Source organism: Eretmochelys imbricata, chromosome 24 (assembly GCF_965152235.1).
Source record: "Eretmochelys imbricata isolate rEreImb1 chromosome 24, rEreImb1.hap1, whole genome shotgun sequence".
NCBI classification, from domain to species: domain Eukaryota; kingdom Metazoa; phylum Chordata; order Testudines; family Cheloniidae; genus Eretmochelys; species Eretmochelys imbricata.
In genome coordinates, this window is record NC_135595.1 from 7,979,660 (window position 1) to 8,050,138 (window position 70,479).

The following is a 70,479-nucleotide window of genomic DNA, read 5'->3' on the forward strand; positions in this document are numbered from 1 at the left end:
TTCAAGCCTCATTTTTCCATTCCCAGAGCAACATTGGCTCCCCCGACCCACAGAAGAACCCACCCCTTGGGGAGCAGATTCCCTGCTATTGCGATTGGAAGCTCTTTGGGGCAGGGACTGTCTTTGGTCTGTGTTTGTCCAGCACCGACAGAGTCCTGGTCGTAATCAGGTGCTTTAATAATACAAATAATTAAAACCACTGACACCCGCCAGGACATGGGAGTGGAGGAGCAACGCCCCTGCAGCATGGGAACGTGCTCACCGGCAGACAAAGGGTTCCTCTCCCTGCTTGGAGCAGCAGCTCAGGTTGGAGGACGGCACTCAGCAGACCGGAAAGGCTGACTCCTGCTCTCTGGGTAAAGGTGCTTCTGGCCTGATGCACACGCAGCGCTGCAGTGTCAGCAGTTCATGAAGCAGCCCTGCCCTTGGCAAGGCATGGAGGAAAGCAGGTGACTTGCAATAAGGAAGCAGCCTTGGCTGTTAGACAAAAAACAGGTAGGGAGAAACAGCGCTGAAAACGGCTGCCTCCTGCAGCCCAGCAAGGGGTGCTGTTCTCGGCACTACTGGTCAAAGGAGAAAGCAAGAGGAGTGGCTTATTACCCCAGGCCTGTCTCCTGTCTCTCCCCTTCCCTGCCTGCAAGCAGAGCCCAGTTCTTACACACCAGGCCACAAATTTGGTTACATTATTATTTATTCCTAAGAAGAAAAGGAGTACTAGTGGCACCTTAGAGACTCACCAATTTATTTGAGCATGAGCTTTCGTGAGCTACAGCAAAGTGAGCTGCAGCTCACGAAAGCTCATGCTCAGATAAATTGGTGAGTCTCTAAGGTGCCACACGTCCTCCTGTTCTTTTTGCGGATACAGACTAACCCGGCTGCTCCTCTGAAACCAGTATTTATTCCTAGTGTAGCTAGTGCTCAGAGGCCTCAATCAAGCTAGATGTCGGACTGACACACAGGGAGATCTGGGACCCTGCCCCAAAGGACTTACACTGTAAAAACAGAGCAGTGACCGGGGCATGTTTTGGAGACAAGACAACAAGAGCCCTGCATTAGCCATTCCGTTAACGTAGGGCCTGCTGGGACTCTTCACAGGAAGATGCTAGGAAGCAGGGTATTTTGGTTTAAATTCCCCCCATACACACACACACGTTTTCATCTCCCGGCCCTCACATACGACACTTCAGTCCCTCTCACCCGGAGGCATTGTTTAAAGGAATGCAACCACGCATGCACACCAACAAGCTTCCACACAGCTTGCGTTCCAACTTTATCTCCCTGGTTTGCCAGGGACCGACAACTTGCCTGGAGCGCTGTGTTGCAGATGGAGACATCTAGTGGCTGAACAGCATATTACAAGTAACCATATTGCACAGCTCCCTTAGTTCTATTCTCCTCTCTGCACCCGGCGCTCCCCTTAGTGCCTCTTTGGGGAGGCTGTTCATGGACAGAGGTCCTGTCCAATCCCCTCCCTCATGGCTCCTCACCCCAGAAGCGGTTCCCCCTCCTGGCAGCAGCCTACAGCCCCCCAGCTGTGTATTGGAGGCTGGGAGCGTTGACGTTGCCAGAGGGAGCTGCAATGCATTGGATTAGGTAATCCAGCCACACGGCAGCCCTTTAAAGCAAGCCCCATCCTCCCCATCTTAGAGAGGGAGAATCTGAGGCATGGAGAAGGGGCCCATCTCAGTCATTAGCCAAATCTCCATTGACCACAATACCAATCGGTGTCCGAACGAGAACTCCTGAGCTTCTGTGCCCAGCCCAGCCAACAAAGCAACGCCGTCTTGTCTCAAGGCGCTTGTCCTGGATTTTTGTGTTTCACATAAACGCCACCATGGCCAGCCCTCTAGCAATAATACTCAAATCAACAGTTGAATGCTGCTGGCTTGTTCCGGGGATTGTAGGCCAGGGCACCCAGAGCTTTGTACAGGTCGTTTAAAAAAAACCACACAAACCTTTCATAAGGCAAAGTTACACAGTTACATTACTCAGTACTTATTCAGGATCAAGTTAATAGTCAGAGAATTTTGGCTCAAGATTCTGGCTTGCTGGGTGGGGAGCCTTCCTCTGAGTACTAAACAGGGTACCCAAATTTCTGAGCACCTGTCTTCTCTTCGGCACTTCTCTCGTGTACGTGCTTGGGGCGAAAGCTTTTCCACTACAAGGGCAGTCCACCTTTTACTATAAAACAGTTCCACACAGGGTGAAAGGCTCATGTTTCCAATAACGCGCAAGACAAGAAGTCCTGCTGCTACCACTGAAAAGGAACGGTGAATTTTGAAAGTAGCATTGAAATCAAAACAAATAAAGGGAAATGAAACCAACAGCCTGGCTCGCAGAGTGAAACCCGAGTCCTGACGTCGGGGCTCGGCAGGGCATGGCCTTGCCTGCACCTTTCACCTCTAGGGCAGCCCTGTGGTGGGCCTCCAGACACCTGGGTTCAATTCCCAGCTCTGGACACAGAGACCCTCGAGTCCCAATATGGACATTTTAGAAAGTGTAAAGAGACAGTGTCTCTTATGGCCCAGGGAGGGTAAAGAACAAAGTATGAAGATCCGTTAACATCCCTCTGCCCATTTAACTAGGGACAGCTGAATGTGCCATCCCCTCAAGGATACAAACCCAGGACAGGCCTCAGTCTTGTTCCCCAGACTAAGTGGCTCTGGGATCACGTCTCATCCCTCTCTAGCAAACCTGTCTGGCCAGCGGCACGGTGACATTCATCACTGCAGGAGAGAGCCACGTTCAGCCCTGGCTCACTTTGATACGGGGCCTGCGTGGAAAGAAGTTAAAATGAAAGAGAAAAAAAGGCAAGTCACGTCCTCTCTCTGGCCCTCAGCTCCCCATCAGAGTGATGGTTTCGTCACACACAAATTAGCCGGCGCATTACAAGGGAAACGGGTGAGAATTCTCCAGCCGGGGTTATACAGGAGATCGGAGTAGGTGATCCAATGGGCTCCTCTGGCCTTGGAGACTATGAGTGTGTCTAAAACGGGAAGAGGTTTCAGAGCGGTAGCCCCATGTTAGTCTGTATCAGCAAAACAAAGAACAAGGAGTCCTTGGGGCACCTTAGAGACTAACAAATTTATTTGGGCATCAGCTTCCGTGGGCTAGAACCAACTTCATCAGATGCATGGAGTGGAAAATATACACAGAGAACATGAAAAACCAGGTGTTGCCCTATCAGACAGTTGGTATGGCAACAGCCATTTTTTCATGGGAAGCTCCTTGAGGCAGGGCCTGTCTCTTGCTGTGTCTGGGAAGCTCCCGGCACTGATCTCAGCTGGGATCTTTAGGGGGGGTGTGTGTGTGTGTTATTAAGCCTGTGTGGGAGGGGTGGGGAGGATCACTTTCTCTGATTCCAGTTGGTAGGTCACAGCTATTCCCGAGGAGAGCAGACTCATGTGATGGCAGATCCCGTGACCAGCTCTCCCGTCCCGTGACCGGCTCTCCCCTCCCATCGTCGCTGGATGGGGCTGTTTGCGTCTAGCTGCCAGGAGGAACATTCCTGGCGCTCGTGCAGAGGCTAGGAAAGAGCTGCATGGAAGCAGCATGAATCAGCCCGAGTAAAGGGGTCACTGCAAATGCAGAGAGTCATCTCTGCCAAGGGCCGCGGCCCTGACACGCACGACTCCCCAGAGAGCCGTCGCGGGTGAGCTAGCAGCTTGTGACCGAGTCACGGGGGCCTGACTCCTGTAGGAGCAGGAGCTGTTTATCCAGCTCCGGGCCAGACCAAAAATGGCCCACAGAAGCCAAAAGCAGAATGGAGGGTGCTGCTGCACTGCCCATTTTATCAACCCCTTAGGGTGGCAGCACCTTGGCCCTGACACTCTCAGCACCATCTGGCCTTTGCCAGCAAACTGGAGCACGGTGTCAGCTTGCAGGATCTTTGGCTGCCGGGGAAATCCCTGCCTAAGGGAGCTGGACACTAAACTCCTAGAAGTTGGGGTCTTTACTCCTATAGACCCCAGCTAGAGCCTCTTGCGACTGGACCCAGATCCCTGGGGTTTCCCAGCCAGGCCTCAGCATCTGCACCAGAGGCTGCTTGCTGTGATGCCCACCTTAGAGGTGGGGAAACTGAGGCACAGAGGCATGGAAGGAACCTGAAGCCACACAAGGAGCTGGGGTTGTTCCGGAAGCTCTTGCCCTTCCTCCCTCTGTAACATGCCCTGACGGAGGCTCACCACAGTGTAAGGGACTCAGCTGAAGAGCTGCATTCCTGGTGCCAGGCGTTTGAGCTGGCTCAGCACGAGGCCAGCAGTCACGAGGCTCTGCTTCATTCCCGCCTCTTCAGGGTCTGGCTTTCGGCTGCTGCTTCCCCGGCTCCCCCACCCCAAGGGGGTTCCTCTCGTTCACCACACGAGCCACTTCCCTACCAGCCACTTTGGATGGGCCAGTGAGAGGCTGGCTGATTCTCTCCCCTTGGCTCTGCCTCCTGCTCTCCGCAGTCTGGGTGCCTCCCCCCCCCACCTCTGACAGCAGGCCCGATCCTGGGAGCTCTGCGCCCCTCCCCCCCACTTGACCCCTACACCTGGCTCATGGCAAGCCCAGGACCCCTTCAGTCTGCAGCAGGAACAGGAATCAGAGGGGAGCTGGCTGGGCCCTGGGGCTAGGAGGGAGCATGACACATTCAATCAATGCATGTGGGGAGACAGCGGATGGGAACGGCACATCAGGGAGGCAGAGCTCTGCACAGCCCCGGCCAGGGGCTTGGGGCTGAAGGGATCAAAACAACCCTGATGAGCAAGGGGAGCTGCTTAGCAGGGGAGCTGCTCCAAGCTGCAGGCAGATTCCTGCCACTGCCCATCCCCCTGCTCTCCTCCTTCCTAAATAACCACTTCCTACTTCTCCCACTGAACTGAACCCCACAACACCACCATCAGCCAGCTTTGACTCATTCCTCAAACCCTTCCCTCCGCGCCCGCTCCTCCCCTGGCCTGCTTCCACTTCCCCCTCTGCACCAGTCTGACACCACCACACCAGGTGCCCTTCCCTCCCCCCCACCACCCCCAACTCTTGCCTCCTTCTCCAGTCACAGCTACAGAAGTTTCTCCTCTGCTCACCTCCTCTAACCCCTGCGTTTGCCCCAGGAACCCCGTCCCATCTCGCGCTCTCCCCTCAGAGGTCACTTCCGAGCCAGCCAGGATTGCAGGCCATAGCATTCTAGCGTGCGATGCGGAATGTGCAAAAAACCACCACTTCTGCACCCGGGCCTGTCACACCATTGTCTGTGCGCTCGTCTTCTGGAAATCTCCCTTCCCTCAGCTTCAGTGACACTGTTCTCTCCTGGCTTACCTCCTATTTCTCTAATCGCTCCTTTCTCGTGTCCTGTGGAGGATCCTCCCCTACCCCAGCTTTCTGCAGGGGTTATATGGGTCTCTGCCCTTGGGCTCCTTCTCTTCTCTGTTGGGCATGCTCAGATCTAGCTCTCTGCCCCCAAAAAAGCATGGTCCGTCCCTCTGACGTCTCCCCCGGGATGTCTAGCCCAAGCTCCAGCTCAACATGGCTAAAACGGAGCTCTTAATCCCTTCCCCAGCCCTGCCCACTATCTCCTGTCTTATTCACGGTGGACAACCCCAGCATTCTGCTGGTCACGCAGGCCAACAACCTGAGGGGCATTTTTGACTCAGACCTCTCTCTGAGTCCTCAGATCCTGGCTGCCTTTAAACCTTGCTGCTTCTCTCCATGTAACTGCTCCAAGCTACAGCCTTTCCTAGTCACCCACGCAGCTAAAACTCTTGTCCAGGCTGGCATCTCGCTCCTCGACTGCGGCAACATCTGTCTCTCTGGCCTGGACAACGGCAGCCTGGCCCCGCTCAGATCTCGTCCGAATGGTGCCGCAAAGATGGTTTTCCTAGCCCATAGCTCTGACCACATCACCCAGCGCCTCACATCCCACAGCTGGCTCCCCCTTCTCTAAACATCAACAAAATGGCCTCATGGTCCTCTTTCCAATGCCTCTTCAAAACACTCCTTGGCCATGCCCCAGACCAAAACGTCTTGACAAGGGTTACGCGGCCCCTCATGTTGAGCAATATTGTCTCGGCGGTTTTGTCCGTCTGATCCGTCCGTCATCTCTTGTTCTGTCGCAAGCTCTTTGGGGCAGGGACCGGCTTTTTAGGCTGTTTGTTCAGCGCCTTGCACTGGGGGGTTCTGGTCTGTGACTGAGGCTCCAAAGTTCTCCAGGATTACAAATAATTAATACCAGTGCAATAAAGGCACAGACGCTGAAAATGACAAAGAACAAGCTGCAGTATGTACCAGGGGTCACTAGAGGTCACTTCCGAGCCAGGCAGAATCGCAGGTCGTCTCTACTTTGTAGCATTCATTCCTGACGGTGACCCAGGAGGTGCTAAAACCTCTGGGCATCTCTCGTCCGAAGCAGAGCCTCCAACGCGGTAAGGGACAAGCCCCATGATGAACAAAGCAAAGGGTGCAGGCAGCATCCTATTGGGAACAAGCTAGGCAGAGAGAAGCACAGATATGGGGCCAAGAGGAAATACATCAAAGAATTAAGAATTCTCCAACCAGGTCAGCCCCTGAGGTCATCCTACATGCTCCTGAATCCAAGATCATTAGCATTGCCAAGCCACATAATTTTATCACAAGCCTCGCAATAGCTGGCATTTTTCTTAAAGCCCCAGCTCCTGGAGTCCTGGTGTTTTATGGGAATCTTGGGGCAGGGGGTGTTATTTTTAAAGCAGGTTTCCAGCCCTTGTAGTTGCAGTGAAAAGCTTGCAAGTGTGACCCATAAAGGCAAAAGGGCAACTTAAAGAACTCAAATTTTATTTTAAAAATCTTGTGATTTTTAAGCCAATTTCATGATATGTGGGGGCCTTAACTCCTGAATGATTGGGGGTGGGAACATTCCCTAACTCTTATACAGCACTTGTCATCCCTAGATCTCAAAGTGCTTTCTAAAGTATCGTTATCCCCCATTTTACAGATGGGGAAACAGGCACAGTGCAGTGACATGACTTGCCCAAGGTCACCCAGGAGGTCAGGGACAGAGCCAGGAATAGAACCCAGGTCTCCTGAGTGCCAGTCGTGCTCTATCCGCTACGCCACGTGGTTTCACATTTTGACAGGCAGGTAAAATCCCATTTTTCTGGTATCGTCATGCTGAAAACAGGGGAGTATTTCATACCAAGGAAGGTAAATTTCCCCCTAATGCTTTTCATAGGAATGTGGCTCAGTGATTAGAGCAGGGAAACACCAGAAGCCAGAACTCCTGGGTTCCATTCCCAGCTCTGGGAGTGGGGACTGAGGTCTAGTGGCCAGAGCAGGGGACTGGGAGTCAGGACTCCTGTATTTTACTGTCAGGGTTGTGACTGACGAACGCACCCCTGCAAGGGGAACGGATTTTAGACTTAGACTCTCTGAAGCGGAGGATGAGTGTCTCTGCCTGCACCCCCCCCTTTCTTCCCCACCCCCCAAAATCCTGCCTGTAGAGTTCTTGCCACATCAGGGGGAGGATGTGATATTTTAGAAAGGACGTAAACAGAAATAACTCATGATCACAAAGTTCCCAGTTTAATCACATCCAGACCCAGCTCTAAGGATTCTGCAAACAATTAAGCAGCAGGAGGGGAGGGAGCAGCCAGCAGGGAAGAAATCCTGATTTACGGGAATACTGACAACAGGGCAGCAGAAAGACACTGCTGGCAACCCCCCCACAATGATGCCCAGTCCTGGAGCATGGATGTCAGCCGACCACACAGGATTCCTGCCAGCAGCTCTACCCCAAGAGAGCAAGTGGCGGGAGCTGGCATCATGCCCAGGAGGAAAGGGCTTGCAGTGAGAGCTCTGGCCTAGAACTCTGGATTCAGTCCTGGGTGACCCTGGTCATGTCACTTCATCTCTGAGCCTTGGGTTTCCCCTCCATAATATGGGGAGAACAATCCTTCCTTTTCCCAACTCTGTCTCTATTCAGCCTGGGAGCTATTTGGGACAGGGACTGCGTCGGGGCAGCGCCTGGACGTAGCTGGTGCTGCCTGTCGATAAAGAATATCCCCCCGGTCCCCAGCTCCAGCCGCCTGCACTATTCTGTTTGCTCAGGTGCTGACCCCCCAATCCCCAGCACAGCAGGGCCTGGGGGCCATCAGGCCCTGATTGCTGCACTGGAGGGGGGGGGGTTGTGAAATAATGCTCCAGGAACCAGCGGCTTCGGACGTGAGCTCACGCCGGTTACTGACAGGCTGCCCAGCGGTTAATGCTGATGGTAAAATTATTTCTGCCGCATCTGTGACTAGCTCCAATCCCCCACATCAGCCTGGGCTTCCATTCCACAGGGGAGGGGGCTGGGCTGGGCTACACAGGAGAGGGCTCTCAGCTCCCTCTGCAGCTGCCACTCCTCTCCCACACAGGGGCAGTGCTGGAAGCTGAGAGGCCAACTCTAACCCGTGCAGGGGGCAACCCAGCTAAGAGCATGAGCTGGAGTGCATTCCGGCACGCGCGGCGGGCAGAGCCCAGCAGCTGGGTTTGAAGCATGCTGTCTTTAGCCGGGAGCAAAGCGTACGCTGGAGGAGAAATTGCCAGACTGGATCAGACCCGAGGCTCATGTAGCCCAGTGCCATGACTCTGGAGGTGGCCAGCACTCGATGCTGCAGAGGAAGGTGTTAGAGAACCCCCACCATGGACAGCCGGGGGATAATCTGCTCCCGGCATTAGGTCTCTGCTAGCTAGAAATCAGCTTAAACCCTGCAGCTGCAGCGGGTGGTTTCGTATGAGATCACTTGGACAGCTGCCCGTCTGCTCACCTGACACTGCTGCAGAACAATGGCCATGCGGTGAATGAGCCAGGGTACTGGGAGCGTCACCCACTAGAGAGCGGGGCAGAATGGAGGACCTTGCTTTGATTAGTGGCCACAACTGGAAAGAGCTGAGACTTGGTCGATTTGGTTTCTGAAGCTGGGTGGCAAGAGGGGGAGTTTTAGCCCTTTGAGGTCTGTTTATTCAACTCCTGCACCACTGAAAAGGAAGTGTGGCCTCGTGGCTACAGGCATCAAGTCAGGACTCCTGGAGTCTATTCCCAAGCTGGGGAGGAAATATGGTTGAATGGAAGGCTGAGCTGCACGAGGCCTGCATTACATCATAGGTAGCTGCTGCCTCACTGGGTGACTATAGCCAAGTCTTGGCCCGCGTGACTCAGTTCCCCATCTGCAAAGAGCATGAGAGGCGTGCGCCTTTACCACGCCATTCATGAGCTGCAGCAGGAAAGAGCTCACCATTCTGCATAAAGAATTGCACACTTCACCTTTTTCAATACGCCCGAACTGCCGCCATCTCCCACCGTCCATGGAAAAGTTGGTCACTTTGTATCCCCCCAGGGGGTTGGCTCCTGCAGCTCCTTAAAGAGTCAATTGTAATAGCTTGTTACTTAACTCAGCAAGCTGCTGCAACCACTTGATCCATTTCTTCCAACCATGGCAGCAGATGGATCCTCAGGCAACAGGCCCTTTTAAAACGCTTGCGAAGATCATGAGCCAGATGTCGGCTGCGCTGGTGGCTGGGAGAGGTGCCACCTACAATTGGTAACATCTGTCAGTGACATCAGGGCCTGGGAATTGTTTTGATTGGTTGGTGGATACACAACAGCTGACCCAGATGAAAGAGGACAGTGATCATTTGGTATTACAGTAGGGTATCAGTGCCCCGTTGCTGTAGGCCCTGGACAAAACAGTGAGAAACTCTCCCTGCCCCCCAGTTTACAATCTGGGAGGGGAATTGAGGCACAGAGGGGAAGTGACTTTCCCAAGGCCAGCCAGCTCAGAGGATTAGAAGCCAGGTTTCCTGAGTGCCAGCCTAGCACCACACCCACTGGACCACACCACCGCTCAAGAATTGAGCGGGATTTAAACCTTGGAGATAGCAGAGCAGGGCAGTTAAAGGGGAAGGAAGCTACAGGATGCAGGAGAGACAGGATGGTGGGGTCTTCTCTAGGCTGCAGCAGAATGAAGCTGCCACCTCGCATCAGAGGAGGAGGAGGAGGAGACTTCAAAGGGAAAGAATGAGCCCAGGCTTAGAGCATTCCTGTTCCCCTTTTATTTCAGACTCTGGCTTTCAAGCCACTTCAAACACCACTAAGAACAGGAGATGAAAGGGGCTGGGGAATCATTAGCTTGCCAGACACATGCTTTCCAGCTTGGCAACCCCTCTCTCCTCTTAGGAAAGGCATCTTTCTTCAGGGCACTCCGCCCACAGCCGCACCGGACGGGATTAATGGCATGGCCAGATGCATCTGCTTTGCTGCATCTATTAGGCCTGCTGCTTGTGAGAGCAAGAAAGGAAGGATAAGCTGGCCCCCCCACCTCCCCTCTCTTTTATAAACACAGTCACAAGCATTGGCCAGAAACAGCACTTTGCAGACATAAATCCCCGAGCACTTTCCCAGAGATAAGGAACTGTGGACTGTGCTGGGTGGTAGGGGAAGGTCGGGCTTGTGATTAATGCTCTGCAGTGGTGTTCTATTCCCAGCTCCACTACGGATTCACAATGCGACCTTGAGTGTGTCTCTGGGCTTCAGTTCCCCACCTGTGCAAGGGGGAGACTGACCCTTCCTTTGTCTTGGTCCATTGTAGACCCTGGGGTAAGAACCATCTCTTACTCCATGTCTGTACAGGGCCTAGCTCAGTGGGGCTCAGATAATTCTACAGCCCTTGGGAGCGCAGTTCCTGAGCATCAAACATTCATAGATTTTTACCCTTGCAACTAGCCCTGGAAGGCAGAGGAATACTAACCCCTTTTACAGCTAGGGAATGAAGGTACAGAACAGATTAAGTGATCTGCCCCAGGTCCCACCAGGAGGCTGTGGCCAAGCCCAGGGGCTGAACCCAACCACTCCTGCACCCCAGTCTGCTGGTCTATCCACTAGTCCTGCCTTCCTACATGTTAGGGTCAAATATTTATAACATGTTTATTTAGGCCAAGTTGGGATGGGGAGGAACTATCCTCACCCTGCACCTTTGGGATATTTTCAAAAGGGGTCTCTGATTTTTGGATGTCCCATTTGAGACCCCTGGGCTGGGATTTTCAGAGGGCGCTTGGCACCGGCTCCTCTGACTGAAGCCAACAGGAACTTGAGGTAGGCGGGTGTCTCAGGTTGGGCACCCAGAAATGCAGACCTCAAACCCCTTGAGAAGGAGCTACAAGAACATGAGCAGTCGATCAGCTGGTGTGAATTTCAAGTTGCCAAGCCAAGCGCTGGGAGGAAATCTTGCCCCGGCACAAGATAGTTAAAGAGTTAATGGAATAAGGTCTCAAGTGGGGTTCCACAGGGACCTGTTCTGGGTCTGGTGTTTAACAACGACTTGGATGAAGGAGTAGAGAGCAGACCGATCAAATTTGCAGATGACACAAAGCTAGGAGAGGCTGCCAATATTTTGGATAGAGCTAAAATGCAAAGGGATCTTGATAAATTGGAGAACTGGGCAGTTAGACATGACAAAATGAAATTCGACAAAGACAAAGATAAGGTGCTTTTCTCTTAGGGAAGAAAAACCAAATGCACAAATACAGACTGGGGGGATAACTGGCTTGGCAGCGGCACTGCTGAGAAGGACCTGGGAGTTGTGGTGGAGCACATCCGCGACGTGAGTCGTCAATCCGATGCTGTTGCAAAAGCAACAAAAGCAGTTGTAGGTTGCTTTAACAGAGGCATCACACGCAAGTCACGGGAGGTGACCATGCCGCTCTACTCTGTGCTGGCGAGGCCTCAGCTGGAGGACTGTGTCCACTTTTGGTTACCGATGTATAGAAAGGATGTAGAGAAACTGGAAAGGATCCAGAGGCAAGCGACAAAGATGATCCAAGGGATGGAATGCAAGCGTCAACTGAGCAAAGGATGAAGGAACTGGGTATGTTTAGTTTGGAAAAAAGAGATTAAGGGGGGGGATACAATAGTCTTCAGATAATTGAAAGGCTGCTATAAAAAAGGATGGAGAAAAGTTTCTCTTTTGCCACGGAGGGCAGGACAAGAGGCAATGGGTATGAACTACAGCAGATTTAGATTAAATCTCAGGAAAAACTTCCTAACAATAAGAACAGACCCCTAGGGAGGTGGTGGAAGCTCCTTCACTGGAGGTTTTCAAAAGGAGGCTGGAGCCATCTGTCTTGGATCCTTTAGACACAACAAACCCTGCATCTTGGCAGGGGGTTAGCCTAGATGACCCTTGTGGTCCCTTCTCACTCTATGATACTATGGACAGCACATCGTGTGCGCTCAGCTCCCAGGAAAGCCCTTTGTGTTCCACATCTGCACGGTCGACGACTCAGTGCTGTTCTTGTGTTCCTCAGGCTGCCCTGTACTTACCCCAATTCGGCGCCCACAGGAGGCTCCTCCTCAGAGCAGATTGCTGCTGAAGGGGCGTTTCAGGAAGATGCTCAGAGCAGTGCAGCGAGTTTCAGGACTAGATGGGTTCCGGAAATTGTATACAAGGTGGCTTTGCAAGTGTCCCTCTCCCAAAGCATGTGCTGGAAGGGCCTCCTGCACCCTCCACAGGTCATAAGGAGCTCAATCTCCATGCCTTCTCTGAGTAAGATGTGGAGAAGAGGCACCATTTGTGATGGACAGCTGGCCACCAGAGCATGTGCCAGGAGCCACAGGCGGAGGCTAAACAGGTGTTGGATCCAGCTTGCCTGGAGGTGCAAGGCTCCCATTTCATGCTCAGCAGCAAACCCCCGAGCTGTCCAGCCAGTACAATTTCGGTTGCTAGGAACAGCGAAAAGCTGGAGCAGCTGCTGAAAAGTTCCGTAAAACACGTTAATGCAGCGTAAGCCTCTGAAAACAACATGCCTGCCTGCTGCCCGATCAAGAGCTGTGCACCTTAGTCACATTACCGAGCCAGCAGGCCATCATTTCCCAGGCAGGTCTCTCCCTCCACCTGGGCCCTTCTCCTCCTTCTTTCCTGCACTTTGCAGAGGACACAACTTCCTCCGGCCACCCGCACAAGGAATGGGGCGCAGGATTGTTGGGTCTGCTGGGAGGAGGGTTCGACTCCCGAGCAGCAATTTCCCTGTTCCTTCCCACGCTCAACTCCTCTTCCCAGGTCTAGGCGGGCCACATGTGCTCAAGGCTTCAACACCTAGAACCACCTTCCCCCCCCACCACCACTCTTTGGCTGGCTGGGAAGGCAGGACTCAGACCTTGGGCATGATCCCTTCTTCCTTACTATGCTGCTAGAACAGCCTAAAGGAAACTTCCATTTTTTTTTTTTTTTTTTAAGGAATCCCTCCAACACCCCAAATTATCTTTCTTGATTGTACTGGACGAGGCCAAGTTGCCCAAACAGAGCAACGTTACACCGTCTGTTATGCAGAAAACTTCCTCCTCCACCCATGAAGTTGTTCTTAGCTTCCACAGCATTACTAGGGAGGTCAGGAGATGCTGGTGGGGTGGGTCAAGATGGCGGGAGTTCAGCTCTGTGTTAGTATCGGTGCCAATGATAGGTTACCTGCAACAGCCCTGCCGATGCTTGAGTAGTGGACCCGCTCTGCTTCTTAATCCGCCCCAGCAGGAAGAGACGGTGCTGGCTAGGAAGGATCGGAGATTGGAATGAACTTGCTGGTCACTGATAAAAAGCCTGGCTTTGATTCAAGCTATGACAGCAGGGAGAAGACGAGGGGGATGCACATTTGAAAAAGAACGGAGATGTTCAACTGTTGATTGAAGCCAGAGATTATGGAATATCAAGATTCTGGGCAGCGGGAAACACAGCATTATTACTTATCTCCTCAGACCCAGCACATTGGTCAGATCATTTCTGAATATCTCCGGAACAGGGCACACCCCCAAGGTGCTCAATGAGATGGCTAGAAATACAGACTGGCACATGCAAAAGCAGCACTTGTTTAAACAGCCACAGTTTGGGGGGGGAGGGCTATTTTGCTCCCCAAACCAATGCAGGATAGCAGACAGCTAGTCACCACTGGGATCTGGAGGGCTTTAACACATGGGGGAGTTGAATCTCCTGAGCAAGAACACAGGGGTAGGGATTTAGGGTGAATTTTTCAAGAGCATCTAAATGACTTAGGAGCCTGAAGTCCCTCTTTTCTAAATTGACTTAGGCACTCAGGAGCCTGAGGCACTTTCAAAAATTTTTCCCTTAGGTCTCTCCAACAATTCCAATTTAGAGGAATCTGGCACCAACTCCCGCTCCCTTTCAACGGGAGCTGGGCATGAAACTGCCCCATTTGAGCCTTTCAAAATCTCTCCCCGTTAGGCCACTCAAGAGAACCACGCTGCTAATCTCCCCACACAAGAGCTAGGGAGAAGGACTGGGAAGAAAAAAAGAAAAAGTCGGGTTGGAGGCTCGTCAGACTGCAGGGCACAATTAGACCCAAGGCCATTAGCACACCCAAGGGAGGTCTTGCACGCCTAATGGGTTTAGTCAGGCCAGTGGAACGCCTGTAAAAAGACATCCAGCAGAAAAGAGACAGACGGCACTTTTAAAAAGGAAAAAAAAAAATATCTTCTTGTAAAATCTCTGCTACATATAATTATTTGCAACCTCTGTCACAACACAAAGCCTTCAGTACAGAACATTTAAAAAAGAACGAACGTTTAGCGTCTCCCGTCCCCCGCCCCTCCCCAACCAAACTGTTCAGTAAAATACTCACATTCAAACATATTTGATTATCAAAAACGGGACTTGAATGAACGTCAACCTTTCTCAGTTCGGCTACCGGATTTTTTGTTTTCATAAGACTTTCTGCCTCCTTTGCATCCAGAGTAGCAGGGAAGGAAAAGAACCAACGATAATTTCATGCAAGCCCTTTTCACCTGCATGGCAAAACCAGAGCTGTTTTTTGGTTTCTAAGCTGAGCTAGCAGGTGACACTTCAGTTAGGTCGTGGTGTAATCTGCAGGCACGTGGGGTGTACTACAGGTGTAGGGTCGCGGTGTCATTCCACAGGAGGGTGAGCACAACCGGCCACTCCCATGGGATGTAAGATTTCACAGGATCAGGCTCTTAAAAGCCTCATCCCTGCACTGATTTAATTCCAAGGAATGCAGGATCAAACCCCATGAAGTCTGAGCACTAAGAGGAGGAGGGCTTCCCACCAGTTATGGCTGGCCGCCCGACCAGAGCACCTGAATCCTCCCTACTGGGTCCTTTAAATCTGGGGTTTACAGACTATAAACTATTTATATGGACCTGAGTATTGGAACACCTAATTAAGCCCACCACCAAAGTTTGTCAGGAGCAGGGGTTCCCCAAGTGTGTTACACGTACCTCTGGGAGTACGTAAGACATCTCTGGGGGTACGTGGGAGAAATTGTGTAACGGTGGATTTTATTTATTGTATTTTCATACCAGGCTACTCAGATGAAGCTTTAAAACTCTGAGAATTTGTTATATAAAATACGGTAGTTAATTTAACTTCAAGACGTACCAGTGAGAACAGACACGCTGACGTACAGAGCCCTCACCTCCAATCACGGTACAGTGCGGGTTCAGTTGCTCAGCAATTGTCCAATTTAACTGAACTCAGAATTGGGGGGGGGGGGTTTCGGTTGTATACTTTGCATTATATCTGTACATAACAGTGAAATATAGACAGATGGCTCAAGGCAGGTAGTGTTAAGCACAAATTATCAGTGTTGAGAAGGGTAGGGGTTTACAGGCAGCTGGTAGATCTGGAAGAGGGTAGCCAGTAAGAAAAGTTTAGGAATCTCCGGTCCAGTGGGTGGCGAGCGGGGTGCCTGAATCCCACTGCATTAAGGTGCGGTGAGCTCAGAGCCAGGGGTAGGTTCTGGGACTCTTGTCCCACACAACAGCACTGAGTCAGTGAAGTGTGCCCTTTTTCCCCTGTAGACAATGCACATCCTACAACTGAGCAACGGGGGGGGGCAACACTACCTCTTGGGGGAAATGGTCCACCCCAGGTCAGGGCTGGTGGAGCTCAAGCCATCACGGTGGCAAGTTTCCCTTGGCAAGGACCATCATCTCTGTTTAAGAGCCAAGTTCTCCCCCTTGCTGGTAGCAGCCCAGCTAAGAAAGAAACAAATATGAGCACCTACGAGTTACGAATGTGATGGTGGAGAAGGTCATTACCCAGCTAGCAGGAGCTCATCTGACCATGCACGTGCCCTGTTCTCTGCCACAGAGATGGGAAATCAGAGCACCACGAGAGAGAACTGACTGCAAAAACAAAGCCAAGCAACTGACCTTATTACGTGGTCTCCCCCTCAGCCCCGCAAGCCCCTGGAAAGATTTGAGCAGTAGAATGAAAAAGGTTGCGTTTCTCTTCAATGTCACGTTACAATAGTGTGCATACAGTACATGGTTTCTGTAGAAACAGGGGTTTCCCTTATGGCCACATAGTTTCAGAGCGTTTGTAACAGGTTCGTTCTGTTTTCAAGGCCAAAGCTGCCTTCTCCTTTTGAGACTGGTAAAGTGAATACAGCGCTACCATTCGGGAGACGTCACAGAGTTCTAGTCATTCTCACACGCATGCTTCTGCCATCCTGTTAATACAAGTTAACTCACAAGCAGACACTGCCATACTGAGTACAAATACCTGGGAGCATTAACACATTACAACTTTACAAAACAGATTTGCTCTAAGCCTGAGAAAACCCCATGGCTCAACAGCCAAAGAGCTAGTGATAACATTATTTGGAACACGGTGAACGGCCAGAGCTGAAGAGAAGAGCCAAATGCAGTTACTGCTGTTAGCTCAGCTCAACACCCTGATAATCCACCCAGCAGAGAGCAGATGAAGTATATGGGTAAAATTTTCAAAAGCTCATAAGTGATTTAGGAGCTCAAGTCCCATTTTTAAAAGCGATCGTTTGAATCACTTTTGAGACAGGACTTCAAAAACTCTGAAGATTTGACCAAGGTCACTAGTGTCCAAACATTCGTTTTAACAACAAAAGCATGAGAATACAGTATAGGTTTGGTTCTTCTAATCCTAGTGTCAGTATCATCTCTGGCAGGGTTCAGAAAATATTGAAACGTCTCATCGCACTTTACAACAGTTATTCACACAAATGTGTTTTGCCCCAATACTTCCACAGACAGAGGTCACATGTCCTACAAATCTGGGAAATCTGCTCTTTGAAGGGTATATGTGAGCTGGCAAAGGGTCCTCCTCAACACTGCTACACCCCTACCTGCTTCAAGATCTACTAGTCCAGACAAAGACCACACCCTTCCTTTTGACAATCTTGCCATTAGAGCTAGGCAAAATTTTTTGCACAAAACTGTGGAAAAACGCAGATCCTGCACCAATGAAACACTTTGAATTTATGTTCAGTTCTGTTTTGTTTATAACAAAACTCAGAGTCTTACTTGATTTTATGTAAAATGTTGAAATATTTGTTTGAAAGAACTTTGTTTCAAAATTTCCTTTGATTTTTTTTAAAAAACCCAGCAGCTTGAAAATGCTCACAATCAAAATGAAATCGTAAATTTAACCCAGCCAAATTTCTTCTTTACTTTTGCAAAATTGCTAACCAGCGGAAATTCCATTATTTGTCCAGCTCTGACCTTACTGGCTGAAGGATGGTCACCCCAGGAGGTCAGCATCCCTAATCTCATTTAACATGGCGCAGCATACATGCTTTAAAGCAACAAGACCAGCTTCCAACAGATTTAATCCTGAAGAAAAACAGATTTCCCTTTTCAGGAAAGATTCTGTTTTTCTACCACAGCGTTGGAGAGTTGGTTTCCAAGTGTTGAACCCAATGACAGACCGACCCACCTACTGAATCCAAGCAGCAAACTCTTGACATGGGTACTGGATTCACCATCACTTTTTCAAAAACAGGGCCAGTAGAGAGTGTGAAGTTTGCCACAAATTTTCCAGGGAAGGTGCCAGAAAATTCAAACACAAGGCTTGAATCTTTAAGTTAAATACCTGTCTCGCTTTCCTCCATTTTGTATTTTGGCAATAGATCAGCACCTGGCAGTAAGAAGTTCTTTAAGGGATCAGTGAACATCAGACTGGAGATTGCCACTCTGATAGCTGAGTGAAGAGCCCAACTCTTGGCTATTTACCAGATCCCTTACCCAGAAGCTAGACAGGCAGAAGAGTCTGTTTCCAACAGGAGCTGGGCCTACAACTCAGAAATGGAGGTTGTGGAAAAGGAGATAAAAATGGTAAAAGTTGCACTAAAAGTGCCATGTTATTCTTAAGAGAGACACTCACTGAAAACCCGTTTAACACTGGTTTATGGCAGCACTGAAGCCATCAGTTGTGGACCGGTGCATCTAGAAAGAAAAGCTACATATGATTATTTAACACTTTATGGCTCATTATTTTCCCATCTTTATGTGAATGAAAAATCCAAGTTTATAGGTCATGCTAACTAAAATACCCATATTAATTGCACTGTTTATGGAAGAGAGATGGGATTTCAAACAAACATGTTCTTCCAAAGCTAAGCTCCCGTGAACATGGAAGCTTCTCACCAAACACAACCCGATCACAAGCCGGGGAGCCAGTAATAACCTTACTCTTTCCTCTCCAGAGATGAGACAAAAGCTTCATTGCTGAGGTGACCTGCAGTCCCAATGAGAAAGGCTGGGTAAACCAAGAAGGATTTGTAATCCCCAGCATGTGTTAACCCTTTATAACTCGATCCTAGGGTAACATTTGAGAAAAGGTTCCAACATTTCAGCACAGTTACAACAAGTCTTTAAAAAGTCACGGGATAGAAGACTGAAATTTTTAAAAAGCACCTCGTGAGCTTTGGGAGGTGCTTGCTGAAGGAGCCAGGAGCCTCTCCTCCCAACCCAGTGCACAGAGTAAGCCTCTTGCATGCATCCCGCAGTCTGTGGGAGTTTCTCTCCTGCACTCTCCAATGCTTCATGAGTCCTGAAGCCGTCTGATGAACAATCCCACGCATCTTCCACGCAGGGCTGGCAGCACTGCAAAGACCCTGCCTCCTCCTTCGGGACAAGCTGTCCATTCTGGATTCTTGGTTGGAAGTTTCCACCTCCAGAAAGTAGGAAGTGTTTAGAAAGTTCAGGAGTCTGAGAAAAGAGATGTAGGTGCTTTTTCCTTTACACATAGATATTTATATAAAATTTGTGAGGGGGTTTCAGTTTTGTTTTGTTTTTATTCTGAAAAGGTAGGGAACATATTTAAGTCTGGGAATTCTTCATTGTTGTAGTTGGATCCTTGGTCTCCCAGCATCGACAGCATGTCCTGTAAGAACAAAATAAGTTTTGTATCTGTCCTGTAGTCACATGTAGGAGCTGGAGCCCCCATCATGGACTAGGGCCCCATTGTGCTAGGAGCTGTACAAAAAACAGAACAGATACTCCCTTCCCCAAAGAGCTTACAAGCTAAAGATTCCTGCAGACACATTCCAACTGCCTTTCAGAGTCTAGATACCAGCTGTATTTCTCATACGATCAGTGACTAACTGTAGCCACACGCCCCTGGGGGCTGAAGCGGACACCTGGACCCTGTGGAGGGCACGATGCAGAGGAATCCTGCGGAACAGTCATTATGGGGCTGTATTTTGTTTTGAAAACCCAGCTGTTCCCTCTCTCCTACACAGCAGGCCCAGCCCAGGCAGCGGTACAAGCTCTGCACAGCACCCCGCCAGGAGGCCTTAGCTCATTTATGGACAAAACGCCTCAGAGGGGAGGTCAGTCTGCGGCCACTTTTGTATCTCCGAGACCGATGATTCAAGCCAATTCTGGTGGTGCTGGGTGAAGTGGACTCCTGTCCACTGGAACAAGACAGGCCCCGCTGGGATCCCAAACTCAGCCAGATTCAAACCAGCTACCTAATAGAAGTGAACAGCTCCAGATCCCTTGACCAGTTCCTCCCCGGCAATCCAGCCCCATGTGAGCTTATTACAGCTTTCACATCATGCTGGCCAAGGTGCTTGCACTCTAGCCAACTTCCTGCGCTTTTGTAAACCGACCCCATACGTTCCCGCAGGATTTACAGCCCTCCCTCAATGGGTTACGAAAATGCCATCTTACTGGGAAGACCTCAGGCTGGCTCGGCTGCTGCTGGACGTGCTGCTCCCCAGAACTTCGCCCGAGGTGTTGTCCTGGCCACTGAGGCCACATGCCAACTCCTTCCGCTGTCCGTGTCTGGAACTGGGCTGGGGTCTGCCCGGTTTCAGTGGCTGTTCAACAGAGGAACAAGGTCAGTGAGTGGCGTCCACAGAAGAGTCTCTACCCAAGTGCCTTTAAAGGGTCAGTAAATACAAGACCTGGCTGGTCAATGGCATTGCTTCAGGCGGACAACTTAGTATGGCAAACAACGTGGGGAGGACTTCCAGTGCCCAGCCACGTAGCAGCAAGGGTAATCTGATCCTGCAATAATATGAAGGATCCATCCCTGATATTGTCCAACCAGCTCTGAACTGAATTTCTGGCAAGGTCAGGACAATGGGATTTGAGAGGTGCCTTCCCACTCTAACGAACCTCTGAATTTTTAGGAGTCCCTTCCATCTGCCCCCCCCCAGTGCTGCAACTGTATGGAGTGTCTCTGGTTTGAGTCATCCCTTGTTCAGTAGGGCAGCTGGGGGAAAGGAGAGGCTGGAATTCAGGTTTAGAAGTAACACTAGTAGAGCATTCATGACATTTTTACAAAAAACAGACCAAGGACATGGGGAGATGCATCTGCCTACACCCGGCCCAAATTTGGCCCTACCCCTATCTTGAAGCTCAAATCCAAGCCTCTTTTTAAAGAAGATTTTTATCCTGGTCCCACCTCCCCAGCAAGATCCTACCTATATTCCCTATGTGACACGAACAACACTTACCAAAGCCAGTGCTGCGGTTGGCGAGGGGTGGATAAGCAGCCCCACCTGGGGAAGCTGTAGAACCAGGTGTTGACATTGGGCTGAAAGAGGAAGGGGTGCCTTGGAAACTCCCCATTCCAAATGAAGGAGACCGAGTCTTTGCGGTCTGGGAAGCCACTTGCTAGAACAGCAACAAGAGAGAAGTAAACGCTGTATTTACTCTGCTCTTAATCTGAAAACGGCGCAGGTTGCTGGACTGACCCAGCTCTGGTGACCGATGTTCCCTATCTATGAAGAAGGTACAGCATGTGCATTGCAAGCTTCTCCCTGCCAATCTGCCCCAGCCTTGCACCTGGAGGAACTCTCTCTAGTACCTGAGCGCCTTCCAGCCATGCATTAAACAGGACTACACACCTGTCACATATTTGTTCTCTCCCCAAAGGGAGAAGGATGTACAGTGAAGTGCCTTGGTTTAATAGGGGGTTTCTTCTGGTTTTTTTAAATATACCTGTCGCTATGCATTTATCTAACAGGAAAGGCCAGGTCACAGAAGAGCACCTTGCCCTTGGAGCAGAAAATGAGGGGGAGGTTTAGGATGGACCTTCGTTCCTCAGGGGTTCATTCCCGTCTGGGACCGGCCCCGATGAAGTTCTGTCTCCTGCCCAGACGAGCTTTACTCTTACTGCTGATTGTGCCAGAGGGGCCCCAGTTCGGTGCAATGATGGAGCAATTGTTTTCAGGGTGGAGGTCGAACACTTGACTCTTTAGAAATGGATCTGGACCAATTCACACAAGCAGCTGCTGGGATTTCAGCTACAGGAACCCCTCACTTAAAGTCGTCCCGGTTAACACTGTTACGTTGCTGATCAGTTAGGGAACATGCTCACTTAAAGTTGTGCAATGCTCCCTTCTAACATCATTTGGCAGCCTCCTGCTTTCTCCACTGCTTGCAGGAAGAGCAGCCTGGTGGAGCTAGCTGGTGGGTGGTTGGAACCAGGGTGGACCGGTAACCCCCCATCAGCTCCCCGCTCCCCTAAGTTCCCTATGCAGCAGCTGCTCAGCAGGCTATCAATTGCCAGCAGTTCAGCTGTCGCTCCCCCCACTGCCATGTGCTGCTCCTGCCCTCTGCCTTGGAGCTGCTCCCCAAGACTCCTGCTTGCTGTGTGGGGGGAGGGGAAGAAGAGGGGGGCTAATGTCAGGGTGTCCCCCCTCCCCTCTGCTCCTGCACCCCGCTTACCCCATCTTCCATAGAGCAGGGTGGACACACTGACCAAGGGAGCTGCTGCCTTAGGCAGCAGCTGTAGTCAATTAACAAGGCAGTGTACTTCCGACACCTCTTCATACTTAAAGGGGAAATGCACATCTCCATCTCTCAAACACACACAGGGTGTGTGTCTCTGTCTGCCCTCCCTCCTTTCCTGCTGCCTTGTAGAGTGAGAGAGTTAACCCTTGAGGGCTCAGCCAATTGCTAGTTCGTCATTTAGCAGTAAGGCATTCCCTGGGAAATATCCCACTCTCTGACTCCTCCACCTCAACCAAGCTTCACAATCATCATCACTGTGTACAGTATTAAATTGTTTGTTTAAAATATATATAGTCTTTTGTCTGGTGAAAAAAATTTCCCTGGAACCTAACCACCCCCCCCCTTTACATTAAGTCTTATGGGGAAACTGGATTCACTTAACATCGTTTCGCTTAAAGTCGCATTTTTCAGGAACAGAGCGACCACGTTAAGCGGGGAGTTCCTGTATTAAGAGACAGCGATCGCTGTCAAACTGGAGTTGTTGAATGCATCCAATACAACCTACTCCACTTGCCAGAGAAATTTCTCCATCACTCTGCTATTCAGAAGGCAACCCCGTCGGAGCACTTTATTGCTACACGCAGCTAACGAAAGAGCAATTCTCAGGACAGCGAGGGGCGCGTGTGTGCGGCAAACCTGTATCCCTCGGGAGAAGGCTCCTGGGCCTTCTAGGAAATATTACCCGTGCCGTGAAGGACGGTCGTGTCGCCGACACCCAGTTGGTTGCAGTGACTGGAGTGGTGCTGGAGTGGCGAGAAATCTGAGCTAAAATCTGGCCTGCTGAAGCAGGCTGCTGCTGGATGATGTTGACGGGGGGTACCATGCTACTGCTCCTAGAATAGAAGAGAACATGCTTTAAAGAGTTAGCCCAGATTTAACCATTACCACTAGACGTGCCTTACGAGGCATTACAAGCATAGGCAGACAGGTACTACGCATCTGCAGATAATCCACAGTCCCCACACAACTTAGATACCTCAATTACAAAACAAGAGGCTAGCCTAAACTTGGAGAGGATGTGACAGAGCATGCACTTCTGCCTCTGCTGTCTGTCCATTTGTAGTAATATTTCCATCAGTGTCTAGCTACTGTCTGGCAGGCAATTAATATAAGCAAACATGCAGAACCAAATGGTTTCAATGAACTAAAAGACAATGGTGTCTGAGTACTAGGGACACCCTGGCACATGCAAATATTTCCTAGGGGTTTGGTTTAAACTTGCATTTTAAGAACGGCAGGCATATTTCATTGTGATATGATCCAGCGCTTGCAACGAACAGTCAATTCTGGTGCATGGGAGAGTCCCCTTTAGGGCAACAGAGTGTGCTCATTCTGGATGGTTATTACGGTCCACTTATCTTTCAGCAGTGGCAAGACACCACAAAGCACTGTCACCCTTCGTTTCTTCTGTTGCCCCTCCAGAAAACTAAGCCTGGATAGACAGAATACAAAGAGAAAGATACAATTCACAGCAACCCGACCCCATCCAGCACACCAACTTCACCTGAAACTTTCAGCGGGCCGCGCAGGAGTGAAAGTGTTTCCCTGGGGGAAGAGTGGCTGATTGGCCGGCACTGTGCTGGCAGGAAGGGCTTTGCTCTGATCTGTGAAAGAAAGGCAAACAGGTTAGAGCCTGTGACAAGGCAATGCTGATGGAGGGAGGCCAAGACAAAGGCTGTTAGCAAGGGAGCTAAACACCTGAGCTCTCCACGTCAAGTTTGATTCTTTGGCTTAAACAGCTTGGCTAGATAAGGGACAGTCTTGTTACAGACATTACCCAGACTCAGACTGCAGATGGTTCCATAACAGCTTATTTAATTTGATTTCCTCTCAATTTTCTAATAAGCTTTGCCTTAAGATCTTTTTGGGGCTTAGGACGTTCACGGTTGTCTGTTCTGAGTCACAGAAAACAAATCTGCTCTCTGGGGATAGGCAGAAGGGGTTATGAGGAGATCCCACACTTGGGAAACTTGGTCCAAGGTGTAGGTCAAAAGACTGCCCTTGCCGCCCTCCCCCAAAGCATTGCCAAGATGCTGACTGCAGTCAGGCAGGCACTGGTGGGAAGGCAGCAATCAGGGGGAAAAGCTTAGAGGCAGACTGGTGGGTGAGTGGGGTGCCTGAGACATTCCTGTTCTGCAAGAGAAGGGACTTCCCTCTCCACTGCCACTTCAGCACCTGTCCCTAGCACTAGATTCATTTAAACAGAACAGGTGATGATACTGAGCCAGGACTGAGCTCGAGAAACAGAGTCAACTGAACGTCCAGGCTAACTCATCAACCTCTGCACAGCACAATCCCTACCTGTATTGATATTGGAGTAGATTTCACTGAACCGCGGGTCCCTCTCCTGACTAAACAGAGCCTCCGCTTTTTCCAGGGGTTTGCTGCGTTCTGGGCCAGCAGCAGTCACAGGCTGGACAGCAACCTGGATCACAGGAGGGAGATATAAGCACAAGCAACCAGTAGGCAAAACAGAGATGTCTCTGAGGTTACAGAGGAAGCCACTTAGGAACCTACTGTCTATGATAAAGAGCAGACGGCATTTGTTGCCTGGCTTTTTACATAAACCTTGGTCTGCAAGGTGCTTTAGCGCAGTCTCAATATCCACTTGAATTGTTCCAGACTGATGGTGCTGAGCGTATTGACAACAGCTCAAGAATGGGGGGGTGCACGAGGCAGTTCTTGGGGGACATGGGCACCCCAAGCAGAGGGACTGAGCACCAGTGGGCTCAGAATTCTGGAAGCAGCTTTGCCCTGCCCTGCAGGAGAGGCTGTACCAGCACACCTGATGGAGAGATGAGGGCACGACTCACGCAGGGCAGGTGGCAGGCCCAACTCTCTCTTCTCAGAAAGTCACAACATGGGCTCCAGTGAAACCCAGCAACTCAGACTCCCACGTGGTGCTCTCAAGTTACTGCTATATGGGCCAGTTTTCATCTACAGTCAGGGACAGATCACAACACACAGAACAAAGACCATCAAGATCCCTGCTGATTTACCTGCGAGTGGTCGTAACCAGACAGACTCTCTCTTCCTGGGACCACTTCCATCTCAGTCTGTTGTGGCTGCTGCTGCCTAAAGTAGAACGTAAATGTAATAAGAACTGGGTCTGCTAAAAACAACCGAGCTAACGAAGCCCTGACCCACTGGCAGCCAGGAACTGGAGTGTCTCTACACAAGCAAGGAGGACTGCAACAGAGTTACTGGAGATTCTGCCTACGCTCAACCCCCATCAAAACCCAGTATTTTCCAGCATGACCCGATTAAGACGCCACCCTGCAAAAGGAAGTTTCTGCGACAGGCTCACAGCATCAACCATTCAACTCTCTTGTAAGCAATCAATCTCCTGCCTGGCCCACTGGACTCCAGCAGATCAGCTATTCTTCTTTTCCGCTCATTTAAAAATTAATTGCCAGTTCAACATTAGCCTTGCTACTTAACTAGGTCAGCTAATTGCTGTTATAAATATTTTGGAGCTCTTGACTCAGTCATTTAACCCTAGAGTGTCTGCTCCTCTGGCAAAGAGCAAAGTAGGGGTGAGAAGAGAGAACTGACAGGCCTATAAAAATAAGGTGGCCAGGTAAGGGAAGATGACCAAAGTTAAAGGCACAGTAGAATCCATTCACCTTGACGCCAGCTGAGCTGTGCCCATGTCCAGGGGAAGGCTGACGTTCTGTCCTTGCTGTGGCCGCTGCATCGAGTTAGACACAGCAGGCCGAGATTCCTGGCTTGAGTTCCTTAGTGTTGTTTAAAAAAAAAAGGGAGAGAGAAAAGGAACGGTGCACATGTCAGTTACTGTCCTTTAAAATTTGCCTTTTTTGGTTCAGTCGTGGGTCCAAGAGCCTCGTCTTTGCACAAGCCCAATGAAGTCAATGGAATGATCCTCTAACTTCAACGGCCTTTAGATCAGACATCTAATGGGATACACATCTATGATCCAAAGGGCACTAGTCCCCCCAAGATACGCAGCAGGAAGAAAAGCTATTAAATTTGTGTACACTGGAAGCCTCACCAGTCTTACATACATCTCAAATAATCAGCACTCCCAAGATTGTCTGGCCTAAAGCATACATGACTTACCATTTGAGTCAGTAAATAAATCATGGATCGAGCAGGATGCTCTCAGTAAGGGGCCACTGTTAACCCTAATATAAACCCTAGAAACAGCCTCTGGGCTCCGCTTCTGTCTAGTCGTGAAGTCTGTATAGGGGAATGTAACTCAACTTTAACAAGCTTTCCCGTAAGGTAGAAAAATCTGGTATCTCTCAACATGTGTTTTAAACGCTGTTGCTTCTGCCCAGCAGAGAGTACTTGGGTCTGTGAAAAATAAAACTAAGCACAGTGCACTTAGCGAAGAGCCAGGCAGCTGGAGTGCACCATATGCTATCTGATGCACAGCTGTGCTTTTCTGGTCTGAACTTGCGTGGTATATTTGGAAGCTGGAGTATGGAAATGGGAATGGATTTATGTGGACTGAATAAGAGGAGGAGAGAATACAGTCAAAGAGATGCCTCTAATGCCAGGAAAAGCTAAGTGCATATCAGAGGCATGATTAAAATACAGATTCTTGGATCCTTACCCTGTGCTCATACCTTGGTGGTCTAGAACCAAAGGGAAGCCCCTAGAGGGACCGGATTAATATTGCTCTGAATCTTTTTAAGGGAGTCTGATTAGACTGGGTTTCTCCTACTGGTGCGTGGATAAGGTGTACTGCTGACTGTACAGCGTGATTGAGAAAGGTCCAGAAGGGACCCTGAACATCCAACTCAGCTGGCCTGGCTTGCCTCTTGTCCAGCTGGGCAGATGTCCTTTAAGGCTAATACTAGCTCTGCAACTACAAGATACGTGCCTGCCAGACTCGAACGTTCCCTCTCAGGATCTCAAGTGCCAGGCCTGTATAAAGAGCCTCGTGCTCCCCCTAGGAAGAGGCAGCATCCCTTGACTACCCACAATGGAGAGCCAACTATGGCACAGAATTGCCATGCCATGATGGCCAAGAAGGGAACGGGTGGTGGGTTGTGAAGATAGTAACAGAGAGAGCACAATTTTTACTGCAGTGTCACAATTAGGGGAGATTCTTTCCTGACTCTAGGATGAGCTACTGAAGCAAGCAGACAACACCAAAGTCAATATTTACTTTCTAGTGTCAGCTGAGGATTTTCCTGCTCACATTCAAGCAAATCCGGGCCCCAACCTATCCATGCCTCGTCCTGCTGCCATGGAAGCCAAGTGCTACATTAAAATACACCGTCCTAGTATTAACACTCCAAATGCAGATAAACAGCCTGAAGAGTCCATGCACCACCAGCAAGTTAAGGAGTTAAACAACTGAATTTTGACAGCTCCCTAAACTCCCAACTGAGCATCCAAAAGAATTCCATGTTATGCATATTAAAAGCATTTCATAGCACGCACTACACCACTGTCAGGATACTGCCCAGTGTAGTGAGTGATTTTTTTAAGAAAGCACAGAAGCTTGGGGGGGGTGAGGGGGGAGAAAGAGGGGGTGATGGTGGAAGAACCCGAGCTCGTAAAGCATCCGGTCTGTGTAGCTGGTCATACTGGGAGGCACTAGATCAGGCAAAGTGCATATGCTATCGCTGAAAGTGCTCATGGATTGAAAGCCATTGCCATGTACATACTTAACGTTGGTGTTGGTACAGATGATGTACTCAATCTCATCTGAGTAGGGGTTCTGGAAGGTAAAGGAGCTGGTTCTCATCCAGAGCCATTCACGGTTTTTGGACCGGAATCGGAACATGACTGACAGAACCTGGCCTTTTAACTTCACCACCTAGAAAAATTTAACGCCATCAGTAATACCTGATAAAAAGACGTTTGAGAACAGTGTTGTTTATAAGCAAACACCCACCCTGCTAGCAGCTGACTATGGCATTCTTTGTCAAAAGGCTATAATATCGTACCTTGCTTCCCCGTCAAAATACAACTACTCTATTCTTTTCAACTCTTAATATTCCTCCAATGGTCTGACTTCCCAGGATGATGATATGGGAGTGGAATGTAGCATTTTCTTATGCCTTCAATTAATGCTTTTTGCAGCAATGGAATATATGAAAACAACAACAAAAAAGTTCATTTCTCCAGCAACCAAAGATTGTCCGCTGTTTATAATTCTTACTATTGGGTCAAATGAATGAGGAGCCGCTTTTCAGAATCATCAGTAGTGGAGTCTTTCCTGCCCTGCCAAGTCAAGCGCCCTCAGAGGAGAGAGTAACAACATCAAGAGGGCCAGCAAGCCACATCCATTTAAAGTTTGGACACCTTACGCATGGCAAGGCAGATGAACTGGTGTTAGAACACAGCCACTGAAGCATGGCCTTGATGTCAAGACTTTGTACTCACATCTCTGGTCTCAGACAACTAGCAGCAAAAGGAGGAATTCAAAAATAAATTAGACACACAAACCCACCTAGTTTCATTTTGCATGTTAGCAAGTTCTCCTGTGTTTAATAATCTATTCAAATGTATGCTACTCAGTAACTGAGAAATTTAAGGCCAGTAAGGTGTGATTCCTGCCTTGATAAAAATCTAAACCAGTTTAGTTCCACTGCACAAACGACGGCCAATAGGAATATTGGTTTACAACTTGGATGCATATCAAGTTGTAAGCAGCCACGGTGGCTAAATATATTACCTGCTGAAAGCTGTCTCGCAAAAGCTGCTGGTCTTCTGGGTGGCAGAAATCCACAATGTCTTTCCCCAAGAGTTCCTAATTTTGAAGAGGAAAGGAATAAAAAAGTCTGCACTTAATAAGCAAACTCCCTGCTTTTGGTCTGCTCGAATAGCTCCACTTTTGACTAATGCTTACAACTCTCACATACAACTCTCTGGGACAAAAACATCAGGACACCCACCTATTTTAGGAATTGATGCACTTTTACAAAACAGCACCACAGCAGTTGACCCTGATGTTTAATTTGTAACTCAAAAGTGGAGTCAAAGACCTTGCCTTAATCAAATTTGCTCTAAATATATGCCAGATCCACCTCCCTCCACTGATCTGTGTTACACAAGAACATCAGAATGGCCATGCTGGGTCATCCCAATGCTCCATCTAGCCCAGAGTCCTGTCTTCTGACAATGGCCAATGTCAAATGCTTCAAAGGGAATGAACAGATTAGTGAGGGATCCATCCCCTGGTAGTCTCAGACTCTGGCAGTCAGAGGCTTAGGGACACCCAGAGCATGGGATTGCATCCTTGACAGTCTTGGCTAATAACCATTGATGGACCTATCCTCCTAATTCTTCTTTTGAATTGTTATAGTTTTGGCCTTCACAACATCCCCTGGCAATGAGTTCCACAGGTTGACTGCACGTTGTGTGAAGAAATACTTCCTTTGTTTTAAATCTGCTGCCTATTAATTTCATCGGGTGACCCCAGTTCTTGTGTTACACAAAGAGGTCAATAACACTTCCTTCTTCACTTCCTCCACACCGGTCATGATTTTACAGACCTCCGTCCTATCCCGCTTTGGTCGCCTCTTTTTCAAGATGAACAGTCCCAGTCTTTTTAATCTCACCTCATACAGAAGCTGTTCCACACCCTGGCATCATTTTTGTTGCCCTTCTCTGTAGTTTTCCCGTTTCTAATATATATTTTTTGAGATGGGATGACCAGAACTGCACACAGCATTCAAGGTGTGGGCATATCATGTGTCAGGGTTCCTTCCCCACTCTGAACTCTAGGGTACAGATGTGGGGACCTGCATGAAAGACCCCCTAAGCTTATTCTTACCAGCTTAGGTTAAAAATTGGTTACAAAATCATCAAAGACCCAAACCCCTGGATCTTGGAGCAATGGAAAAATCACTCAGGTTCTTAAAAGAAGGGTTTTATTAAAAAAAGAAAGGGAAAAATCATCTCTGTAAAATCAAGATGGAAAATACTTTACAGGGTATTCAGATTCAAAACACAGAGGATCCCCCTCTGGGCAAAACCTTAAAGTTACAGAAAACAGGAATAAACCTCCCTCTTAACACAGGGGAAATTCACATAAAATAAAAGATAAACTAATCCGCCTTGTCTGGCTTACCTATGCTGGTTGCAATATTGGAGACTTGGATTAGGATGGGTTGGAGAAGATGGATTTCTGTCTGGCCTCTCTCAGTCCCAAGAGAGAACACCACATAAACAAAGAGCACAAACAAAAACCTGTCCCCCCCTCAAGATTTGAAAGTATCTTATCCCGTTATTGGTCCTTTGGGTCAGGTGCCAGCCAGGTTAGCTGAGCTTCTTAACCCTTTACAGGATGTTGCCTCTGGCCAGGAGGGATTTTATAGCACTGTATACAGAAAAGTGGTTACCCTTCCCTTTATATTTATGTCACCAGGGATTTAGAGTGGCATTATGATATTTACTGTCTTATTATCTATCCCTCTCCTAATGGTTCCCGACATTGTTCACTTTAACTGACACTGCACACAATGCGGATGTTTTCAGAGAACTATCCACAACTCCAAGATCTCGAGTGGTAACAGCTAATTTAGACTCCATTTTGTATGTACAGTTGGATTATGTTTTCCAATATGCACTATTTTGCATTTATCAACACTGAATTTCATCTACTGTTCTGTTGCCCAGTCACCCAGTTTTGTAAGATCCTTTGTAACTCTTCACAGTCTGCTTTGGACTTAACTATCTTGAGTAAATTTGTATCATCTGCAAACTTTGCCACCTCCCTGTTTACCCCTTTTTCCAGATCATTTATGAACATGCTGAACACCACTGATCGCAGTACAGACTCCTGGGGAACACCGCTATTTACCTCTCTCCAATCTGAAAACTGACCATTTATTCCTAACCATTGTTTCCTGTCTTTTAACCTGTTACTGATCCATGAGAGGACCTTCCCTCTTATCCCATGACTGCTTACTTTGCTTACGAGCCTTTGGTAAGGGACCTTGTCAAAGACTTTCCGAAAGTCCAAGTACATTATACCCACTGGATCACCCTTGTCCACATCTTTGTTGACACCCTCAAAAAAATTCCAGTAGACTGGTGAGGCATGATTTCCCTTTAGAAGAGCTGTGTTGACTCTTCCCCAACAAATCGTGTTTATCTAGGTGTTCGATAATTCTGTTCTTTACTATAGTTTCAGCCAATTTGCCTGGTATTGAAATTAGTCTTACCGGCCTGTATCTGACAGGATCACCCCTGGAGCCTTTTTTAAAAATTGGTGTCACATTAGCGATCCTCCAGTCGTTTGGTACTGAAATTGATTTAAGTGATAGGGGACATACCACACTCAGTAGTTCTGCAATTTCATATTTTAGCTCCTTTAGAATGCTTGGGTGAATACCACCTGGTCCTGGTGACTTATAACTGTTTAATGTACTGATGCGTTTCAAAACTTCCCTCTATTGACACCTCAATCTGGGACAGCTCCTCAGATTTATCACCTTTCATCTGTTTTCTAAGCAACTAGTGGAGCTGAAATTGATGGCTGGGTCAATACTTAAGCACTAATTTGTTTTAGCTCAGTTCTATCAGACAACCAAAGCCATGACATGTGGAGCGAGGAGGAGGGGAAGCCGGTTTGAATTGCAGCACTCTACATTGGGAAGCGTCTACCGTTTATCACCTGTGGTTGGTAGCCAACTGTACCCACGCAGCGGTGATCTACGAAAGTGAAAATGCTTTCGGTGTTGTGTCGGGAGATGAACTCAGTTGGCTGACAAATGCTGTTCAGGTCTGTGCAGTTGGGTGAGCTAGTGACCTGAAAAGCAAGACAGATTTTGCACCATTAGATTCGGTTTCAGCTTTACAGAAAGCCACTCAGAAGTGCAAGCGTGCCCTCCTAGCCAACATATACAATAGGTGCTTAGCCTGGTTGAACAGAATTTTCTCCCACTGAACCATGAAGCAGGCATCGCTGCTTAGAGAGGTACAGGTGGCAGATAGAGACATTCCTGTTTAATAAGGTATGTCAGAAAGGTGGAATAAAGCTGCATCTGAGCCCAGGTAAATCCATACCCAATTCAAAGGCTAATTAAATATTTATACAGCCATTTGCACATTTCCAAAGGGCAGTGACGCTCACAACACCCCCATGAGTTGAAATGCCAGCATGAGATAGAGAGTAGGAATTGTGAAGCCAGATGGGGCATTCAGTGCACTTGCTGGCATGTCAGTTCCCAGAATGCACCTGGCAGGTTTCAGAGTGCTGTGCTGGGCTTGTGGGAAATCCATAGTTAAGTTTCTGTAGGCTTTGCAAACCAGAGCTGTGGACAGTTTTATTCTCCAGAGATTTTTTGTGTTTGCTTTATCTAGACCCACAGATGACACGGTTGAGCGGGAAGGAACACAGACAGGCTGTATGGAGAGAATATACTGGTCAAGGACCTTGGAGAGAAAGTAGGAAAGTGGTTTAATTCTCAGCATCACCACATTCCCACTGAATGACAAAGTTTCTACTCACCTGTAGTCTGCCAATGGCCACAAGACAAAATTTGCTCCCCTGGCCAGCATCTGGGTCATCGTCTGGCAATGAGACACCTGAGACAAAAGATGAGAGAATGTTTAAGAAATTACAGCATGACAAGCGAACCAGAAGCCCCTAATCCCACAGAGGAAGCAGCAAGAGAAGCAGCTCTGATTTCAATATTTCACGCCTTACTGTTATGTTGTTGCCAATCACTTTCTCTTAGTCAAAAGGGACTGACAGGTTAAAAATACGTTCAATGCCTGTGCAGTTTTCAACTTACTCGAAGTGTTATATGAAAGTCAAAGGAAAGGAGTCTAGTTTCAGCCCCAGATTCTCTAGCGGACTGTGTTCTGAAAGCGAGACCTGCTCGCCCGACCACCAGGAATGTCCCATCCTTCTATAAAACCCCAGACCTATAGGAACTGATTCAGCAGAGTTCGGCACCCTTCTTAGTTCTCTATGGATTTTGAAATGTGTCTCCAAACATCCCTGCTTAGAGACATGGGTGGTCTGAAAGCGAGGTGCATGCACAGAAGGGACACAAGAACATGCTAGTAACACACACTGGCTTAAGAGCAGATTTGGTAACTTGAATATTTCAAGGAGCTGGCATAATTCCTTACCCGCTGGGGGCCAGGCTTTTATATACCCCGTGCAGTGCACCACCACGTAATGGGGCTCCCCATCTTTCACTGCACCCAAGCCACTCCTAGAGAAGACAAAACAATTAAGATTATTCTTTATATGTTTAAGAGGCTCAACTCATTTTGGATTCTTTAAATAACTGAAATGAAGGGTCTACAGGGAGGGAGTGCAGTCCCTGAGCCTACATGCCCAATGACACCTAATTTAGATCCATCGATGGCTGTTAGCCAAGATGGTCAGGGATGCAACCCCATGCGCTGGGTGTCCCAAACAGCTCGGGCTGTCAGCCCCAGGGCATGGGGGGGGTGAGGGGTTCCGAGCTGTGAGCCACACATGGGGCTGACTGCCAAAAGGTGATGTACATAATGCAGTGTCTACACAGACACTGCACTGCCCTAACTACATCACCCTAAGTGCTATGTTTCTTATGGAGGTGGAGGTATTAGATTGGGGTAGTGGGTGACTTACATCGGCGGGAGTGACGTCGTAGTATAGACACAGAGTTACGTCAACCTAAACTGCCTTATATTGACCTAACTCTGTAGTAAGAAGAAAAGGAGTACTAGTGGCACCTTAGAGACTAACCAATTTATTTGAGCATAAGCTTTCGTGACTAAATTGGTTAGTCTCTAAGGTGCCACTAGTACTCCTTTTCTTTTTACGAATACAGACAAACACGGCTGCTACTCTGTAACTCTGTAGTGCAGACCAAGCCTAAGACTCTGAATGCCGGAAGCTGGGACTGGATGCCAGGGGATAGATTACTGAAGATCTGCCCTGTCCTATTCATTCTCTCTGGAGCATCTGGCTCCAGCCACTGTCAGAAGACAGGACTCTGGGCTAGACAGACCACTGGTCTGACCCAGTATGGTCGGTCTTATGTTCTTAAGGTCAGATGCATGCTGAATGAGCTATTTCATGTGCTGTAATTTCCAGGGACTGAAGACATCTGAGCCTGCCTTAATGTCCTTTAAAAGTATGGTCTTCAAAATATAAAATATATTAAAGCCTAAGGGAACAGAATCTCAACCTGTGCTCTACCGCTGGAGCTTTAATCTATACACTGCATAGAATTATGGTTTGAAGCTTGAATCTGCACATTAACAGAGTCTTGTGGAAAGTGGCATTGCTAAGGTCTCTCTGTACTGAAGCACTCAAATAGGCTGTGCTATACCATCTCACATATGCGTTATGGACCACGCATCCCACACCGCTCTAAGGTACTTTTTTTTTTTTTTTTACTTTGTTACTCAGTGTGGTGTGAGACTCATACATATCATCTTTAAATGTGATCCCTGCAGTTTACCTGCATCGGTTCCTCATGAAGCTGAGCCTATTCATGGAGACTGGATCCACTGAGCTGTTGCCACACCTGGACCAGTCAAGAGGGGGAAAAAGTTTAAACCCCAACGATAAAGACTGTAAATAAGACACTTTGCCCTTTTATTCAAGATTCCACAATGCTTTATAAACATGAATTGAGCCCTGGTCTACACTACAAACTTACGTCAGTATAACAATGTCACTGGAGAGTGTGAAAAATCCACACCCCTGAGCAATACCATGACACCGGCTGAATTTTCGGTGTAGCCAGTGCTACATCAGCAGGAGAAGCGGACATCGTTACCGCCCCTTGTGGGTAACTAGCCCTACTTTACTGAAGCAGAGGGCTAGGTGACCTGCCCAAGGTCAGAGCAAGTCAATGGCAGAGCTTGAACAGAGCCTGGAGTTCCTGAGCTGCCTGTGGTTATATCTCGGAGAGCTGTACAATCCCCTTAACACAGGGTGGGAAAAGTAAGAGTCTGTTTTAGAGCTGAACCCCATCCGGAAATCAGGTTTTACAGAGCGACCTTCCATCTCATCGAACCTGAGAAGGCTGAAAGAGCCAAAGAAAAGCTTAACTGCTCCGATATTTGTTAAGCAGCCAGTTCACAGGTTTAGCCAGGGGCTCATGCAACCAGATCTCCTATCAGATTCCCCGTATTACCTCATTCGACATATGAAAGATCTCCTTGAGCCCATGCACATTCTCATGGATTGCTGGCCTTCCTTCTTGACTGTCCCAGTCTTTAGATCAAGGATTCGACCTGAGGGAGAAAAAGACAAGCAAAGTGACGCTGTTTTGCAGGACAACTTCTGGGATCGTCACTCAGTATCACCAGGATACACCAGACAGCGCACCAGGCACCATGTAATTTCCTAAGCAGCAGCTATTACTTAACCAGCTTTAAAATAGGACACAGCAGTGGATAATTCCCTCGTGACACTGAAACTAAAGACTGGCTCTTGATCTGCATCTTCCTGCAGAAGCTGGTCCCCTGCTCCAGAAGCTGACAGCATTATGGTCAGCCCTGATGCTCGAGGGGTAAAAGGAAAGGCCTCATCACTCAAACGGCTTGAGCAGATCAAGGCACATTGTTCAAGAGTTCCTTGGCATCCCATCCACTTCTCAGATAGCAATGTAGTGTCTGTCACATGTTCATGCATATTTGAGGATGGAGTGAGGGATTCAATGCTTTAACGGGGGAGTAGTAGCATCCCCCTCCTGGTAACAGATTTGGCACCACGAACAAGGAGAACAATGGAAATTCAGCCTATATGCATCTTCTGATGCATCCTCAGGATCTTTGTTAGAGGCCCAGGGTGGTCTGTTCCTCTTATCAGGAATGTTAACGACCCAGTTCTAGCCTCACAGAATCACCCACACGCCAGACCAATGGGCGCACTACAAATTCTGGGAATTGTCAGCATGGCAGAGTTTCCACAGCAGGCTGCTTTACCTGTCAGAGCGTTCTCCGAAGTGGAGAGCTGCTCCCTCAGTTTGTCCACGTCATCAGGATGAACCTGGTCATACAGGGTGCTGCTGAACCATTCGGACTGCGGCTGGTTCAGGACGGGAGTCACCGAGTCCGAGACGTATACCACCCTTCCGGTCTCACAAGACACTATGAACAGAAAGCCATCGGCTGCTTCTAGAATCAAGTGTTTGAGTTCCTGCATACAGAACAGACACGTTCTTAACCCAGTGGCGAGACAGTCATCACCCACCAGCTACCTTTAAGCTCTTAGGTCTCCCCAACATTAATCGCCCTCTGGCTGAGCTACACATTGAGCTCTTTCAATCTTTCCTTAGAAGCAAAAAAAGCAGAGACCTGATCAGTGAGAAAGGAGGGTTTGTAGGTGCCATCGGTGGAGGTGTTGCCAGTGCCCCGCAAGGACTTCATGTGAGACACAGCCATACGCAAGATAGTCAGCTTGTCAGGCTTGCGAGCCAGGGCGCTGCAGGTGGGTACCATGTCTGACAGCTCCGTGATGTAGGCGGTCATCTTGTTCCTACGCCTGCGCTCTATCTCGCTGTGATTCTCCCTGGGAAAGCAGATGGGGAGAGGTTAGAAGAGCCAAACGGCTCAGCTCTTTTGCCAGGTCAACCCTTCCTGGGTTCCCGCCAGGCCGGAGCGAAAAACTGAAAGATGCGCCAGGGTCTTCAGAAGTTAGAAGGGCTGCAAAAGCCTCCCATGCTGGGCATGCATGAAAGAACACGGGAAAAACAAGTGCAAGGGAGAGAAGCTAGAGCCAGGACATCTTTGCCAAACACAAGAGCACCTTGCTCTAAATTATATTTATTCAAGAAGTCTTGCAAAGGACAGTAAGTTAGGGCTAAGCTACTTCAACACGGGAAGCTCTCTACAGCTGTTCAAGAGCACAGCTCTGCAAAAAACCAGTAACCCACAATGGTAATATAGGTTTCCACACAGTTACTGTGGTGATTCTCCTTTGAAATAAGTGAACTCTACAGGCCTGATTCTCAGTTACACTAAGGCACCTTTTTCACCATGCTGGACACATAAAGAGGCCGTAGAGTGGTTGTAAATGTAATTTCTGTCCACTGCTGGAGTTTCAGATATATGACCATTAGGCACTATGGCTTGCTAATTTTTTTGAGAGGCAATTTCATCTCTAGTATAAAACAAAGTGAACTCTACAAGCGGCCCACCGTCCTTACCTGTGACACACATACCTGTACCTCGTGTCCCACCACCTTACCGCCAATGCGGCAGTACAGATTCCTAGAGATGCATTACAACTAACGCTCCTTGATTTGATCCCACTAGTGGATTTAACTTGCCTCTCAGGAATCCGTCTGCTCCTGAGGGACATTTCCTATTGGCCCCTGCAGGGTAGAGGCTAGCATGTGTTCACATGTTGCATTTATGGACCAAGTGTAATTTAGTTGGGTTATGAAGGTGGATTTTTCAAACCAGAACATAATGCCAGGTTTCCTATAGGAAAGATTGGTTAGCGGTGCAAAGAGAGTGGATCAGATGCAAGGAATCACACGATGGGAGATGAAACTGGATGGATGACAGCAAGTGGAAGAAACAGTAAAAAGGAACTAAATACAATAGATGAAAAAGGGAAAAAAAAATTTAAAAATGGAGTGTCACCGTAGGCTTATGCAGCTGTTTAATAGGGACTTGCCTTTTGCTGAAAGGGGAATAGCGTTCGGTATAGTGCTTTGACTATCCCATTCACCTTTAATTCAGCCTTCCATAGCTGCAACGAAAATTTACCTGCCCAGACATGTGTTACTCACCTACCCTTTCTGTCAGAATAATGGGGGGGGGAGGGAGATCAACTAATGATATTTTACTTGCCCCATTGCAAAAGCCTCTTCCCAACAAGAAGGATTTTGCAAGACAGCCGTAACGAGAGATTGTGGGGTCACTGTTTAATTAAAGAAGAACAAGGACTCCTGGAAGTACTGCATTCTACAGTCTACACAAGCAGCTAAAGAGTCCCTCTTTCGCCATAGACACACTTAGGGGTCCTCCTTTAAGCCACTGAACATCTTTCTTATCTGGTCAGAAATATTTCAACTATGAAATGCTGCACTTCCAGAAGGTGTCTCTGCTTCTTAGACAGCATGTAATAAGCCAACCAGAACCTTGACAAACTCTAAACATGCAAACCCATGTAATCATTCTGTGTATTACTTAAGAGAAGTGATTGCTCAAGAACATAGATTTTTTTAAAAAAAAAATCTTAACTCTTTTACAGCACAGTGCCCGTTCTGTTTTGCCATATACCAAACCAGCATTTGGCATGGTACTGCGTTTAGAAGAAGTCTGGCCAATGCAATTATGATATCTATTTATACAGTGGTAAAAGGCACCATCGCAACATGGCAGGAGCTTACAAACTGAGTATTCTTGCACCTAGCATCTCTCAGTCCAGCAGGAGAGGTTTTACTTGCCAAGGCTGAAGTTAGCAGAGCTACAGTAATCTGTGAAAGCACTGGCCCAGCCACGTTCTGCCCTGCAGTCTTCATGCTGCCTGGGTTTGGATGCAAACAAATTCTTTTGAGGGTATTACAAGATGTTCTCACAAGGAGAATACAGCTTGAAGTTTCACTTTTGCACAGATTTCCAGAAGTCTGTCCAGTTTCAAGTCCTTTATTGCAGCAGATAAGGAAAAAACAAAGTGGGGATGCCCGCAGAAACATCAAGGAGAGGAAGTACTCTGCTTTGCCATGCTTGAAAACTTCATTCTCCTACCTACCTGGCAAGTCTTTCCTTATCCGCTGAACTCTGCTCATCATCAGACCTAAAAATAAAATTAGTGAACTAAGCTAAAAATGGAAAAAAGTTTAAAGAAATGAAAAAATGGGAAGATGTATTAGGAAACCCAACCTATAGATACATCTGTTCTATAATAAAAACAGATCACAAAACAAGGAGGTCATTAAATGGATTGCTTTATACACTCATCTAGCACCTTCTATCAAAGTGTCTCAAAGCACTCTGAAAACATCAAGCAAGCCTATAAGGTAGGCAAGTGTTACACTCATTTTTACAGATGGGTAAACTGGGGCGCACAGAAATAATTTTGCCCAAGGTCACAGAAGATCAGCAGCAGAGCTGGGAAGAGCTCTCAGAAGTCCTGACTCTCAGTCATATTAAAATACACTTACCTCCCTAAGTAATGAGAAAGAAGGTATTTTTAATCAATACACGCAGCCTGTTGATTCGTAGTGTTAACATACTGGCGATCTAGACAAAAGACACTCAGACTTTGCATACAAGGACACCCACAAATGCCAAGAGAGTCAGAGACCAAGACACAAATGCCCTTTATAACACTGTTAGATACACAGACACCGTGTGATGAGATGGGACATTTGGGACGACCACATTATGCACGAGCAGTGAAACCACAAAGGTACTGTGCAAGTCATCCAAACAAGGGGCCTACAGAAACCTTATAATCACAGCAACATGTATGCCTGTACAGCATTGTTAGAGAAAAGTAGGTCGGGGGGGTGGAGGGGGGAACACTTTGAAAAGTTCGCCGGTATTTTTTCCAACCCTCTCTGTCCTTCAGACCATGTTGCTTTAGGTACCACATAATGATTCAAAAGCTACATTTGTAAGTTTTCAGATACTAAATGTTCTCCATAAGCCAGGGAGCTACAATCTTATGTTTCATCTCCCACTGCTTGCCAGGCATTAAAAAAGCATGCTCTTCAAAACATACCTAGGGTTCCTGGAGTGGAGCATCTAAGTTTCTGGCCAACTGTGATATACTGGACCTTAAACCCGTTATTAGTCCTGTACTGAACAGCTGATGTTTGACTTTCGAGCCCTGGTTCACTCAGTACATACTTTGAGGAAGAAGGGGTGGGGAAGAGACTCTGCTGGTAAATGGTGGCCATATGAAAGCTGCTCAGAGATCCTAGTAGAGATGGATTAATGGGCAAAATAGGTGCAAGTTAATTCCACGGATACAAAGGACTTTAGTCCCTGGGTATCACAATCAAATGTGTGGTATAAATATATATTTTATCCAGTCCCAATCTTTACTGCATTCTTCCATTCCACCAGTAGTGAAAGAGTTTCCAATTCTACACAGATTGCTGTTGTGTGATTACTCTTTATCAGTGTAACACCCAGGTATTTGCAGACCTCCTATTCTATACTTGAAGTAACTTGCTATCTTGCTGGCTGCCTGATAGTCAACATGTACAGGAGAGAATGGATCTATTTACACATTAATAATGAACAGACACTAAGTGCTGAAGATATGCAGAATGATGTTGGATACGGTGGTCCTGCACATTAGCCGCTTTTAAACCTCAATGCCTCCACTGTTTTATTTGTTTAATTTTTTAACCACAAGAGTGGAGGTTAAAGACTGTAGCTGTTTGATTTAACCTGGGTAATTAGAAGGTCCATCGCTGCTAACATTTGTAGTTAGGTATGCCAAGATAAGGAGAACCTGATCTCATACTTCAGGGCGTAAGTTGATCACATGCAGAGGGTCAAGATGAATTTCCAGACGACCCCACGTGCAACACTGCACCACTGGCTTGGAGTATTATAGAGTTAACTCAACTCCTGGGAAGGGTCAGGGACTGAAATAGTATATACAACTCGAGCGCTAACGTTCTGACCCTGTAGAACAATCCTAGGATATCACAACACATGATACCAAGAGAACCTGTGCTACATTATGCATCAATAATGCTTAAAGACTGCCTTTTTTTATTATATTTAAGATTCTTTGAAAGCCACCAAAGGCCAGATTTTCCCATTAGGGAAAGAGGTCTTTTTAACACAGGTTAGCCAGTGCAGGTTGGTTAACATTGACTGAAGGGAATTGGCAATTAACTCAAAGTACAAAAGCCCAGTGAGGTTGAGCCCATAGCATTATCTTAATCTGCCCATAATAGACCTGAAGAGGCTGGTGTTGAGTGTTCGCTCTCCATGCTGAGACTTTTGTTATTAAGACGCTCCAGTGTAAACGCACAGAAATAAGGAGTTAGGAAAGAAACCTGGAAATGCAGAGCTGCTGCGACAACAGAACTCCAGTGCCGGAACACTGTCGCTTCCCCAAGGAAGTTGAATAAGGGTGAGGGGCCAAAGCCTCACTCCCATGCACACCATTTTTAATCTTTTTCCCTTTCAGAGGCCCAACACTGGCACACACATAGTCCTTCTGCCTGAGAAGGGCTTCATATGGAAGGTTCAGTACCATTCCTGCCTACTCTGCACCCCCGAATCTCAAGATTCACGACCCACCACACTGCAAGGCCCTTCGCCCACAGCAATTTTAGTGAACGGAAATGCTTTATAAACACAAGTAACATCCTTTGCTTTCTCTCCTAAGGAATACAAGCAGTTCTGACACTGAGTAATGGCCATAATTTGTACCCAGAGACGAGCCCCACACCCTGAAGTTTGTATTTTAACTCCAAGTTCAGGAGCGTTTAGATCTAGGGCATTCATTGGTTCAGGTCCACCTCTAGCTGAATGATTTAGTTGCTTAATACAAGTCATTGCATGTACTGATACTAATGCTCTAGAGTTGCTTATTTTGGCTAAGAGTTTAGCAAAATCAGAAGACAAAATGGACTCTCACAATGAAGACGCGGACTGGAGACAGCATTCAGAACATACATAAAACTCAAACGTTTAGCAAAATTACAAAGTCACATTAAAAAACATTTAAACTAAACATTTCAAATCAGCTTAAATTATCTTCATTCTAGGTCTGCGGTGCCCCTTCAATGCGCCCAAGGCAACTGGAGAAATACAACAGAGCCAGCGCCCAATTCTAGATGGTGCAGAGAGCTTCCTGCAAGACGTTCAACGCCCTCAGCTCCCACTGACTTCAGCTGTAGTCGAGGAAAGAGTGCTACGGCACCAACACTACCAGACACTTCCCTCAAACTTCAAGGTCAAGGAGTTCTCTACTAATGCTATTGTACTATCTGGTCTCTAAAACAACCCAACCATTTATCCACACCACTTTGGCAGAATTCCTCTACAAAATATATAAGTAGACAACACCCAGAGCATACTACAGGCAGAAAAAGAAACACTGTACAAGTACAGTTTGTTACAAACATGCTGCACACTTGTATTTTTATAAATACAATTTTTAGGGGGGAAGGATAGCTCAGCGGTTTGAGCATTGGCCTGCTAAACCCAGGGTTGTGAGTTCAGTCCTTGAGGGAGCCATTTAGGGATCTGGGGCAAAAATTGGGGATTGGTCCTGCTTTGAGCAGGAGGTTGGACTAGATGATCTCCTGAGGTCCCTTCCAACCCTGATATTCTATGATTCTACAAGATTTGGGGGCTCCTAATCGACAGCTGAACAAGGAGAAGATTTGCAAAAAAAGAGAGACACTGAATTAGTTTGATACCTTTACAATCAAACTGCTCTAAAGCAATTTTGCAGGATTTCTAGCTTCCCTAGTGCAAGATGTAGACTTTCCTCAGAAAAAACACAAAAAAAGAGAAGGGTGCACCTACATGCACTAACAGGTAGGTGAGGTGCCCTAGATACAAGCAGTATGACTTTGTGGGTTTTATCAACCACAGTACTGTGAATTCTTACCTGGCAAATCTCTCTTTATCATTTGGCATCTGATCATCATCACATCTAGGAGGGGGGAAAAGGAAAAAATGTTTTAAAATACTTACATGTCATTCCTTTTCAACAATAAAGTAACAAGCTGATTAAATTGTGTGGGAGAGCCAGACGCTGAAACAAAAATACTCCAGTTACGTAGAATACAAGTTACAACCCGACATAGTGAAGTCATAGCTTTGTTTCCCATTGCCAAGTGCATAGAGATTAATAAGCCTATTAGTTACATTTCTTCCATGTGATGCAGAAGAGTGAGCTCATACCAAGATCACCCACCTCTCACTGCCTGAAAGTCGTAAGTAAAATGGCTTAAATTATGCTCTGAAGATGCAGTTTCTCCCATAGCCTCATCAGGTCAATGACTTAGAATTCAGTAGATAAATCCTACATACACTACAAAAATAAAGAAGCCGGAACCATTGTCATGCTTGTTAGCCATTCCAAAGCCTAAATGGCATTAAACTGCATAGCAAAATGCCACGCAACCTGGGAAAAATTGAAAAGTTGACATATGGATATTGAGCTTCATTAGACTCAGACTCTAAAGCCAAAAGGAAACATCACAATCATCTAGTCTGATCTCCTGCACATTGCAAGCCACAGAAACTCACCCACCCACTCCTGTGGTAGGCCCACAACCTCTAGCTGGAGTTACTGAAGACCTCAGATCTTGATTTAAAGACTTAAAATTACAGAGAATCCACCTTTTACCCAAACCAGCAAGCGACCCGTGACCCATGCAGCAAAAGGAAGATGAAAAAAATCCCCCAGGGTCTCTGCCAATCTAATCTTGGGGGGAAATTCCTTCCCGGCCCCAAACATGGCAGTCATTTAGACCCTGACCATGTGGGCAAGACCCACCAGACGTACATTTGGGAAAGAATTCTCTGTAGTAACTCAGAGCTCTCGCCTTCTAGTGTCCCATCTCTGGCCGTTGGAGATACTTGCTAACAGCAGTCGTGGATGGGCCATATGACATTGTAGGCACCCCTCAGTCTTAAAACAAGTTAGGGTTTTTTACCCCATGTCTCCCCTTGGAAGACAGCTCCAGAACTTCACTCCTCTAATGGTCAGAAACCTTGATCTAATGTCAAGCCTAAAGTTACTGATGGCCAGTTTATATCCATTTCTTCTTGTGCCAACATTGGCCCTTAACTTAAATAACTCCTCTCCCTCCCTGGTGTTTACCCCTCAGATGTATTTACAGAGAGCAATCATACCTTCCCCCACCCTTCATTTTGTTAGGCTAAACAAGCAAAGTTCCTTAAGTCTCCGCTCATCAGGTAGTTCTCCATTCCTCTGATCATGCAGAGAAGGGCTACAGGTTCCGGTTCTAATTCATGTTCCTAAAACATGGGAGACCAGAATAGCACAGTGTTCCAGAAGAGGTCTCACCAGTGCCTTGTATGCTGGCAATAACACTTCCCCATATCTACTGGAAATACCTCGCCTAATGCATCCTAGAATTGCATTAGAGTTGTCTAAACCAAAAAACTAATCCATGTAACTGGACTACAGATTAATTACATGAGATCTTCATGGCTTCCCATATGGATTATGATAAACAGGGATGTTTGCAGCCACTGGGAGTTCTCAGCAGTAGGGGCCTGCTGTAAGCTAACCTAGAGCATCCGTACAATAGATTGAATGGCAAATTGCTAGGGTAGTAATAGAAACTCTGCTCATTAGCGAAAGGGTTTGACCTTGTTATAGGAGAAACATGCTATTAGGCTGGACTTGTATTCCCAAAGGAAACACTGAACAGCTGCTTAACTCGCCTTCGAAAGATCTAAAAGGAGTTAAATCACATTTGCTTTCCCGCATTAGCCACTTCGTTACACCAGCAGGGATGTTTCTGCAGTGCCATACTTAATCTTATCAACTGAAATAACCAAGTGATGTATTACTGTACAGCTAGTAACAGTGTTGTCGTGGCTCATCAAGAATTGCTACTAGCGGACATTTTTGTTTTAGGCGTTCTAGCAGGAATACCCGAACACAGAGGACAGCAACCAAACATATGACAGGACACTATCTGGTCTGCTTGTCTGAAAGCTACCCAAATACCACTGCATGGTGTGAATGAATACACCAGTCCAGTTTCCAGACAGTTAACGCTGTCTCTTTGGCTCACTCCAGTGGGTTTCAATATGATAGAACAGTATCTGTCCTCCTGCATCCTGGTATGCTGAGATCTCTAGTGCTTTAGCACACCAGGGATGTGTGAAGAGAAACCATTTTATCTGAGTCTCCTTGCTTTGATTAGCTTACCCTAGACGCTGACCATTTGTGTTCTCCCCACCCCCATCCAACAGACCTTGTGTTACTGCAGATCATCCCCCTGCCCAAGGAGGGCTGCTGTGCCTTCCTCCAAAGGGGGTCAACCCCACTCCCACCAGTGCTGGGAGGGAAGCCCTCCCCGTGCAAAGTGTTTTCACCTCATGTTTTACCATAAGTTTTGTATATTTTAACGAGTGTATGAATGGAAAGAGCAGCCTCACCTGAGGAATTTATTGTTCCCTTCATCATCATCATCATCATCATCAAAATCAAGCCTGAAAAACAGAAGCAGGAGAAGATCAACCATTATCAGAGATGGTTTCTCCTTTCAGGCTGGTTATCCAGTGTCAGCCCTGCAACCTGCACCTTGGAAAGATGCAGAATTTGTTTGAAACTGATATTAAAAACAACCCGACATTACTGTAACCACTGAGAAGAGCCAGGAAATTCAGACAGGGGGCTTCCCATATGCACTTGTCAGAAATGGAGGGTGCAATGGTGCGGAAGGCCATTTGGCATGAGATCACCTTCGCCATGCAACAAGAATAAGTGCAGAGTCCTGCACTTAGGACGGAAGAATCCCATGCACCGTTACAGATTAGGGACCAAATGGCTCGGCAGCAGTTCTGCAGAAAAGGACCGAGGGGTTACAGTGGACGAGAAGCTGGATAGGAGTCAACAGTGTGCCCTTGTTGCCAAGAAGGCCAATGGCATTTTGGGATGTGTAAGTAGGGGCATTGCTAGCAGATAGAGGGACGGGATCGTTCCCCTCTATTCAACATTGATGAGGCCTCATCTGGAGTACTGTGTCCAGTTTTGGGCCCCACACTACAAGAAGGATGTGGAAAAATTGGAAAACGTTCAGCAGAGGGCAACAAAAACGATTAGGGGACTGGAACACATGATTTATGAGGAGAGGCTGAGGGAACTGGGATTGTTTAGTCTGCGGAAGAGAAGAATGAGGGGGGATTTGATAGCTGCTTTCAACTACCTGAAAGGGGGTTCCAAAGAGGAGGGATCTAGACTGTTCTCAGTGGTAGCAGATGACAGAACGAGGAGTAATGGTCTCAAGTTGCAGTGGGGGAGGTTTAGGTTGGATATTAGGAAAAACTTTTTCACTAGGAGGGTGGTGAAACACTGGAATGCGTTACCTAGGGAGGTGGTAGAACCTCCTTCCTTAGAAGTTTTTAAGACCCAGCTTAAAACATTTTAAATGTTTTCCTTAAAAAAGGAAAACAAAACAAGTTAGTGAAGTCTGAACTGTACAGTTCGTATTCTTAGTGATATTAGATGGCATCACTGCGTTAGACACAGGCCAACATTTTGACTGTAACCACTTTTTGTGTGCATAGGAGGGGGGAAAAGAGTTGTCACTTTGCTTCATTTCAAGTTGGAACCTAGTATACAGAACCAGCTCAGCTGCATACAAGTCTGTAAATAAAATGCAAGGAACAAGCAGGAGGCAGAGTGGGAGGGACCTGTGCTGGAGCCGTAGAGCAAAGCTGGTAGGGGAACGTTTTAGTCAGCTTGAAAGTAAGAGGATTTTACCAGCAATGGGCATTTTAGGAGAAACTATTCAAGTGCTCTTTCCCAGCCCCTGCAACGGTATTTTAGCAAAACTAAACTGCAGTGTAAGCACTACTGCTACAATAAACTCTCCCTACAGAGTCTCAGCAGAAAGGCGTCGCAGGAGCCTTGCCAGTGGATCGGCATTCTCCATTCCTTCCCACAGCCTCAGCCTCTGCACCAGCAGAAGTGTTTTCTCCTTTGCAGCTACCATATTCGGGAGCAGACTCCTTACATCTGTGCTTCAGTGACCCCCAAGTCATTCCCAGCCTTGGCTGAAGACATCTTTTCTCTTTCGTCGTGAAACTCACCTTCTTTTGACCGTACCCTTTAACTCGAATCATGTTAACTTAGGGCATTTGGGGATATGGTTTGCATAAAAGACAACAAGATAAATAGACTAAGGGTATATTTACACAACCGATGTTAAAGCTCTGCCGTGGCAGCACTTTAACGTGGCTGTGTTGTCGCGGCTCCAGCGTAGTTAAATCCTTTCAAAGGAAAGGCAGTTTCCTCATTACAAGGCTGACCACTCCTTGCTATGTTACACAAATTGCTCTGCAAAGGAGCAGACACTGTCTCAAAGAGCTTACTGGGTTTTTAGTTATTATAACTTACCCTGGTCGTCTCTTGTTTGTTCTCTGGACAATGGCTACTCCAGCCTGCGTACCAGGTCCAGGGTTCCCAGAAGCAACTGCTGCACCCAAAGAGGGAACATCCGATGCCATTTCTGAGCAGGAGAGAAAAAGCAATGATGCCAAGTCCCGCTATGTTTCAGATTTTGAAGCGCGCTATCCATTAGAAGTGATTAAATCAAAGCCCCAATGCAGTTAAGTCCATAATCTATTTAAATGGGTAGACTTTATACAACGTGCAAGTTGGATTCTCAACTAGCTCTCCTCTCCAAAGCCTGTATTAAGGGTATATTTCAAGCTCTAAGCACATGCTGTTTTCATAAGATCAAAAGCTCAGATCGTCAAACTAAAAGATGTGCTCCTTTTAAGGAGGAGGAGGAGCTTGGTGTGGTCATGGATGGAAGCAGAGACTGACTTCAAATGCTAGTTGGCCCCACTCTGGTATGCAGAAGGGAGAGGAAAAGAAAGCTGTGAGCTACTAAAATGATTAATACAATTGGGGAAAGAAGAGTGGAGTTTTATTATGTAAGTAACTGTGCTGAATTGGACCAGGGAGACATCCTGAAACCATTCAATCCTCAGCCTCACTAGTGGGATTGCCAATTTTAACACCGGTCACCACTCTTGTTCATTACCTATCGTCAGCGACTCATTTCCAAAATAGGCCAAACATGGAACAGCAGCAGCTATGGTCATTACCAATCTGGGCTGGATTCAAACTGGTGATCAAGTCAGAAAGATCTGTCTGTCCTTAACGAAGCTATCTAATAATCCCTGCTTGCTTCTACAGTTCCAATCTAACTTCACACGGAGTACTTATGCTGAAACACAAAGCTAAACAGCACTGACTCCATCTGAACACAAATATATTAACGATGTGCCTCCATCGAATGGCAGAACAATTGAGGAGGAAGCATACTCGACATAGCAGTATTGTCCCCATTTTTGGTGCCACACTTCTTTGGTGCCAGAGAAGTGATTTCCTTTTACTGAAAGGAGCGCATAGTATAAGTAAGTTCTTATTAAGGGAAGACTAAGGTTTTTGCTGCAAACCCTCTCAGCCAAAGTAAAAATTCTAACCTGGAGCAACTTCTGAGCAGAAGAAACGAGCCAGATTTAAAATATGCATGTTAGAATTCAAAGCCAGTGGAATTATTCACATTTTGTACAGAGCTGAGTTAATTAAATTTAATGAGATGTTTCCTGCCCCATTCTAACATATTCATGGTTCACTCCCCTAGTAAGAATTGTGTCTAAGCATATAAACCTCCAAATGAATATGTTAATTACATTACTGGCTTTTAAAAAGCCAGTAACTAAGCTGCCTGCATGGTATAAAGTTTCAATAAAATAAACCAGAGGGAAAAACCAAGATCTTGGGCAAACCAAATCTCCCCTAAATTTGTGGTTTTGAGAGAGAAGGACATTCACAGTGATAGCATAATGGGAAAAGCATCTAACCATTGCAACAAAGGACCCAACCTGCTTACTGCCCACCCATTTGAAGGATTACTGAATAAAAGTTCAGCATGGGATTGGTTTGTGTTTTCATTTTTAAACTGGAAGACTGAAAACTTTATGGTAAGATGCAAATCACACAAACCTCACCTAGAAACAGTTCTTTGGCTAAACAAGGCATAAGTTACTCCTCCTAACTAGGACCATTTTTGGAGCTAAAAATCTTTTGCAAGTTATTTAACTGGGATAAGTTACAGGAGATTATAACACAGAAGGGAACCAGAGGAAAGAGAAGACCTGTGGGAGAAAATGGTCATGGTCTTCAGAGATTGTGGTACTGGATATTGAAATAAACTTCTATAAAGGGTTCCACACCTGAAATACAAGATGCTTAAAATGGTACCGTGAAAGATTTAAGACATGAATACAACGATTTCTTACCTGAAAACAATCTAAAATGTATCAGCAAAAAGCTTTCAAGTTCTTCGTTCACAGTTTAAACTATGGGGCCAAGCCTATTATACGTCAACAACTTTCAACTCTCATAAGAATGGAGGGTTCTCAGTTACTTGCAAGCTCAGGCACTGGGTTTGAGAGCAGTCTGTGCACTGGCCCTAAGCAGGATTTCCCCGGCCCTCGAAGAGGATTGCTCTGTGCCCTAAGCTATTTTATAGATGGGCTCAGAAGGATTATGGTTTTAATCGGTAAATGTCAGTTTCACTGTACACATGCAAACCACCAAACAATATTTCCATTAAAATTTACAGATAGGCAGAATAAGAAAAATGCTGCTTGACAACTTTAGTGTTTGATTTCAGCTATTTAGTTTGTGTATTTTGACATATGATGTTGACAATTTATAATGTAATGGTTATAGATTCAAAAAGTTAGTTTTAAGTCTACCATCACTAAATAGTTATTGTACGACTCCCCTGACAATTTCCTGCAACAGTGAAAACTTAAATTGAAAAAAAAAAATGCTTTAAAACCCCACGGATGATATTCACTGAAATTATTTAAAAAAATCAAATCTAATTCTGCCAAGCCTATTTACGGAGCACATAGTATGCTTTGTCAAAAGGCTAATATCACTGTTCAGATTGGCCTGCTCTACACAGAAATTATGCAAATGCACTGCTAGTAAGAAAAGTGTTGGAGTACCGTTCTAGTTACCATGGTTTGAATTGTAGTGTACATAGGGCACTAGGTAGGTATTTATCTTTCACATTTCTATAATGTGTCATCAACCTCTAGGCTCACTTACAACCAACCTCACTAAACTGTTAACCCAGTGTTAGACAAAGCAACCCTCCCCCCCAAAAAAAGAAAAGGAGTACTTGTGGCACCTTAGAGACTAACAAATTTATTTGAGAATAAGCTTTCGTGAGCTATAGCTCACTTCATCCGGATACAGACTAACACGGCTGCTACTCTGAAAGCAACCAAAGTAGCTCTTCACTCCAACTAAAGAATCCCGCCTGACTCTCCAACTACAGCCTTGGCAAACAGAGCCTTGCAGCATGCCCTGAAGGTGAAAAAACACTTCTGCCTCATCAGACCAGTTGGGACAGGGGAGACAGAGGCTGGATAATCAAGTGGATAGAACACTGAACTGGAACTCACAAGAGACCTAGCTGAAGTCCTGGCCCAGCTGAAATCAATGGGAGTTTTGTCACTGAAGTCAATGGGGCCAGGATTTAATTCCAGGACCAATTCCTGGCTCTGCCAAGCCTCCTCTCTGTGCATCCAATGAAGTGAGCTGTAGCTCACGAAAGCTTATGCTCAAATAAATTGGTTAGTCTCTAAGGTGCCACAAGTACTCCATTTCCCTTCCCACTCTCTCTTGCCTATTTAGACTGTAGGATCTTTGGGGCTCCTGTCTTATTAGAAGCTTGTACAGCGCCTACCACAATGGTACCTTGATCTCAATTAGAGGCTCTATGTGCTACTGCAATACAAATAAAGTAGGTTTCAGAGTAGCAGCCGTGTTAGTCTGTATCCGCATCCGATGAAGTGAGCTGTCACTCACGAAAGCTTATGCTCAAATAAATTTGTTAGCCTCTAAGGTGCCACAAGTCCTCCTGTTCTTTTTACAAATAAAGTAGTGAGCCTCTGGCAGCTACCAGTACTACAGATACTGCAGTCAGCATATTTTTTTGTTCTCTTGCTGCAATTATACTACACAGCATACAACACACTATATAAGTTTTCATATCACAGTAGATTATTACAATAATTTCATTAGCTAGCCAAGAGTACTGTAATCAAGACATCTGGTCATGAACCATAACAAAATCCATCCATTTGGAGTCAAATGAACAGCACACAGCCACAAATCAATCAAGACACTTATGTTAGATATTTTGGGCGTGAAATATGCATTATCTATTCCATGACTAGACTAGCTTTGGGGGATTTTTAAAGTCATTCTGTGAGAAAAATCACTCCCCACACAGCAAAAAGATATACGCTAACAACTGTCATTGTTAATAGTCAGAAACATTTTTTGTTATGCATTTGTGCAAGAATTCAAGTGATCTGATTTCAAAGAGATTAGAACCTAATACTCCAAAGCATTTTTAAACAGTACATGCAGGTCTCCCAAAACATTTCACCAAAATACACTGCTAGCCTGCATTAGTCTCTTTTGCACCTCCCACCTGAGTTTGGTTCATACCGCTGCATATCATCACAGCAAGGCTATGCCAATTTGTAGAATTTACCAAGGGCGACTGCTCTGTGGAATAAATAACTATTGAGCCTGGCAATTCGCAGCGCTATTATTCTCAGCCTTATCAATAGCATGGGAATTCTAGATATAAATACCAAACTATAGCAAAAGAAGAGGGTACTTCATTTTTTTTTTTTAAAATGACGGCTTACTAAAAGCCCCAAAACTTTGTCATCATGAAAAACCCATTCTGCAGGTGAATTCAATATGGCAAAGGAGATTAAGGGCAAAGGGCAGTTAGGTTCTTGCCTATGTTCCCTGTCAAACGTTTATGGATGTTTAAAAAATAAAACCTATTCAAAGAACTTTCCAGACACACCGGGAACTCATCACTTTATGGGGAAAGACCTACGTTTTAGTAAAAAAAACATCCTTTCCCTCCTTCCTTTCTGGTGACTACACCACCTATTGCTGCATAAGGCTCTTAAATGCTTTGATTGCCTAAATGTTTGGGGAACACAATAGTTTTGAATCTGGTTTGTTTGTTTGGTTTTTTTAAATACATAGCTTCTCCTGTCTCTTGAGATCTAAAGCATATAGTACTCAGCGATATGGTGTTGATGTTGCTTCATTTGTTTAGTAAAACCTAATCCTCGGTTTGAGGGTAATTTAAGTGGTTTAGAAGAAATCTCGAAGGAGGAGTTTGCTTTTTGTCTAAACTTGTGCATATGTGGCTGCTCAAGGAGCTGTTGGCTTTATGGTGCATGTAATTTTTTCCGGTTTAAACCATGATATTTGCATTTCTGGAGTTCCTGAAACTGACACTGTATGTCACTGTTCTATTAAGGTGGGAGGAACTTCCGGTTAAAGACGGAGGAAGGAAATGACGGTATATTTTTAAGACTGATTTACGAGCAAAACAGCAATTTTTTTTTAATTATTATTTTTTAAACAAAGCTCCTTTCTGGTCTGTCTGAACGTTCACTACATTTCCAAGGGCCACTGCCAGGACTCAGAGCTAAAATAACAGGGCTTCAGGGGTTTTGTTGTTGTTGTTTTTTTAACACAGCTGCACTATATGAATTTGGGCAAGTCACTTTACCCCTTGCCTGTTCCCTATCTGTAAAAACTGAAACCGCACTGCACACTTGCCTACCTCAGAGGACGGTTGTGAGGCTTAAGAAAACCAAGTCTGTAGAGTGCCTTGAGATCAGAGGGTAGAAAGTGTTACAGAAGGACAAGTCCCATATTTAAGTGTTAAAGGGATAAAAAAAGCGTTGTGGAAAATCCATTTTTGTTCCCTTCACCTGGGGGGAAAAAACCCTCTTTCAAAATTGTGTGTTAAAAATATGAGAACTTTTGTCATTTGGAAACATTTATATGAACATAAATCCCTTTCAAATGTTAAGCATCAAGCTCCCGTCTTTTTTCCAACCTTAGTCTGAATACAAATTTTATACTGAAATTAGAAGGGAAGGGATGAGATCAAGGCTTGTGGTGCCTTAGGGAACATTAGAGTTATAAAACTACCCAAGAGCCTAGAGGTGAAGGGAAACAGGTGGAGAGACTGAAAAGGAGGACATGGCTAATGGGTGGAATCAATGGTCACAAGAGGAAAACGGTGGAGTTATGAACTGTTCAGAATGTTGCTAACCTAGAAATGTCTGAAATGAAGGTTGGGCATGCCACTGGCTTCTTCATCCTTTTCAGTCCTCAGCACTGACTTCAACTTCATTAAGCAGTTTCTTATTCTCACTGTATTAAACTTGGAAGCTGCTGACCAATACAGGAAACTAAAAAATAGTGATCATCAAGTGTCAGCGTATGAAGTTCTGACTAAAGCTGCCTACGGATGAAGTGGTAGGAAACAAGCATTTGAATAGTCTGAAGTAACGGATCAACTGAAGCAGTGACAGCATTATTCTATTGAAGTAAACTGTAAACACTGTCAGGAGTTAAGCAGCAAGACAGGAAAGAGTCATGTTCTTAAGTGTGAAGAAACCAACTTTCTGCAAGATCAAATGCGTCACTGAGAGAAACTTTTGTCTGCCAAAGTGGAAGAGCAGATCTTCCATGACCCTGCAAACAGGATCTGTTTTACATTATCGTCAGAGAAACATAGTCAAAATGATAAGATGCAAGTCCTTCTTCCAAGCCTTTCCAGCAGCTCTTCAACATCAGCTCCACCCAGAAGCAATATGTGTTTGCCTTCAGCACCCATCGTATCAAATGACCACCCCAAAACCAGGACCACAAAAGAACAAAAACACACAAAATGCAGAGAAGCTATGAATCTTTTGCATTTCTAACCAATATGACTGACTGCAAATGCAAAACACCATAGCTTCAGTCCAGAACAGGAAGAGACTGAAATATAACTGATGGAACATGACCTTCAGTTCCTTCCTTCTCTTCTAGCATTTAAAATTGAATATTCAGATTTGCACATCAATTCTGTTTGTGAAGGAGGTTGCCTCAACTGGTGGCATGAAAATGGTGGAATATCACAGAAGTAAAAACTTGAAAGACAGAATGGCTGAATTCAGAATTGTGTACTTTAAGAGCTCTGCACTTCCAATTCAGCCAGTTCAGTATCAGTTTTGCATATTTTAGCACAAGACTTATTTGACCAAAACTTGATAATAGGCTAGGTATGGAAACAGCAAGGAAGTTTACAGAAAAGCTGATCAGTATCTGATAGTAGCTACAACAAAGCGGTAGGCCTAACTAGTTAGAAGACTTGATTATTGCATTCTTCTCTTTCACTCACAGAACTGCAAGCTTTACTGTTTGGATAGTGTCCCTGACTTTACTGGTTTGCATAACTATGCTTAAGAAGGGAATTGCATACTGGTGTTGTTTCATTTAAATAAAGCCCACGTTAATAGGTCTCCCCAGTTTAGGGAGGGTAGGAAAGAAATCACAGCAAACCCGAACGTAAGTCAGCCAAAAAAAACCTGATTACCCTTAAAAGTGACATGTTTTCCAAATGTCTTGGTCACCTTTAGCATCTCAGGTATTTTTAAAAAACAGAGCATATTTTAAAAAAAATAAAGAAAGAAGAGCTGTGCATTTATTATGAGTCAGGGCACAGTTCACACCCCCATGCTTTACCAAGGCTCTTAGGAAAAGAAGGTGACATTAACAAGAATCCAACAACAAATAAACCTTGTAGCTTTCACTTTACTGCCAAGACCAAAAAAGCAGATAGGCACAACAGGGAATGGAGGTTCATAACAAAACTAGAAGGTCAAATATTTGTCCTATCGACCTTAACAGTGTTCCCATAATCCAAGAAAGTATTAAGCTTGTAGATTGATTTGAGTAAAGCAGTTCTCACTGTATACTTCCATCTGAGATGCATTTTTTCCTTTCACTATTCCCTTTTATTCTTGGGATGTTATTCCACTATTCCAATCAAAAATCTTACCAACAACCAAAATGTCATTAAAAATTATCCTTAAGATACTATGCTTAATGAAAGAAGGATTTAAATGACTGAAGAGAATTGCAATCAAACCTTAAACTATGGGGGAGCTATAGATTAACTGCTGGGGGACTGACTGGTGGAAAGATATGGTGCTTTAAGAAGAAATTTAAGATGTGAGAAGTACTTCTTTTTAAATGAAAAGAAGTAGTCCACTCAGCAATACGTTATACGTTGCTTGCTGCTTAGGCTGAAACATAAGAACTTATGAACAGCAAGGCTAATGTGAAAATTGACTTAAGCCCAGAAACGTGCACTGAATGCTTCCACTAAACAGGCTTGGGACTTGATTCTGCAAGCTGTTTGGCACAAACACACCCTGCACCTGCAGAACCCCAGTGAAGTCAGTGAGGGTCCACAAGGGCACAGTGGTCTTTCTGTGCAGAACTTAAGGATCTGGGCCCTAATGTTGAAACTGCTGTGCTTTTAACAAGTTGTAAATTGCAACATATTTTGTTAAGTTTTACCCATCACCACACTCACAGCCTCCTTAATAGGAGGACATTGAGTTAAGCCCAGAAATATGCACTGACTCACCTGAACTTTGTAGTCCACTTTTTAAGACCAAAGGGGAAAAAGGGGGTCAAAGATTGCAAGGACAGCAGCTGATAAATAATTTATCTTACAAACATTATCCTTGTGTATACAATGAATGCTTACGCAGAGAGTAAATAATTTTTCCTGTTTAGAGAACCAAGCTATTATTGCTCTGCTTGTCACACTGCAGCCATGCAGTTATAAACATTAACCACAGATGGAAAACTTGTTCTTGACATGTGAATTTAGCAATGTTTAAAGAGTGCCTCTATAATGCTAAATATCATGCAACTCAGCAGGATGAAGTTGCATAAACATTGTGTCATGTGTGAACAATACAAAACACTCATTTGAGTATTTCCTTTGTAGTTCAAAGAAATGTTATTCTGCTACAAAGTCTGGTTTACAAAATGTTTTTTCTCTAGCTTTACTGCATCAAGCAATTATTGCCATGGATTTAACTACACCTCTTTTGCTCATGAAATTGCAAGAGAAAACAAAATTCAACACTAAAATAAAACAGTCCAAGCAGACAAGAAAGGAGCAATATCTTTAATAAGGCCCCAACCCTGCAAACATGTACATGCTTAACTTTTTACTACTTTGAGGAGTCTCATTGATTAGTTAAGCACATATGTAAGTATTTGCATGATCGGGGTCTCCATTTCAATCTCAGTTGCCATATTCTGACTGAATGGCAACACAAGCACCAATGACTCAATTATGGGCAACTCTAGCTTAAGGTTGTTGTAAAATTTCAGTTCTTTATATGTGAAACCACAACCACGTATTTCTAGACGTCAGTGCTGCGCCCTCGCCTCAAGCTCACCACAAGCTAAAGACCCAAGATGCTTTCTTGATCTTGAAAGCCACAAAAGGTTACTATATGCAAATTATGTTTAGTTAGAATGAAAATTTCATCCTTCAAAATTCTATGGAACAGTACTAGATGAACCTGAACTCTCTCAGCCCAAGACCCCTAATCAGCCTCAAGCCAAAAATGAGAATAAACAGAAAACACCACAAAGGAACACAAGCAGAGGCCAAAATTCTGATCTCAGTTACAACACTGTAAATCAACAATAACTTCACTGACATCAAGGAACTTGTGACAGATATACAACAATACAAATGAGATAAGATTTTAGCCAGAAATCTACAATGAGATGTGAAAGATTCCATTTTAAATCAGCAAGTATCAGAAGTACCAGATTTCCCCCTACACCCAGACAAAAAGAGCTCCTGTTGTAAATCAGAGTTTACAAAGAGAGAAAGCTAGAAGCAGAGTACACACTCCACTCATGCCCTTGTGTGCTGTTAGTTTTGACAACCAGATTAGAAATGATGAAATGGGATACTGTTTTTATTGCTATGAATTACAAAGTCCTTACATTTTGAGCAATTAGCAAGAGTAGATTTTGTGCCTTGCCAGGGCAAAAACAAGTCAACATACAAAATAAAAGATCTGGAAATAACACCCCAATATTAGCCGTTAAAAAAAACACAAATAAAAAATTAGAATTCTCTGGAGTGAATCCTGGGCTGTATGCACATGTGGACCTTGAAGGGAAGCAGGGTATGCTTAGGCACATGCTAGCCAGCAACACAACACAACCTGGTGCACAAAACTGAAGTGCAGAAGGAAAAAATAGGGGAGGATTCATGGGGGGGGGGGGGGAGAAGAGGAGTAGGTTCAGCCCCACCTCATGTATTCCCCATTAAAGGCCCCAGCTAAGCCTTCCCCCCCAAAGTTTAAATATGAGGGGAGACCCACCCCAACCCCAACTCTCAGACCTAGAGTTTCTAAATTCCACTACCTGGAGTTCAGCACAAACATCCCTGGTACCCAGCCCGCCCCCTCCAGTCCACCCTCCCACCCGCGGTCACCCCTTCCCCTCCCCCCCCAAGCTCCCCGGTCTCCCCTCCCCGGTCACCCCTTCCCTCCCAAGCTTCCCCCCCTCCCCCGATCACCCCTTCCCTCCCAAGCTTACCTCCCCTCTTCCCCCCGGTCACCCCTTCCACTCCTCTCCCAAGACTTGTCCATTAGGTCCCTCATCAGTCACCCCCCCCCCTCCGTCAGGCCCCTCTCTCATCCCCCTGCCCCAGCCCCCGTAGGGTGCCCAGCCCCCTTGCCACGCGCGGGCGGGCCCTGCACTCACCCGGGTTGGCGGCGGCGGCTGCCATGGGCCCAGGACCGCCCCCCCCCGGCCCGCTCGCTCAGTCCCACCGCCACTTCCAAGATGGCGGCGCAGGCAAACCCGCCCCGTTGCGGCGCAACCGAGCTTGCCCGCTCAGCATCGGAGGAGGGCGGGTATCGGGGGCGGGAGCCGCTCCCTCACCCTTCCCCATTGGGCAGGAAGGGGAAAAGGGCGGAGTCACCCGAGCATAAGTTAGGCTGTCTCCGCAGGCTCCGCCCCCTCCCGCACACGGGGGCGTGGCCAGAGAGGGGCGTTCTGCTGGGAAAGATTTAAAGGGCGCGTTTGTTGTGAGGGTGTGTAGTTGGGTGACGTCACTGGGATGGCGTAAGGCAGGGTTTAAAGGGCCAGGAGCCGGGTTTTACCCTCCCCCCGGGGGGGGTCTCCTATGCGCGAGCCTGGAGCTGAGCCCCCCCCCTTCCACCCGGGGTTGAGCTCTTCATGGCCCCCACCTGTTGATCATGTGCTGCCCCCACACCTGGGGCCGAGCCCTTCCCCCCCCCCATGGCGTGCTTCCCCCACACCTGGGGCTGCGTGCTTCCCCCACACCTGGGGCCGAGCCCTTCCCCCCCCACCCCCATGGCGTGCTTCCCCCACACCTGGGGCCGAGCCCTTCCCCCCCCACCCCCAAGGCGTGCTTCCCCCACACCTGGGGCCGAGCCCTTCCCTCCCCCCCCAAGGCGTGCTTCCCCCACACCTGGGGCCGAGCCCTTCCCCCCCCCCATGGCGTGCTTCCCCCACACCTGGGGCCGAGCCCTTCCCCCCCCACCCCCATGGCGTGCTTCCCCCACACCTGGGGCCGAGCCCTTCCCCCCCCACCCCCAAGGCGTGCTTCCCCCACACCTGGGGCCGAGCCCTTCCCTCCCCCCCCAAGGCGTGCTTCCCCCACACCTGGGGCCGAGCCCTTCCCCCCCCCCATGGCGTGCTTCCCCCACACCTGGGGCCGAGCCCTTCCCCCCCCCCATGGCGTGCTTCCCCCACACCTGGGGCCGAGCCCTTCCCCCCCCCATGGCGTGCTTCCCCCACACCTGGGGCCGAGCCCTTCCTTCCCCCGCTTCGAGTGCTTCCCCTCCGACAATGTGGGGCTCAGTGCACGCACAGGCACACGCTAGGGACCGAGCTGTCCCAGGCAAGGATTCATGTGACAACCTTTGCACCCACCCCAGCAGTGGTAGCAGGCTGCTCTCAGTGGAGGGCTCCAGCGGGGGAGTTCTCAGCCCTTGGTGAGGCAGCTGCTGGTGCCTGAGTTAGTCATCTGCTCAGGCACACTTCTTTGGTTTAGCTTTGGAGGGATTTGTCTTCGTTCTTGTGTCAGGTTTTTCCCCTGACAGCGAGGCCGCTACTATTGCTGCTGGCAGCTGCTGCAATGATGCATTTGAGTGAGGCAGCATGGGGGGGGGGGGGGGAGAGACCTTCTGTGATGGAGGGGTGTTTTTACTTTTGTAAATAAAGCCTTAGCTGCCTTGGCAATAAGCTCCCCATAAATCAGTAACATAAATTATAGGTTTCAGAGTAGCAGCCGTGTTAGTCTGTATTCGCAAAAAGAAAAGGAGGACTTGTGGCACCTTAGAGACTAACCAATTTATTTGAGCATAAGCTTTCGTGAGCTACAGCTCACTTCATCGGCTGCATACTATGGAAAGTGTAGAAGATCTTTTTATATACACACAAAGCATGAAAAAATACCTCCTCCCACCCCACTCTCCCGCTGGTAATAGCTTATCTAAAGTGATCACTCTCCTTACAGTCTCTACGTAAAAGAATAAATGGACACAAATCAGATGTCAAGAATTATAACATTCATAAACCAGTCGGAGAACACTTCAATCTCTCTGGTCACGCAATTACAGACATGAAGGTTGCTATCTTAAAACAAAAAAACTTCAAATCCAGACTCCAGCGAGAAACTGCTGAATTAGAATTCATTTGCAAATTGGATACTATTAATTTAGGCTTAAATAGAGACTGGGAGTGGCTAAGTCATTATGCAAGGTAGCCTATTTCCCCTTGTTTTTTCCTACTCCCCCCCCCACGAGACATTCTGGTTAAACTTGGAATTATGCTGGAAATGGCCCACCTTGATTATCATACACATTGTAAGGAGAGTGGTCAGTTTGGATGAGCTATTACCAGCAGGAGAGTGAGTTTGTGTGGGGGGGGTGGGGGGGTGAGAAAACCTGGATTTGTGCTGGAAATGGCCCACCTTGATTTTCATACACATTGTAAGGAGAGTGGTCACTTTGGATAAGCTATTACCAGCAGGAGAGTGAGTTTGTGTGTGTGGTTTTTGGAAAAAAAAAAAAGGGGGGGGTGAGAAAACCTGGATTTGTGCTGGAAATAGCCCACCTTGATTATCATACACATTGTAAAGAGAGTGGTCACTTTGGATGGGCTATTACCAGCAGGAGAGTGAGTTTGGGGGGGGGGGGCGCGGAGGGTGAGAAAACCTGGATTTGTGCTGGAAATGGCCCAACTTGATTATCATACACATTGTAAGGAGAGTGATCACTTTACATAAGCTATTACCAGCAGGAGAGTGGGATCGGAGGAGGTATTTTTTCATGCTTTGTGTGTATATAAAAAGATCTTCTACACTTTCCACAGTATGCATCCAATGAAGTGAGCTGTAGCTCACGAAAGCTCATGCTCAAATAAATTGGTTAGTCTCTAAGGTGCCACAAGTCCTCCTTTTCTTTTTGCGAATACAGACTAACACGGCTGTTACTCTGAAACCTCTCCTTACAATGTGTATGATAATCAAGGTGGGCCATTTCCAGCACAAATCCAGGGTTTAACAAGAACGTCTGAGGGGCGGGGGGTGGGGTAGGAAAAAACAAGGGGAAATAAGTTACCTTGCATAATGACTTAGCCACTCCCAGTCTCTATTCAAGCCTAAGTTAATTGTATCCAATTTGCAAATGAATTCCAATTCAACAGTTTCTTGCTGGAGTCTGGATTTGAAGTTTTTTTGTTGTAATATAGCAACTTTCATGTCTGAGATAGAGTGACCAGAGAGATTGAAGTGTTCTCCGACTGGTTTATGAATGTTATAATTCTTGACATCTGATTTGTGTCCATTTATTCTTTTATGTAGAGACTGTCCAGTTTGACCAGTGTACATGGCAAAGGGGCATTGCTGGCACATGATGGCATATATCACATTGGTGGATGTGCAGGTGAACGAGCCTCTGATAGTGTGGCTGATGTTATTAGGCCCTGTGATGGTGTCCCCTGAATAGATATGTGGGCACAGTTGGCAACGGGCTTTGTTGCAAGGATAGGTTCCTGGGTTAGTGGTTCTGTTGTGTGGTATGTGGTTGCTGGTGAGTATTTGCTTCAGGTTGGGGGGTTGTCTGTAGGCAAGGACTGGCCTGTCTCCCAAGATTTGTGAGAGTGATGGGTCGTCCTTCAGGATAGGTTGTAGATCCTTGATAATGCATTGGAGGGGTTTTAGTTGGGGGCTGAAGGTGACGGCTAGTGGCGTTCTGTTATTTTCTTTGTTGGGCCTGTCCTGTAGTAGGTGACTTCATAGAACTCTTCTGGCTCTATCAATCTGTTTCTTCACTTCCGCAGGTGGGTATTGTAGTTGTAAGAATGCTTGATAGAGATCTTGTAGGTGTTTGTCTCTGTCTGAGGGGTTGGAGCAAATGCGCTTGTATCGCAGAGCTTGGCTGTAGACGATGGATCGTGTGGTGTGGTCAGGGTGAAAGCTGGAGGCATGCAGGTAGGAATAGCGGTCAGTAGGTTTCCAGTATAGGGTGGTGTTTATGTGACCATCGTTTATTAGCACTGTAGTGTCTAGGAAGTGGATCTCTTGTGTGGACTGGATCAGGCTGAGGTTGATGGTGGGATGGAAATTATTGAAATCATGGTGGAATTCCTCAAGGGCTTCTTTTCCATGGGTCCAGATGATGAAGATGTCATCAATATAGCGCAAGTAGAGTAGGGGCATTAGGGGACGAGAGCTGAGGAAGCGTTGTTCTAAGTCAGCCATAAAAATGTTGGCATACTGTGGGGCCATGCGGGTACCCATAGCAGTGCCTCTGATCTGAAGGTATACATTGTCCCCAAATGTAAAATAGTTATGGGTGAGGACAAAGTCACAAAGTTCAGCCACCAGGTTAGCCGTGACATTATCGGGGATAGTGTTCTTGACGGCTTGTCGGATTTGTGCTGGAAATGGCCCAACTTGATTATCATACACATTGTAAGGAGAGTGATCACTTTAGATAAGCTATTACCAGCAGGAGAGTGGGGTGGGAGGAGGTATTTTTTCATGCTTTGTGTGTATATAAAAAGATCTTCTACACTTTCCACAGTATGCATCCGATGAAGTGAGCTGTAGCTCATGAAAGCTTATGCTCTAATAAATTGGTTAGTCTCTAAGGTGCCACAAGTACTCCTTTTCTTTTTGCGAATACAGACTAACATGGCTGTTACTCTGAAACATGTGCAGAGGCTGAGTGGGACCCAGGAACAGTGGGAGAGTGCCTTGCAGGTGGCTGACCTCCCTTCCCCAGAGAAGAGGGGAGATTCATGCACAGAGGGTCCTTTCTAGGTGCTCTCAAGGTGACAAGCAGACCCATGCTGATTTCCAGTCATGGCCATGAAAATATCCCTCTCACCAAAGTAAAGACTTGCCCAGCTGGTTAGGTGCCTCATTAAGGTTTTGTTTGCCTTCCTCCAAAACATTGGGTATTGTCATATCATCAGATCAGACAGACCTATCATCTGTTCTGGTGTGGTGTCCTTACCTCTCTACATAATGGAGCCAGCCCTGCTCCAGAAAAGTCCACACCAAAACCCCAGTTGACTTCAAGGGATGCAGGACCAGGACCAAGATATTTAGGGCTCAGTCTCTCTGGGCCAAATCCAGTGCCCATTCAGGTCAATGGGAGTCTTTGTATGGACATCAGTGGGTGCTGGATTAGGCCCAGTAATTGTCCATTGTAGGAGGATTCTTGCACCTTCTTATGAAGCAGCTGGTACTGGCCATTGTTGGCGGCAGGACACAGGCTGAGGTGGGCAATTGGTCTGATCTGATGCGGCAGTTCCTACATAGGGCATCAGGATCGGCTGTGGCTGTTTAATCTGCTGTGGTCCAGTGGTTAAAGCACCAATTTGGGAGGCCTGGATTCTAATTCCAGCTCTGCTGTGTGACCTTGAGAAAGGCACTTCTGGTTCTCCTCCTCTCCTTTGTCCATTCAGGCTATAAACTCTTTGGGGCAGGCCCTGTCTCACCTCTCATGAGGATATGCCAGTGCGTGACACAATGGAGCTCCAATCTTGGGTGGGGCTTCCAAGTGCTTCCGAATAATCCTGGGATTTTCTTGCTACTGCTTTTCTCTGCTCTCTGAATGGTGCTCGATTAAACATGGCAAGTCAGAGCAGAGAAAGCTGGGAAGCTGTTCTTGTTCTGTCCATGCCAGCACAATGAACAGCGAGCTCAGCTCTCCTAGAGTTGGCTTTACCCATGCTCTGAATGCTTCTGAGGAGCAAGTGACAATTTCCCAGCCGCTCAAGAGGGTGTTTGTCCCTGTTGATAAAGTGACCTTTGCTTCTGCTTATCCGGTAAGGTTTATGTAATCCGCTTATCTAGCAGAGTTCATATAATCAGATCCCTCACTGGGGACCTGGCTTGACCCTGGATTACACTGGAGACTTCTCCCAAATGGATGTGATAAAAATGGCCTTGCCTAGATAGGACTTGGTCTTGCAAGGGTTCTGATCCCCTCTGGGAAGGGTCTCAGTGCTCTCAACAAAGGGGCTCCTCACCTCTCAGCCATCGGCCCCTAAATCCTTTTTGCATCTGGATCAGGAAAGAGGAGGCTCATGGGAATCTGTTCCGAAGTTGGTGCTAAAGCCACCTTTCCCACGGCTCCTGGTGCAGAACTTTAAAAATGATGTCCCATGACTGGGGTGTGTGGGACAAAGGGCATTTCTTCCTGGCAGCTCAGATGGAGATCAAATTATGGCCTGGAGCATGAGACTGCTTTGTCATTTTCATCCTAGCTGTTGTCACTCCAGCTGCCATTCTTATTCCCATAAGCACCATGTCCCGGTTTCCCCCCTGATAAACTAGAAATGGTCAACGTGTTTTGACCCCCCGCAAAAAAAGTCCCACTGAAAAATGGATTTAATCAAAAATGATTTTTTTCACTGGAAAAGGGCATTTTTGATGGCAAATTTCATTTGAGTTTCCAAAAAGTGTTCAAAATGGGAATTTTTGTCCCCCTCCCCCCTTTTCCTTTTTCAGCTACACAGTGCCACAGAACGACGGATGTCAAGGGTTTTACCCATACACCCCTGCCCCTCGCAAACTTTTTTTTTCACCACTCTGTAACTTGTTCAGACTCCCTCCACTTTGATAAAGTTACCACATGGCAAAGGGGGAAATGAAACACTGTATTCTAGAGTCGCCAGACTCATCTCGCCCAGTAGCCTGTCTCTGACAGTGACCAGAACCAGCTGCTTCACGGAAAGGTGCAAGAAATTTCCTAATCCCTAGTGGTTAGAGATTGTCTTTGTTACATTCATGACATATGCCAGGGGTGGCCAACCTGAGCCTGAGAAGGAGCCACAATTTACCGATGTACATTGCCAAAGAGCCACAGTAATACGTCAGCAACACCCCATCAGCTCCCTACTCCCCTCCCCCCGCCCCAACAGCAAGCACCACCCCAGCCCATTGGAAAGTTAGTCTCTAAGGAAGAAAAGGAGGACTTGTGGCACCTTAGAGACTAACCCATTGGAAAGTTGGAGCCTGAAGCTCCAGCCCCGGAGTCGGTGCCTAGACAAGGAACTGCATATTAACTTCTGAAGAGCTGCATGAGGCTGCGGAGCCTCAGGTTGGCCACCCCTGGCAGATGCACACAGAAGTTAAAGAAACACATAAAGAACTCCTCTTGCTAGAAGGTTGCAACGTAACATTCCTTACATCTTAGATTTCAGAATGATAACACACAAGGACCCAAAAAACCAAGAGCAACAACTCAACCCACCTTACTCTAAGGAAGCTACCTGGCTGCAGACAGACTCTGATCTTCCGCTTCTCTATTGAGCCCCTTAGCATGTCACCAAACCCAGGAAAACCCTTATGGGTTAGTGATAGCTTGTAATTTTACCCTAGTTTTCAGTAGACCACATTCTTAAGGCATGAAACATGAAGTGTAATATCTCCTCCAAAATGTATGTCAGCATAAATTCTAACTCTGGCTGTTCTTGTTATCCATATAAATGTCCAATCCCTTGTTGAATCCTGTGAAGGGTTTAACCCCAATGACTTCCTGTTGCAGAGAGTTCCACAGTCTAATCACAGATGTGAAAAAAACTTTTACCAGTTCTGAATTAGATGAGAGTAAATATGCAAGTAATTGTTTGCTTTATTGTTTTAAAATTATTTTTTCTCTAATGCACGGGTCACTATAGTAGTCAAGACATGGCGGCATGGGCTTGTACCTGGGCGACTAGCCCATCTGAGATTGCTAACTTAAAATGAAGCATGTACATAAGTGGCAGCATGATTAGGGCCTCAGGGTGAAATATGCCCCACGCGGAGGGCAAACCCAGGGCTCAGGTACCCTTAAGTCTTGTTTCGATCACCTAAGTGAGACTTAAGTGATGTGTAGGCCTTGTGCTAAACCGCCTTTAATTCAACTGAGCAAGTACTGCAATAATTCTGACACACACACACCAATCCTGCAAGGCAGTGAGCACCTTCCGCTCCCGTTGAGATCGGTGGGAGTGGGGGGCTCTCAGCACCTCCCAGGATCTAGGCCTTAAAGCCCAATCCAGCAAACAGTTATTCCCAGGCACGGTGGAAGTAAACATGGCTGTTTGGAATGAAGGGTCAGGTCCTTGGTGGGACATATAATATGATAGCGCCTCTTACTGACCAATCTGTTAAGATACCCATCGGCTAGTGAGAATCTGGTTTGAAAGGGTGCCTCCCCCGCTGAGCCACGTGCTCTGTGCCCAGCACAGTTTTCATCACGCTGTTGAAAGACAACTGTGGAAATATTTTCTTGATGACCTGGGCTATAATTTCATCTGTGAGGGATCATTTTGCTCTCATTACTGGGAGTGCCTGAAACCCAATGCTGTCACATTTCTGAAGTATTTATGAAGCTTCTGTAGCAGCAAACACAGCAAGGAGTCAGGGAGAGCAAGCAAGTCACAGCCCCAGCCAGACTGCGTAGGGTAATGAAAGTGTCGCACCACGGGGCAGAAGATGGGAGCTATTGAAAGATCCTTTGGGGTAGGTAAGGAATGTCCAGAGATCAATAAAATCCAGACACGTGTGAAGGTAATGGGTCGCCAATGTTATATTACACTTAGAAAAATCTTTATACAGTGTGTACCTTTCTATGGATTCTGTTTCTTTACATGCTATTTCACGTGTGTCTATAATTGTGCTCACATGATATATAGTGCATGCGATGTAATCTAGCTGTCTAGCCCCATACACACCCCTCTCTCTTGCAAATGACATATGGATGGTTACGAATTTTTAAAATGCTATTGACTTTTCACCATCAATGCTGTTTGTTTATACTTTTTTTGCACATTTGGACAATGGAAGGAGGCTACTTAGTTTCATTTTCTGTTTCTAGTCAGTTTCACTTTCTGGCTAGCCAGAAGCTGCTGCATTTCTGTTTCCAGCACTAAAGGGGAAGATTTTGATGACTGTGTTTTCACCACATTTTTTAATAAATAGAAATAGAACTTCTGTGTTCAGAATAGAAATTAAAACAAAATGAGGGCTATTCTTTGTCTTATTCAACCAGCGATGCTGGAACCATTTTATAGTGGGGTTGCTGAGAGCCATTGAACCAAACTGTAAACCCTGTATGTAACGGAAACCACTTCAAGTCAGGGGGTGCTGCAGCACCCACCGCACTCCTACTTCCAGCACAGCACCTATGTATTCAGCCTAAATTCGGGGGCCTACAGTGTGACAATCTCTAAAAGAACTGGCTGTTCAGTGCCAAACTAAAACAGTGTCACTTAGAGCATTGCTCAGAATACATACACAAATAGCAACACATTTCATCAGCAGCCAAAATTACTAAGGTCTGGTCTACACTTAAAAGTTTTCCAACAATTTTGTCAGGAGCATGAAAAAAAAAAATCAAAGCCCAAATGACACAGCTGTCCTGGCAACATCCCTAGTGTAGACAGTTATTCTGTCAAACCATGACTTTTGGCAGCCCAGCTAATTTTGTTCAGGGACCTGGTATAAGATACAGCAGCAAACAAACTGTTTTTGCCTGTATAAGCTGTCTCCACTCAGAGGGTTTGATGGTCTAGCTCGATGAGTTTAGATACATTGGCAAACCCTTTCCAGTGTAGGCAAGAGCTAAGATTGTGCAGTGAATGTTCAGTCTGTTTTGTGGAGGGAGAGCTCTATAATGAATGGTTTTAAAAAAAAAATCATTCTGGTATGGAAAGTGGCTTAAAAAAAACCTTCTATTTGCATAGCTGCTGCCAGACGGAGATGACTCACACCCTGTTCTTGTTAAATCACTGTAGCAAGGTTGAACACTCACCGCCGTGGCGCCTCCTGCTAGTCATCCAGGAATTAGCTCAATTCCAGCACTCAGAGCACCTCCTGCTGGCCAGGGTCCCTCCCAGACCCCAGTGCCCTTTGCCTTAGGGTTCTGCCCACAGCAGTGCCCCCACACTCCAGGCCTCCCCTCCCAGGGGACTCCCCAACCCCTGTCTACTTTGCCTCAGTGGCTACTACCAGTCATCATTTAGCCCCATTTCTCTGGGGCAGACTGCAATCTGTAATGGCCACTCATCACTGGCAAGGGGGTTGGACCAGCAGCCTCTGCCTATCCCCAGGTTCCACCTCTGCAGCCCCAGTACCTCCCTAGGCCTTAACAAGGCCTCAGCCTGGGGAGTTGCCAGGCTGACGCTCCCCAGCTCCTCTTGCCCTTCCCTAACACTACCCTGCTTCAGTACCCTAGGCTCCCAGACAGCCAGATCCTTCCCACTCCAAGGCTGGAGAGAAACACTCTGTTGCCTGTCTCACCGCCCTTTTATCAGGGCCAGCTGTGCCCTGATTGAGCTAGCCACACCTGGAGCCAGGTAGCCAGCCAGTCTTCCTCAACTGCTCTTAATCCCTTTTCTAATTGGTCCCAGCCACAGCCCTCTCCAAGGGCTGCTTTTAACCCCTGCTCTCCTTGAGTGGGGCAGGCGCCCCACTACAATCACATACTCTGATATCACAGAAATGCACAATCGTTATCATGAATGCATTAGGCAGTAAATTACATCTGTACCTATATGAAACTAATAATGTATGTGTACTCTAGCAGAGAACCTTGTACCTACATAAAAGATCCATAGACTTTAAGGGCAGAAGGAACCATTAGATCATCTGGTCTGACCCCTTATGGAACAGGCCAGAGAACTTCTGTACTGAAAGCAATAACTTGTGTTTGGCTAAACATCTCTTTCCGAAAGGCACCCAGACTTGATCTGAAGACGTTAACAGACGGAGAATCCACCACTTCCCTTGGGAGTTTGTCCCAGTGATTAATCAATTTTGCACCTTATTCCTCATTTGAATTTGTTTGGCTTTAACAAGCCAGTTATAAGCCAGTATATAATTATACTTGAAAGATGTAGAAAGAATCTATAATAAAGACTCAATCATCTTTAGCTACAGAATGCCAGGTGTAAAAGCAAAGTCCTTCCATTGCTTGCATGTGCGCCTTGTGCAGGTGTGCCGTGTCCATACAGTCACATTAGGATGTTTTTAAATAAGGAAAGACACAGCTTTAAAGCTTGCTGTTAACACTCCGCTATGCTCTACTTTCCATTCTCCAACCACAGACTCTTCCAACTTCCCACGAGGCATTCTGAATAATGCTATCTACAAGGCATTTCTTGTACTGAGAAGCCCTGTAATGAGAACTGCCACTAGAAGGCATTCAAAAAACTACAGACCATGTTGTTGAAAGCACTCAGGCCTCGTCTACATCTAAAACTTAGGACAACCTAGTTACATCATTGGGCTGTGAAAAATTTCCCTGTGCAACCTAGTTAAGTTGAGCTAACCCCTACTGTAGATGCACGTAGGTCAACAGAAGACTACTACCTCCCAGAGAGATGGATTACCTCCACTGATGGAAAAACCCCTTCCGGCAATGTAAGACGCGTCTACACAGCTATGCCACTATAGTGTAGACATACCCTCAGTATTGTTCTAATGCTGTTCCCATTAAAGATGAAGGAGCAGAGTTTAGACTAATGTTGGGTGCTTTAGGAGTAGGGTTACCCACTTTGACAGAAGCTATTCCAGGAGATTTCCCCCCCTCAACATGACGTACTGTCCTTTTCTTAAAATATCCTATTAAAATTTCCTGGATTGCTTTCAGTAGTGGGAGATCGATGGCGATTCCAGGAGACTCCAGGCCAATCCTGGGGGGTTGGCAACCCTATGTAGGAGCAGAGAGCAGCCAAGCCTGACAGCTTTGCACTATTGCATCGCTGGAAATAAATCTTTCCAATGAAATCCCCATTTATCTCATTGTCTCGTGACAAATATTTTCTCCTCCTAAATTGGCCTGGATGCCCCATACCCACTCCTTGGAGATCTGGTTGCTAAAGCTCTGGACTTGGCATTGAAAAAAAATCTTAGCTATGTTTCTCCTGTGACCTTGGGTGAGCCACTTGAACCCAGATCCGCAAAGGTATTTAAGTGCCGGACCCCCACTGATTTCAATGGGAGTTCGGCATGTAAGTACCTTTGAGGATCTGGCCCTTCATTTCCCCTCCTGCCCTTTGTCTCAGACTGTGAGCTCTTTGGGACAGGAATTGTCTCTCCCTATGTGTCTGTGTTGCTATAGTAATTCAAATCGTGATCTGCAACTTGTGAGTTGCAAAGGTCAAAAGCAGCCCTGGTGTTACAAATCAGTCAGCGCCCTGATAGCATAGCTGAGCTGTTGTTTTCTTAGCTGGGGGGCAGGTTGTTTACCAACCCTGCTCCTGAGTCCAAATTTCCTTAGCAAAGGAGCAGCTACGGCTCACTGTTCCTTTTCTTGGTTTTGCTGGAAAGAGAAAGATTTTGATTTTCTCACAATTAGGAGCTCGGCAAACTCTTTACACTGGCGTTGGAGAGGTGGAAAAGCACCACCAGAAAAACACACAGCCTGCTGCAGCATGGACGTTGGAAATCACAATTAGGATCTGAATGCAGCATAACCACAGCCAGCCCATGACCTACTGTCCCGCCCATCATCTGCCATGCCCTCGCTAGGCGTTACTAATGGGAGTCAATGAAATGAAGATGGCTAAACAAAAGGGAGCGAGAAAACAGGGAAATTCCGAATCTTTGCCATCCAAAGCACCTGGAGGCATGTCTGTTTGGACGAAAAACAAGGAGGCATTGCAGATCTTCTAAAACTGTAGCTGTTTTACGCTGGGCACTGCTGCAATTGAGGGCGTCAGAATTTCCACTGTAAAAATCTTTCTGCTGTATATGCCGCGTAACGAAGCCTAAAAGACGATAGAAACAGCCCCCCTGAGAATCCTTCCCCAACACAGGGGGCCTCCCCAGCCTGTGTGGAGCCAGCACAAGAGTCCTGCACTAGCCTCTGGTGAAGGGAGTGAATTGTGCCGTAGCCAGAGCTCAACGCACTGTGGCTAAGTTCTGCTTCCCAGGGTAGTGGAATGTAAGTTAGAGCAGCTGCAGGATTGCTCTGACTTACATCAGGACTGGGCAGGCCCAAAACAAGTTGAGTGCAGTTTGGGGATGTATTAGCAGGAGTGTCATAAGCGAAGCAGGAGTAATTCTTCAGCTCTACTCTGCGCTGATTAGGCCTCAACTGGAGTATTGTGTCCAGTTCTGGGCGCCATGTTTCAGGAAACGTGGACAAATTGGAGAGAGTCCAGAGAAGAGCAACAAAAGTAATTAAAGGTCTAGAAAACATGACCTGTGCAGGAAAATTGAAAAAATTGGGTTTGTTTAGTCTGGAGAAGAGAAGACTGAGAGGGGACATGAGAACAGTTTTCAAGTACATAAAAGGTTGTTACAAGGAGGGAGGAAAAATTGTTCTCCTTAACCTCTGAGGATGGGACAAGAAGCAATGGGCTTAAA

At 46.7% G+C, this 70,479-nt stretch overlaps 1 protein-coding gene across 2 annotated transcripts; it reads right to left on the reverse strand.

The window, feature by feature from the left end:
- Positions 1-18,872: 18,872 nt before the first annotated feature.
- ARNT (aryl hydrocarbon receptor nuclear translocator) lies at positions 18,873-57,427 on the reverse strand. 2 transcript variants are annotated; one of them, XM_077840824.1, is made up of 22 exons: positions 57,336-57,427; positions 47,007-47,118; positions 45,044-45,097; positions 42,510-42,554; positions 38,670-38,714; positions 36,263-36,476; positions 35,891-36,104; positions 35,098-35,197; positions 34,417-34,482; positions 33,089-33,174; positions 32,460-32,536; positions 31,623-31,757; positions 28,677-28,751; positions 27,664-27,815; positions 25,648-25,758; positions 25,021-25,096; positions 24,323-24,446; positions 23,526-23,625; positions 22,704-22,854; positions 20,740-20,899; positions 19,949-20,097; positions 18,873-19,157 (listed from the first exon to the last, which is right to left on the reverse strand). In XM_077840824.1, the coding sequence occupies exons 1-22, from the start codon at positions 57,358-57,360 to the stop codon at positions 19,068-19,070; spliced, it is 2,361 nt and encodes a 786-aa protein (XP_077696950.1). In that variant the 5' UTR covers positions 57,361-57,427; the 3' UTR covers positions 18,873-19,067. The 2 variants fall into 2 exon arrangements, with proteins under 2 accessions (XP_077696950.1, XP_077696951.1); XM_077840825.1 differs by lacking the exon at positions 38,670-38,714.
- Between the last annotated feature and the right edge of the window lie 13,052 nt (positions 57,428-70,479).

What these genes read in the sequence shown, in the direction of transcription:
- ARNT (XM_077840824.1), bottom strand. Translation starts at nt 57,360, where the DNA reads ATGGCAGCCGCCGCCGCCAACCCGG. An exon ending in CAGTTGGCTACCAACCACAG is followed by an intron (nt 28,752 to 31,622) that starts GTGATAAACGGT and finishes CTTCAAAATTAG; the next exon opens with GAACTCTTGGGGAAAGACAT. An exon ending in TGCGAGACAGCTTTCAGCAG is followed by an intron (nt 27,816 to 28,676) that starts GTAATATATTTA and finishes AAATTTTTCTAG; the next exon opens with GTGGTGAAGTTAAAAGGCCA.